Source organism: Phaethon aethereus (assembly GCF_964289735.1).
Source record: "Phaethon aethereus genome assembly, chromosome: 1".
NCBI lineage: Eukaryota > Metazoa > Chordata > Aves > Phaethontiformes > Phaethontidae > Phaethon > Phaethon aethereus.
In genome coordinates this window covers 126473218-126543681 of record NC_138575.1, presented here as the reverse complement: position 1 = coordinate 126543681, position 70464 = coordinate 126473218, and the positions used below count along the sequence as shown (strand labels likewise).

General features: G+C 42.6%; 2 protein-coding genes across 2 annotated transcripts in view; both read left to right on the top strand.

Annotated features, from left to right (window-relative positions):
• Positions 1–17390: 17390 nt before the first annotated feature.
• LANCL3 (LanC like family member 3) lies at positions 17391–51354 on the top strand. Its single transcript, XM_081997776.1, has 5 exons — positions 17391–18776; positions 45801–45924; positions 46999–47196; positions 49202–49409; positions 50550–51354. The coding sequence occupies exons 1-5, from the start codon at positions 17748–17750 to the stop codon at positions 50707–50709; spliced, it is 1719 nt and encodes a 572-aa protein (XP_081853902.1). The 5' UTR covers positions 17391–17747; the 3' UTR covers positions 50710–51354.
• Positions 51355–59454: 8100 nt separating this feature from the next.
• Positions 59455–70464, top strand: part of XK (X-linked Kx blood group antigen, Kell and VPS13A binding protein) — a gene marked incomplete at its 5' end in the record, with an annotated part of 16682 nt that continues 5672 nt past the window's right edge. Inside the window, 2 exons of the mRNA XM_082006531.1 lie at positions 59455–59699; positions 68801–69063. Of these exons, the coding sequence (XP_081862657.1) occupies positions 59455–59699; positions 68801–69063 (508 nt within the window). The remainder of the gene's footprint in view (positions 59700–68800; positions 69064–70464) is intronic.

The window sequence follows — 70464 nt, the reverse complement described above, 5'->3', positions numbered from 1 at the left end:
GACTTGATCATCTTGAAGGTCCTTTCCAACCTAGTGATTCTGTGATTACTGGCTCACGTCCAGCTTTTCATCCACCAGTACCCGTAAGTCTTTCTCAGGAGGGCTGCTCTCAAGACCTTCATCCCCCAGCCTCTGTTGATACCGGGGGTTGCCCCAACCCAGCTGCAGGACCCTGCACTTGCCTTTGTTGAACCTTATGAGGTTCACATGGGCCCATTCCTTGAGCTTGTCCAAGTCCCTCTGGATGGCATCCCGTTCCTCAGGTATGCCAACTGCATCACTCAGCTTGGTGTCATTTTCAAACTTGCTGAGGGTGCACTTGATCCCACTGTCTATATTAAAGAGTAATGGTCCCAATACAGACCCCTGAGGGACACCACTTGTCACCGATCTCCATCTGGACATTGAGCCATTGACCACTACCCTCTGCATGCAGCCTTCCAACCAATTCCTCATCCACCCACCAGTCCACCCATCAAATCCATCTCTCTTCAGTTTAGAGAGAAGGATGTTGTGGGGGACCGCGTCAAAGGCCTTACAGAAGCCCAGATAGATGACACCTGTAGCTCTTCCCTTGTCCACTCATGTGGTCACTCCATCATGGAAGGCCACTAGGTTGGTCAGGCAGGACTTGCCCTTGGTGAAGCCATGGTAAAGCTGAAGCAGGTACGTGTGTGTGCTTCATTGTATGCTGCAACACTTGGCTTTGAAAACTCACTGAAGCTGCCAATTTTTGTACAAAGTACTTAAAAATTAATGGACACAATGACTCAAACTCATCTGTTCTGTCAGCAGGTCAGTGCTGCGATGACCATACCATAGGTATGCTTAGTCCCTCATTCTGACCAGTTATAAAGGGGAATAGGTTGACTTCACCAGGAATAGACAGCAATAATGGTGTTTGCCTTTGCTTCATAAGGTCAAGCAAACAAAGGTGGGGAGTAAACAGTCCTTTGAAAGAGAGCAACTATTGATCCAAATCTGACTCAGCTCTAGTAATCAAGATATTAAAAGTATCTGAAAACAAATTATATTTCATTTTTCATGGCATAAAATACTGGGGAAGTTGGGTTGATTTGCAATAATTTAATTGGTTGGCCACTTCAGTGAGATATCTATCATTTGAAAAACATGAGTAGTTAGAAACACTCAATTGGCTTTCAATTAAATGAGAATAGGAATATAGTAAAAATTTTCTGTTTTTCAGATGGGTTATATTATGTATTTTATATTGCTGTTTGATTTGATCGTTCTTGACAACTTTCTACATATGATGCAGAATTCTCCATCTGGAAGAAATATTAACTCATTCCCCTTATACAGATAAAAAGAACAACAACGGTTGGGCTTATGTCTGTGAGCAGAAAAAATGTGCTGCACTCTCTGAGGATGTGAGGACAACAATGACTAATGGAGTTATTCTGGAGTGGTTAAATAATTATAAAAGGTGTGATAATTATGATTTTATCTTGGTTTGTATGTTCACCTTTTTCTGATTTTCCAAACTGCTTGTTGCTTGTGGTTATTCAGAATACCAGAGATTAAAAAAGGCCAATGTGCCTATATGTGTGTGTGTGTTTGACAAACATGATAAATAAAATTTTATGTATAGTTATAATTATGAATCTTGGCATTCCACAGAAATGATGGTTTGCAAATAAGTATGACATAGCATTCTTTGTCTGCTTCACTCATTTCTCAATGAGGTTATGAAGGTTAAAGAGAATAAATATGTAACTGAAAGTGGTAGATTTATATGCCTTATTCAAAAAAGCTCAATACTGAAGTCCAGAGGCATTCAATTAAGTCCTAGTTTGACTTGTAAAAATAAAATTTCACTTTCATATGCCTCAATAATATTTCATTTTTAATTTAGAGATATTATTGTTCATCATGGGGAATTAAAATTTAATAAAATCACAGTAAGATTTCAGAATCTTTTTCACCCAATCAGCTCTTCTCTTTATGATGAAAAACACATCCTACTCTCCCTACTCTATATCTGAGAAATTGCCATAGACACTGAAGGCACACAATAGATCGTTAGCAAAGGCAAGAACTGAGATGAGTTTCTCTGATTTGTGAATCTGTATCCTAGCCACCTGATTAGGTAACTTTTATTCCATTAGCAAATATTCAATCTTTTTTATGTGCACTGCAGTACAATCTAGGAAGCTGCAAGCAGCAGTCTGAAACCTACTGTTCTAGGCACCCCGAAAACACAAACCAAAAATACAGCATAGCAGGGAAAACTGGAAAATGAAAGAGCAGTGAACAGCAGCATATTTTTTTCTGAGGGCATTTTTCCTTGTTTTTGCACATAATCCTGGCAATCCTACAGCCTTAAGATGAATTTGACAGCCTTAAAGTCTTCTTTTCATTCTTTGGACAACTGATGATGAAATATGATTTCTGAAGTAAACAGCAGCCATGCAGAAGCTACCATTCAGTAGCCATTATGCAGCAGAGCCACAAGTGCCCATTTAGCACTTGTCTCAACAAAATCAGTAAAGACTGGAAAGGTAAACATCATTTGATGATAGTATGAAGGTAAAGTCTTTTTCTGATGTCACATTTAAAGAGAATGGTCTCAAACATCGTTTATGAGACTCGGGAAATATTAACTAGCAGCCCCCTGCGGGCTCTGTTCCGCAGGGGCTATCAGACACTTACAATGAAAAGAGTGGACACAGGTCTGACGATAATTTTTTTGCAACTTTTTGTTGTGTCTATGATAGATAACAGAGTATTAATGCCATGGCCAGCCTTATCTTCCAGGACCAGCACCCTTCATTGTTGAAACTAAATTTAAGTTATTCTTAGTGTATGACATGCAGGGACCTTTGGAGGTGGACGTCGCTACAGTTTATGAATGCTCACAGCTCTGAAGAGCAGAAGAGCCAGATGAATTAGCAGTGCAAGTGGTGTAGATCCAAGGAAGGGAGAGCGAAGGCTGAGCAGCATCTCAGGAGCCCAGGAGAACTGAAATCATGTGGGCAGAAGGGCAGCTGAACGAAGCGTGACCCCAGCCAGAGCCTGCAAGCACTATAGACAGGCACCACAGGGTGGGTCATTTAAAATATAAATTTATTTTCTGACTTGTGATTTATAAAGAGGAAGGAATCTGGAAAACCACTGGGCTTGTCAAATAAGCCTCAGGTGAAGATTCACCTTGACTCTATTACATTAGACTGCTGCAAAATGGAGAGCAGATCTCTCAACAGATTTGTCTGCAGCAAAAGAGAAGTCATTCCAATGTTGTTCCATTGAGTTGCTCAATTGCTAATTGTGGGTGCAAAAAACCATAGTGCCTACAGTATTTCTTATGTGTGGTTACCAAAAATGTTTCCAGCAATGCAAAAGTAGAAAATGCAACAAAAGGGAAACCAGTTATCTAAGCCTCTCACACAAATGTTATGATAACTAGGAATGGCTTTATTTTTTCATTCCACCTTTGCTTTCTGTTTGTATAGAGGCATGTAGCCACAGAAATGCATTCAAAAATATGTGTTAAAACAGGCGGAATGTTGCAATAGTGAAAATGTCACTTCCAAATAAATGCTCATAGGACTAAACCACCATGGTAATCAAGTATTATTAGCTTTTCATATCTTTTTTGAAGTTTTACACTTTTATAGGCTCATGTATCAAGAGACCCGAGTATGGTTTAGACACCTTCATGGATGTCAGCTCTGAAACCAGGCGTACCAGTTCTCTGGGCTTTATCGAACACGTAAGATGCTCTCCCCCAGAGGATGAATTAACCTCTGTTTGTTCTGCAAATGAAAAGAAGGGCTGGGAGCAGGACCAAGACCCTTTGGAGTCACATTCAGTGATTTCACTAGCATGACCTTCCTTCCAGAAGCAAGGTGTACCAAAGGACAGGCCTGAGAAGCAGTCTGTGCTCCTGGCTGTTCTCAGTCACAGGATTAGCCTGGCCCAGTCATGTGGATGTTTTACCTCATTCCACGAGCTCTAGCTTATGGTAAAAAAGCATTAGCATAGAATAAATGAAATGCATTTTCATTTCTGTCCCCATTAAGCACAGCAAATTTCAAGACAACTGGAGTCTCCGTGTAGAATCCGAAAGCACTTCACATGTCAGCTTTTAAACGAAGTACAATATGCATCTTTAATCCAGGGACAGAGCGACTACCCTGTAACATCATTGCCATTTTACCTAAAATGCCTCAAAGGAAAGAATAACAGGGAACTTGTAAAACTTGTAAGAAAGGGCTTGTGTGTGCAGAGATCACAGAAAAGCATAAAATACAACAGATGCAGAAATTATTTGTTTTCTCTTTGTTGCTTTCTTTTCCTTTCTTTTCTTCCTTTTCCCTTCCCTTCCCCAGTTCTGCAAGTCCGTGAGGCCGATGTTATAAACACTTCAACCAACAACTGTTAAGAGAGAGGTCGGGCTTTTGCCAGGACGTGAGGACGTTCGATGTGTCTCCTGTACAGGTACGTCTGAGGCCCACTGAGGAATTCTGTACTTGAGCGAGCCGAGCCCTGCTCCGCGCGTCTGGCAGCGCGGCGGCCCGGCATTGCGGCGGCCCGGCATTGCGGCGGCCCGGCATTGCGGCGGCCCGGCATTGCGGCGGCCCGGCATTGCGGCGGCCCGGCATTGCGGCGGCCCGGCATTGCGGCGGCCCGGCATTGCGGCCGCGGCTCAGCAGGTGTCTCCCTTGTATCACGTTCCTCAGCGCGAAGTTTTTCATTGGTGAGGTCCAATTAGAAACTCTTCATGAATTCTGTTTAAGAGATGGTACAGAAGACTGTGTAAATATTTCCGCATAGTCATTTGTTGACTAGAGAAGACAGTTTTAAAGTAGTTTCTCCATTTTAAATTATAATGTTCCTGAAAAGAACATCGTTTGCTGATTAGAGATATCAGTTTGTTTAGCTGCGGTGCCTGAAGCTTCAAATTTGATTGCATTCATTTTAATCACATAACTGATCTTATTTCCAGTAACACGGAGTTGTTTGTTCCAAATGCATTTATGAATTCTTAACTCATCTCAGTTATGCCACATGCTGGAAGTGATATTACTCTTACTAATTCCTAACACCATAAAAACCCAACCTACATGGAGAAGGAAGTGCTGGAAGAAGGAAGCATCTTTTGAATTTATTTAAACTAAACAGACTTAATTTCGAGTCTTTAATCCTGCTTACGCTGACCTAAGGGACAGGCTCCAAAAGCACACATGTGCGTGGGATCTTACTCTTCGGGAGAAGAAAAATCTGAGCTTTCTAGGCATGCAAGGCAAGCACCGAAAGAAGGTAAACTTAACGAAGCAACACACGGAGAGTTTTTGGTGATGGAAGAAATGGCACCTGGCAAGCCACCTTCTACAGAACTTGTCTTCTCTCTGCAGTATGCTGGAGGCAGAGAAGGCTTTTCAGAAATCTTCATTTTCAGCCAAAGGTTAGAGTGGGACCTAAAACTAGTAATTTTACAGACAACACATGTAAACCTCTGCTCCTAACCTCATATGTTTAACAGTCACACCTGTGGGCCAGAAGGTGAAGAACAGGGATCCAAGGCCGTAATGTGTTGGCAGCAAAAAGTTGGACAAGTGTCACAGAGCTCCTTTCACACTCCACTTGCTGCCTGACAGTGAGCAGGGAGTGCCCACGCTACCCAGGACGTGTGTGCCAGGGATATGTGGGTGAGAGAGTAGGAGGTTCATTACCTTGTTCCAGAAGTTAATGGTCTTTAGGTGCTATTTTAGGAAGAGGTCATCACTGGGCCAGAACACGCTTGGAACATGTCCTCTCTCACCCAGAAACTCTCTCTGTGGCAATGGTGAGGAGGATGCCAGTGGAAAACTCCTGTGCATAACAAGGCTAGATATCCTGGTTTTTCACCTTTTTTAACTGCCCAAGCAGTGAAAAGCAACTGGAGTGACAGCCAAGGCTGATCCAGACACAGCTCCAGGAAACATTATGCAAGAGCAGGATCTTGATGTAAACGGGAGTCCAGGACCTTAATGCAGACGGGAGTCAAGCCCATTGAAAACATCAGTTTGATGTCCTGATGAGATAAGGTTGTTCTAATCAGAAGAAATATCTGAAACTTAAATCCATCTCCTGAACACAATACCTAAATCTAAAGGTTAATATGGGAAAATGTGACTAAGTATCCCAGTGCGTGCCTCTGAGCCTTCCCACGTTGGAAGGTGAAGTGATGTTAAAAAGAGGAAACAGTTTGTACATTGGCTAACACGCAGAGGTTTAATTTCTCCACAGCAGGTAACAAGCACCAACATCGGTGAAAGTCACTGTGCATTGAAGAACAAGCATCCAAATATGGGGCATCCAGAAAGCCAGCCAGTCCAGCCCTACCAGCATCGGCCGCTGCACTTCCAAGCACAAAGACAAGGTTTTTATTGCAGTGACTTCTGATGATTGAGCCCAGCATTCTTTTCAAAGGAGAGGCTTCTCATCAAATTGTATATTAATGCCCAATTCCGTAGAGCTGATGGCTGTGTTTCATGATTTGACTCTGAGAGAGGGGAACAGGGAAGGAGAGCGAGCAAGAGAAGGCAGCAAATGCAGGCAAATTCTTCTCAACTAGTTGTGATTCTAAAAAGTAGTGTTGAGGTTCTTCTTCTTCTTTGCACAAGTGCTGAAAGCAATGAGGTGACACAAAATAAGGCTGGCTTTACCAACAGCAGTGTGGAAGCCACCAAATAAACCAAGCAGTAAATCAACAGGTATAACTGGATTAGTTTGTTTTTAATGAGGTGCAAAAATAAAGGTAATAATCAGAGAAAGGAATGGTTCTATTTTAAAATGATTTTTAGACTCAGCAGAGCAAGTTTTATTTCCAAATTTGAAACCAGAGCTTATATATATACACATACATACAATGTAAGTTTGTGTATAAATATTACACATATATAATTTCATTTATCTACATTGCTTTTTTAATTAAAGAACTTGAATCATCTAGCTTACATAGAGAACTTACAATAACCATGTTTGTGTGGAAATGCAGCGAGTTTTTTTCTGCCATTCACTAGTGTCACTTTGTGAAGACTTAAGAGGTTTAAAATGCCCTTTGAACAACCTTAATTCTGCCTACTTCAGAGAAATCTCAACTTACAGAAAGCTGGAAGGGGCAAATCCTGTGCCAAAGCAGTATAGGTCTGATCCACTCAAGCATGTGCTTTATATCAAGTATGTGAGCAATACTTCTGACCCATATACTTTACTGAATCAGAGCCTAATTTTGTAATATGTCATCCAGATTTATATCTCAGTATCTGACCAGTATCTCAGTATCTCAGACCACTTTGCCTTATCAACAGGGAACTAGCATGTCTCCTTGCATAATTCATGAAGCTGTGAATTATTTTTATATCTCCTCTAGCTTTTTTTTAAACAGGCATTTGCAAACTGAAGACTAGAAAACCAAAAATGCTTAATGGCATTATGAAACAATCTTAGACTGTGATCTTGCAAACAATATTTACTGAGAGCAGTGAGGGACTATTTGCACAGGTAAGATAAATCCCATGTGTAAACATTTCCTGGACCATAGCTTACACATTTGAGGGGGGAAAATACATTTGTACAAAGTCCAATAACAATAGTGCATATTATTTTAATGTATAACTTCCAAACACTAATAAAGCTTGCTTCTACTAAAAAAAACACCAAACAAATAGTGCCTAATATATTTCACATTTCTGTTACCTCCCCCTTGGATGCTGAACAAGGAAAATAGCATAAACTGCTGCAGATGAATCTTCGTCTAGCACAGCTTCTATGCATCCCATCAGACTAACATATAGCAATGAAATGAAGACAAACGGTGTACTAAGTGGAAGAGCTGTAAATGAATGTGAACAGAAACTGATTTTGAAATGTTCTTGGCACTTACCCAAGAAAACATTATCACTGTAGTTAAAAAAAGTGCTCAAAGCATTGTTTCAGGATTCCTAAGAATTACATATTCTGGCCTCCTTAGTTATTTTCTTTTCTGAGACCTGTTTTCAGCTCAGTTGCAACATCTACATAAAAAACAAACAAAGTTTATGGACTCTTAAAATTTATTAGACCAAGAACAGTACTAGAGTGTCTAGTTCTGGGCTCCCCAGTGCAAGACAGATCATAGAATCATAGAATCACAGAATCATAAAATAGTTTGGGTTGGAAGGGATCTTTGAAGGTCATCTAGTCCAACTACCCTGCAGTGAGCAGGGACATCTTCAACTAGAGCAGGTTGCTCACAGCCCCGACCAGCCTGACCTTCAATGTTGCCAGGGATAGGGCGTCTAACCACCTCTCTGGGCAACCTGTGCCAGGGTTTCACCACCCTCATTGGGAAAAATTTCTTCCTTAGATCTAGTTGAAATCTGCCCTCTTTCAGTTTAAAACCATTACCCCTTGTCCTGTTGCAACAGGCCCTGCTAAGAAGTCTGTCCACATCTTTCTTATAAGCGCCCTTTAAGTACTGGAAAGATGCAATAGAGTGTCCCTGGAGCCTTCTCTCCTCAAGGCTGAACAACCCCAACTCTCTCAGCCTGTCCTCACAGGAGAGGTGTTCCATCCCTCTGATCAGTTTTGTGGCCCTCCTCTGGACCTGCTCCAAGAGGTCCATGCCTTTCCTGTGCTGAGGGCTCCACAGCTGGACGCAGGACTCCAGCTGGGGCCACACCAGAGTGGACTGGAGGGGCAGAGTCACCTCCCTCAACCTGCTGGTCACACAGCTTTGGATGAAGCCCAGGATACAGTTGGCCTTCTGGGCTGCGAGTGCACATTACTGGCTCACGTCCAGCTTTTCATCCACCAGTACCCACAAGTCCTTCTCAGCAGGGCTGCTCTCAAGACCTTCATCCCCCAGCCTCTGTTGATACCGGGGGTTGCCCCAACCCAGCTGCAGGACCCTGCGCTTGCCTTTGTTGAACCTTATGAGGTTCACATGGGCCCATTCCTTGAGCTTGTCCAAGTCCCTCTGGATGGCATCCCGTTCCTCAGGTATGCCAACTGCATCACTCAGCTTGGTGTCATTTTCAAACTTGCTGAGGGTGCACTTGATCCCACTGTCTATATTAAAGAGTAATGGTCCCAATACAGACCCCTGAGGGACACCACTTGTCACCGATCTCCATCTGGACATTGAGCCATTGACCACTACCCTCTGCATGCAGCCTTCCAACCAATTCCTCATCCACCCACCAGTCCACCCATCAAATCCATCTCTCTTCAGTTTAGAGAGAAGGATGTTGTGGGGGACTGCGTCAAAGGCCTTACAGAAGCCCAGATAGATGACACCTGTAGCTCTTCCCTTGTCCACTGATATGGTCAGTCCATCATAGACGGCCACTAGGTTGATCAGGCAGGACTTGCCCTTGGTGAAACCATGCTGGCTGTCTCGAGTCGCCTCCCTGTCCTCCATGTGCCTTAGCATAGTTTCTAGGAGGACCTGCTCCATGATCTACCCAGGCACGGAGGTGAGGCTATAGGTTGGTAGGTTCCAGGGTCTTCCTTGCTACCCTTCTTAAAAATGGGTGCAATGTTACCCTTTTTCCAGTCACCAGGGACTTCACCTGACTGCCATGACTCTTCAAATGTCATGGAGAGTGGCTTGGCATTTATGTCAGCCAATTCCCTCACAATTCTGGGATGCATCTCATCGGGTCCCATAGAATTCTGTATGTTCAGCTTCCTCAGGTGGTCATGAACCTGATCTTCTCTTACACTCTTACTTGCTCCTCCAAGCCCCTGTCTTGCAGTCTATCACCTCAAGCCATGTGGGAAGTGAGATTGCCAGTGAAGAATGAGGCAAAGAAGTTGTTGAGTACGTCAGCCTTCTCCTCACCCGTTGTTACCAGTCTGCCAGTCTTGCTCATCAAGGGGGCACACTTTCTTTGACCCTCCTTTTCTGGCTGACAAAACTGTAAGAAGCCCTTATTATTATTCTTTCCACCCCTTGCCAAGTTCAGCTCCAGCCGTGCCTTGGCCTTCCTGACCCCATCCCTACACAACCGGGCAGCATCCCTGTACTCATCCCAGGATACCTGTCCTGCTTCCACTGTCTGTGCATTTCCTTCTTGACCTTTAGCTTGACCTGCAGGTCTCCACTCAGCTCTTGCCTTCCTTCCTGATCTCTTACACCTGGGCACTGAGTGCTCTTGTGCTCTCTGGAAAGCATCCTTAAAGATCTGCCAGCTCTGTTCTGCTCCCTTGTCCCTGAGGGCAGTTTCCCAGTATGTCCTACTGACTAACTCCCTGAAGAGCTGGCAATTTGCTTTCCTAAAATTCAGGGTCCTGACTTTACTCTTTGCCTGCCCCATGTCCCTCAGCACTGTGAACTCCACCAGTGCATGATCACTGCAGCCTAGGCGGCCTCCGATCTTGACGTCACCAGTTAGCTCACTTGCATTGGTGACCAACAGGTCCAGTATCACATCCCTTCTGGGATATTACCTGGCATAGGAAGTTATCTTCGATGCACTCCAGGAGTATCCTGGATTGCCTACAGCTCGCTGTGCTACTTTTCCAGCAAATGTCGGGGTGGTTGAGGTCCCCCAGCAGGACAAGAACCTGCGAGTGCAATGCCTCCTGTAACTGGAGTGAGAAGGCTTCATCAATAGGCTCCCCTTGGTTGGGCGGCCTGTAGTAGATATCAACCACAAGGTTCCCTTTGTTGCCTTGGTCTCTGGTTCTTACCCATAAGCTTTCAACCTGCTCGTGGCTATTCTTCAGAGACAGCTCTTCACACTCCATTTCTTGACACAGAGGGCAACACCTCCACCCTCCCCTCCTCACCTGTCCTGTCTGAACAGCCTGTAGCCATCAATAGCCGCACCCCGGTCATGGGATTCATCCCACCAAGTTTCAGTAATGGCCACCAGGTCATAGCTTTCTAGCAGCACGGTGGCTAGATATGGAGCTACTGCAAAGTCCAGCAAAGGGTCACTAAGGTTATAAAGGGACTGGAGCATCTCTCATATGAGGAAAGGCTGAGAGAGGTGGGACTGCTTGGCCTGGAGAAGAGAAGGCTCAGGGAGGGATCTCATCAGTGTACAGAAATAACTCAAAGGAGGTTGCAAAGGAGGCAGGATCTTCTCAGCGGTACCCTGTGACAGGACAAGAGGCAAAGTGCACAAAATGAAACACAGGAGGTTCTGTCTGAACATCAGGGAACACATTTTTACTGTGATGGTGACAAGCACTGGCACAGGCTTCCCCAGGAGGTTGCGGAGTCTCCATGCTCAGATATTTAAAAGTCTTCTGGACATGGCCCTGGGCAAATGGCTTTAGGTGACCCTGCATGAGCAGGAGGGTTGGACCAGACGACCTCCAGAGGTCCGTTCCAACCTCAGCCATTCTGTTATTCTGTGAATATATCAAGAATTATGCTTTAAAATGTATCAATCCAAAAACTTCCTGTGGTGACTGAAGTTTTCTTGAGTATTAACCTCATTTATTTTCTATGTCTTAAAATAAGCCATATGTTTCATTCTTTGAATGGACAAAAACTATACATGCAAAGTTAGGCTATTTTATGTTTTCCTAGGTCTGCAGTTGTAAGGGATAATTCATCATTGCAAGGGGGTTGGACTAGATGACCTTTAAAGGTCCCTTCCAACACAAACTATTCTATGATTTTATGATCAGCATCCCATGGAGAGACATCCATATTCTGTGAATTCATGAAAGTATCTACACCAGGCTGATCTTACTTGCACAAAGCTGGACCCATGCAATTTTGCATGACTCCATGTTCCCTAATCTAGGCTACTTTACTCCTTAATTTATGCTGGAAATAGCTGGGATAAAAAGTTCTCAGAAAAATTCTCTTTAAAGTTTTCATTTTGTAAACCCAGACATGTTTTATGGTTTTGTTAGTTTGACTAAAAAAAACCAAACCACCAAACAAACCATCTGGAAGAGGTTTCGTTTCTGGACAATATTGGATTCCTATGTCACACAGCATATCACCTAGCACTATAAATGTCTCAAATATGTCAGGCTAAGAGATTTAGACCTGGTCAATCTGTATGCCTAAGATGGAAATTTTAAAAAAGGTCAAATGCTGCACTAGTTTTGATGATTCAGAACTTGGAAATTTTCCATCCATATAGTAACTTCCTAGCATATCATTAAAGGGTAAGCTATTTCTGGAGGCACTATCTTTCCTCAAGGATATAAAACCATTACCATCATTATCATCATTGGTTGTATTTAAGACCCCAGGATATTCTCCTATCAGACTTAGTAATTACTCAGTGCCTGCGGCTGTGCCCAGTCCCAGGGCTGCAATGAGCCCAGTCACTATCCCCAGCTCTCTTCATCACCTGAAGGTGCTGTGGGATGAGGCCTGCTGGGTGAGGTCCCTGCCTGGCAAGTAGGAGCATGATTCATTAATAAATGTCTAACATTTCCATCACAACAATTACTGAGATGAACTAGCTAGGCGATAGCAAAATGTACAGAGAAGAAAATTTAAGTAAAACATCATGGATAAAAATGTTAGTTGCTTCCAGGTAAAAATGCTACTTAATCTCAGATATTGATTTTTGTTCCTGCACCTTGAAACTTCCAAATTCTGGCTCCAAAGAAAATGTTACAATTAAAATCTTAGATATCACACCGACATCAATTGTAGAAAAGATGCACTTAAGGAAATTTAGAATTTACAATGTATGTTGTACTGAGAGACTAATTAATAAGACAAAAATAACTATTTTGCTTTAGTATTAACAGTGGAGTGCACAGTGGGATTTTTTTCTTCCTCATTCAGTTAGACAATGTGAGAACCATGCAGAGAACTGCAGATTAACTATTGCTCTCTAAACATATAAGAGTACTCGTGGTTCATTGGAAACCACCTTAAACATAAAAATTGGATGTAATATGCTGGACAAAGAAACTGTGGATTGTGAGGCATGTCTGCAGAGAAGAGCACCACCGTCCTGTTAGTTTGAGTTAGGTTCAAGCCAAGGGAAGGAACACCAGGAATGCCTATGGACAAAGCTCAGGACAGGGTCAAGGTAATGCTGTTCATTCTGAAGTTATATTTTTACCAGTTAAGCCAAAACTCAGAATTTCAAACCTCCTGCTCTGCAGAAAGCCCTAGCATTTGTCAACAGCTGAATGGCGATTCATCAATGTCCTGGTTTCAGCCAGGGTAGAGTTAATTTTCTTCATAGAAGCTAGCGTGAGGCTATGTTTTGGATTTGGGATGAGAAAATGTTGATAAGGTGCTGATGTTTTGAGTTGTTGCTAAGTACTCAAGGACAGTCCAGCTTCTCATGCTGGCCTGCAGTGAGCAGGCTGGGGGTGCATGGGAAGCTGGGAGGGGACATAGCTGGGACAGCTGACCCAGGCTGGCCAAAGAGATATTCCATACCATATAACGTCATGCTCAGTATATAAAGCTGGGACAAAGAAGAAGGAAGGGGTGGAGGGACGTTCGGAGTGATGGCGTCTGTCTTCCCAAGAAACCATTACGCGTGACGGAGCCCTGCTTCCCTGGAGATGGCTGAACACCTGCCTGCCCATGGGGAGTGGTGAACAAATTCCTTGTTTTGCTTTGCTTGCGTGCACGGCTTTTGCTTTACTTATTAAACTGTCTTTATCTCAAACCATGAGTTTCCTCACTTTTACTCTTCCAATTCTCTCCCCCGTCCCACCGTGGGGGAGTGAGCGAGCGGCTGCGTGGTGCGTAGTTGCTGGCTGGGGCTAAACCACGACAATCAATCACAAATAAGTCTACACAGAGATACTGAAAAAAGTGATACTCCTTTCAGAGACTTCACAACAGCTGCTATGTTTTTATCTAAGCTGAAGCCCTTACCAAAATTAGCCCATCTCTCCAAAGGGAAAATGTGATAATCTGTAAACAGAATCAATTCTGTAAGAAATTAGTATCTCTACCCACACTTTTGGTATCTTGTTACAAGAAGCTTTATACTCATGTTTAATGTATATTCATGTATGTTCACTGTATATCCTCACCAAAAAAAAAAACAAACACAAAACTTTCTAGCCTTGTTTCCTACGGAAGCAAGGCATGCATGATCATGCATGACTATCATTTACCTAATTCATAATTTCCCACTATTCCCATAATTTTGCATCTGTTGGCCAATTTCAACCACATCTGGTAATAAAGACAGAGTCTTAAAGAATTAAAGTCCTGTCCAATTCCTAAGGTTCATGGAACTGAGCAGTGGACAGAAATTCAGTGCCCACTTGGGAGCAAAAACTAATACAGTGCAGCCCCTTACCACGGGCCAATTGTAACTTCCACTCCACTCACCAGCCGCAGACACCTGCCAAGTCCCCCAAGCCACCTGCAGCACACACTTCCCATCAAATGGGAAGAGCATGGCTGGGATGCTGAGACCAAGGTGAGATGTGCCAACACGGGACAGGCCTGGGAATAAGATGGTGATAATGGAAAGCAGAAAACAAATCTGTAAGACACCACACCTTATTAGCTCACAGACCAGCTTGTTTAACAACAAATACATGCAAGTCTCAGAGTACAGGTCTGCTGCTTAAAAGCACAAGCAGAGTCATTGTATACCTACTGGAATTCAAATGAGGTAGGACAATTTAAGTATCTGACACAATATTTAACATAATCTCTGTGAAATAATACACTTGCTTTATCTTCTAATGTGTAATTTTCCTTGTGATGAAAGGGCAATATATACACTAAAACTTACATCACTTCTGTCATGCAGAAATTGTGTTTGTATTATCAATTATACACAAGTAGCAGAATAAAAGGCTGACTTAGGAAAAGAAATTCCACTGTGCAATGCCAAGAAGCACTTCATTTTCAAAACAGGTCCTCATAGCACTGTCAATTGATCATCATGGAACAAAAAAACCCCAAAGCTTTCGTGTAGCTTTGTAAGTGAAGTCCATACAGAACAGGATAACTCAACCCGAGAAATAAAAAAAATACATATGGTAAGAAACCAGAATATACTGAGCAACCAGAAACTGCTGGGGCAATGTGGCTACCGAATGACAATGCTATGAAATCCTTGGGGCTGCATCTGCTGCATGACTCCTGGTCAGACTTCTCTGTATTTTGGCCCCTAGCACAGTCTCTGCAATGCACAGTGATAATTTCCTCAAGAACCCATGGCAGGGAAGGTAGAAGAAAGGCATACAGGGAATGTGAGTACTTCTTTTCTAATGCAGACATGAAAAAGATCTGCCTAATTCATTCCCTTCTGCCAAATGACCAAGAGCCAGCTGCCTACCAAACACGAACCGATTACAGGGCAGGGAGAGAGGTGACCCTGTAAACATCAGAGCCACTCGTTTAGGAGCGTGGACTCCCAGGGCAAGGCCCAAGCAGGCAGGGAGAGGAGCTAGAGGCAAAGCTCTCTGGGGAGGGAACAGCAGCACTGGGCACTGATGGCTGATTTTAACAGGGTGGGAACTAATTTTGAATTTAACAGCTGGTGCGCACAAACCAGCCTGAAGACCCTCTAGCACAACCCTACTAATGTGTCCACACCACTAAATACATTTCTATTATTGAAGCTCAGCCTGTGTATGGGAGCCCAGTGTTCTACCTTCAGCTCAGCAAAAATGGGGTATATAGGGTAGGAATGAAACTGGCAACCAAAAATCCTGCAAGCACACTAAATTGTTACATCAATAGAAAGTACAAAAGACAAATGATAGACTAACCCATAAGACATCTTCTAGGAGATGACTCCAATCCCAACACTACAACTGAGTACAGACTATTGTGCTCTGTTGGAAATACCAGATGGCATGGGTTTCCTGAAGGAATAGGTAAATAAACAAGTAGAAGTGAACAAGCAGACACGAACAAGTACACCAATAAGTAGTTAGCCCTACTTTGAGCATGAGTTGGACTAGATGACCTCCTAAGGTCCCTCCCAACCTGAATTATTCCATTATTCTACATTTTATCAATATACAACAGGCATAATATGTGTTCTGTAATGACAGATTCACTAGAACAGAAGAAACAGCTTTGAGGCTTCAGCTCCCTCCTCCACCATTACCTCCACCCACCACACCAGTATCACATCCTTTCCTTTTATAATCCATAATTTGTTTCCCACTCCTTGGCTTGCTGCATTAGATTTACAGAGCCAAAGAGGAGATGACATGCCTAGGGAGCACAAACCAGGGAGCTGCAGCACTACAAAGGGGCAAGAGGTAGGGAATTCACATTTTTCTCAAGCTGAACCCATACACTGGAGGCCCACACTTATTCTGGGACCCAAGAGGAGGGCAAACCTCAAATGATGATCTGATGAGGGGCACACGATCTACATCTGAGAGCCACCCACACTCCTCTTCAATTTGTATCAGGACTGCATCTATGCTTGGTTGAGTGAAAAAGATACAGAACACATCCTGTCTAAAAGCATGAAACTTTTGCACATGAAAACATGAGCAGTTTAAGAATTAAACTTTTTTAAATTATACAGCTATAAGAAGCATATGTGCAATTTTTCTTTAGCTCTCCTTTTGGTTTTGGTGGTTTAATACTCTTATACAAAAGAGGTAGAGAAGAAACTGCCATCCTCATTTCTTGCTTGATTGCTGTATGACATCTGCTAACCCTACAGTGGCTAAGCACTCTTTGTCAAAAGACTCTCAAGAGCACAGAAGATGTTCCTTTTCAGCATGTCGTTACTGACTCCTTGTTAAAAAAAGAATGTAGCTGTCTTATTTGACCCTTGTAAAGAAAAGTATTGCTAACCCAACTGATTTTCCTGAAAAGTCACTATTTTTCTGAAAGCCTTTGCTGAAGGTTATTTGCACAGTTACTTTCAGTGCAGGCAGACAAGCACCTGCAATGGCAGGATTCCTTCGCATCAACGGTAGGACCTTGTCTGAGACACTTCCCATCCGAAAAGACTGCAGGAAAATACCAGCCCTTTTAATTTGAAAAAATAAGATCGAAAAGATGAAGCAAGCATCCCCAAAATGTGGAATAAATGGTATCAGAATTAAAAATAAACCTCCCAAATTTTCAATTAAAAGAGCATATAAGGACTGCATTTCTCTACAACCAACAGAGATTATGCTGGAAAACCCATAGCTACACCCTGAACCCTATCAACGGGACAACAGAAGCCAGCTTATGACAGAAGCCTCCAGCAAGTTGCTCCTTCCACCCTCCTTTGAGGGGGCCCTCAATTACGGAGGATGCATCTCCAGCGAAAGTACCAGAGACCACTAGGTGACTATAAGTCATGGGTCTTTGATGATAAATTCACTTATGCTGCACTGCTTCACATCGGTAACAACTGTGTGTTTGTATCACGTGAGAGTTGCTCTTAGTATCTTCTTCAAGATTTTCCTTTTTTGCTTTAACTAGGAAACCTGTTCAGCAGCCTAAATTTTCTGTTCCTCATAAGCTCTGCTTGGCTCATGCATGAAGGAAAGGGGCCAAAGATGGCCTTGTGCCATTGCTGGTCTGCTGGGGACTTGCTTAGCTTTCCGTGTAAATTGGCCTCCAGCTGCCCTCGTTTGGATTTGGCTACACCCTTCAGCTCTGGCGGCAGCAGCTCCCGAGGGGCTGTTCCGCAGCCCAGAGTATCTCAGCAGCCCTCTGGCCACCCTTCCCGCCGCTGGATTTCTCCTGCAGGCCCGGCACTCATCCCTGCGCCACATCTTCTGGCAGCAGTGGGGCAGGATGAAAGCCCCAATAAACCCCTTTTCCTCAGGGATCTGCGGACGGGTCAGGCGAAGGCAGGGCCTTCCATGGGGGAAGAATGAAGTGTCCGGCAGGACGAGCTGAGCTACCAGAACCAGGCCGGCCTCCCCCACGGCTCGGCCGAGAGCTCTGGAATCCCGGCTCAGCCACAGCCACCTCTTCGACAGTCCAGCGGCCGCTCAGGAAGCGCCCGCCGCGCGCAGGGGGGGAGGCGGCCGCGGGGCGCGGAGGGGGGCTGCTCCGCCCCGCGGTGGGGAGCGGGGGAGGCGGCGGCCGCCCTGTGGCTGACCCGGCGCCGGACCGGCCGGTCTCGCCCCCACCTGCGCTCTCCGTGGTTCGGCGGCGGCCGCCTCGCCCGCCGCCCCTCACGAGCACGGCCGCGCACCCGCCCCAACGGCCGGCGGGCGCCTGCAGGGGCGCCCCTTTCCCGCCTCTGCCGCTCCCTCCCGCCTCCTCGCCGCGCACCCGCCCCCTCCCCGGCAGCTCCCCGCTCGCTCCCTCCCGCCGCTCCCCGCTGCGCAGACCGCCGCGCTGTGCCGGCGGGGGCATGGAGAGCCAGCGCTGCTTCGCCAACCGCTTCGATGACTACCCGGGTAGCCCGGCGGCGGCGCCGGACAGGGAGGCGGCGGTACCGCTGGTGACGGCCACCATCGAGCGGATCCTGAAGGAGCTGCCGCCTCTCGGCGGCCCCCGCGGCTGCCAAGGCGGGCTGTACGGCGGCGTGGCCGGCGTGGCCTACATGCTGTACCACGTCGCGCAGTGCCCGCTCTTCGCGCCGTCGCGGGAGGCCTACCTGCGGGCCGCCCGCCGCGTCGTGGACGCCTGCCTGCGCTACCAGGAGGGCGGCGGCGAGGCCGACACCCGCGCCGCCTTCTTGTTGGGCGGCGCCGGGGTGTACGCGGTGGCGGCGCTGGTCTACCGCGCCCTGGGGCTGCCCGACTTCGCCCGGCCGCTGGGCAAGTTCCGGGAGCTGAGCGAGGTCTGCGCCCCACTCTCCTTCCTCGAGTGCGGCTCCGACGAGCTCTTCGTCGGCCGCGCCGGCTACCTGTGCGCCGCCCTGGTGCTGAAGCAGCGGCTGGGCATGGAGGTGAGAGCGGGGGCCGGCGGGTCCCCCCCGGGGGGGACCGGCCCCGCCGTCGGGGCCGGCAGCGGGCCCCCAGGGAGATGGCGGCGGCTGCCGAGGCAGGGCAGTGCCCTCGCCTCTGGTCCGCGGTAGGAGGGGGACGCACCAGAGCTGGGGCTCTCAACAAAAAAAAAGAAAAAAAGCGCCTTCTCCGGCACGTTGCGGGCGCGCTTCAGGAAGAGCCCCGGGGGGGACTTTCTGTAGTAGCTGTCTCTCCGCAGCGCTCCTCCTCGGTTTAGGGGAGGCATGGGTTGCAAGAGAGGGTGCGGGGCGCGGCCCCGCGGCTGGGGCAGAGCCGGGCGCTGCGAGCCGGGCACGCCGAGGGAGAGCATCAGCTCTTGGCTGCCAGGTGGGGAGTTATCTGGCGGGAGCAACCCCGGGCTTTTCAAAAATATTTCCGTAAAACGAAGGAAGAGTGTTAGGTAAAACAGAGCGAGGAACCTTATACCATTAAAGTGGTGCTATGCTGTAATTTGTAAGCAAGGAACCAGATATTCAGAGGCACTTTTGGTTCTGCTAACCATAGCGTGCAGAAGCTGGTACTCTTTTGGAAATCTGGCCATGTTATTTTGGTGCTTTTCATGAATGAGAGCTGTTTTTTTTTCTGGAAGCATGAGACACGATTTATGGTTCAGTGAGCTGTTGGTTTCAGTCGTCAGGACTTTACCCTAGGATATTGTCATTGTCAGTACTGAAATTCAGAGCTTCCACTGACTACAGCATAATAATGCCACTGATTCTGTTTGCTGTGGTGTTTGTTACTAAGTGGTCAGTGCAGTATCTGCACAGGCATTTGTTAGATTTTTGTTCCTGTCCTCTTGTCAGGTCCAATCTGTGTTTCCTCCGTTAATCACTGATTTGCAAGTTCATATGCTTCTGGCTTGCTTTCCTCCTGGGAGAGGAAGCAACTATTACAAGTAAATAAATGATGTAAAAACAAGTGGCTCTGCCCCATCCAATACCAGTCACTGCCATCAGAGTCCCAAGGAAATTCATTTAATGGAGGAGTTGGGAGACTCCAGAGTATCCAGAGAAGGCAAGAAGAATGTTAAGTCAGTTGAATGTTTTGATTGTCTTGAACAAAGATTTTGCAGGACTAAGCATTTAAAGTAGAATGCCATACACGCTGTTTCTTTGTACAGGATTCTGTCTGAAGAACCATAACCATAAAAATTACTATGTTATTCATAACCATGACATAGCTAAGCTTTTTATTCTGACAGCATTGTCTATGTGAGGACCGTTTTGTTGATGCATTACAATCCTATGTGCAGCAGTACCGGCCTGAGGGGATGGTTCCTCACAAAGGAATACACCATCCCGGTTAGTTCAGGTTGCACTGGGGGAATGTGTCTGGTACCCATGTCAGTGCTTATAATGGTGTTGTGACATACCAGCTGAATGAGGTAGCACCCTGGACTTTAGTGCTTCATTTAATTCTTTCATCAATCTGTCTTATGTCCTTGAGAGTAATTGCTGAACAGTTTGGAGAGTAGGTGCAATCACCTCTGACAGGCAGTGCAAAGAAGGGGAAAGCTCTTCTCTCTGTTTGCTTGTTTGCTGAAAAATTATGCTTTATGCAGCTGTAAAGAATTAAACATCCCCACAGATGAGCATGGGTAAGCACTTACTGTGGAATCCATTTAGCCGGTGGGTTAAGTACAATCATAAAGGGGTTTGTCAATGAAACACATTCTGTGTCCGCTTGCTGATGTTTTAATCAGTAAGCTAACATCCTGTCATAGTATTATTTATTGTCACCACATTGTAATTTTAAATGTATAGTGCAAGAAATAAATCAAAATAATCTAAACAGTTAACCATTACTAAAATCAACTTTAATTTTTAATTTTAACAAAAATTAAAACTCTTAATTAAAATATTTTTCTCCTTAATGAGGAAAATGATAATGATCTCTAATCTATGTGTACTCATGCTTGAACAAAATGTGGGTCCGTGGATAAATGTTCCCATCGTAGTACAGAATTATTTTAATTAGTACATTGCCAGACCGGACCCTGCATCTTTTTACCAAAGAAGAAAGAGGTGCCCAGAGAGAGTGCATATCATTTATTACCCAAGGTCAAACGGTAAACCAGGTACATCCCAGAATAGAAGCAATGTCTTGTGATTTGAACCACTGGAAAATGCTTCCTCCTGTAATTTGATTGTGCACAGTCTCACATGGCTCATTGCAGCATGTTTTCTTGTTTACCACATTCTTCTTTTTGAGGATGCTGTGCAAACATTTCCAGCACAAAGTGAAATCCATTCCTTACATTGAAATATGGCCACTGTTGCCTGTATGTTTTTTTTCTTCCTCTGAAGGAGTCAAATGGTGACCTATATACAAGAAATTGCTTGCCCTTGAAGAATGGCTTTTTGAGCAAATTTTACAATTTATGTTGTGGGTTTGGTGTTTGTTTTTTTTCTAGCCAGGGAAGGAAGGAGACTGTTTTATTTGAGTAAATGCCAATTTAGCTCAGCTGCTGTGCCTTGATGCTTTAGTTTCTTGCTAAAGAGTCTCGGTGTTCTAAAGCTTCACATGTTCTTCAGAAAGTTAATGGTCTGTCCTGAAGGATCCAGTTTGTTGAGTAACATTGACCTCATGTGAAGAAGGCATTTGCATTCATCTGGTTTTCAGAGTTTTAGGCTAATACTGCATTTTCCCTTGATGAATTAATTCAGTTTTTGCATGAGTAAGGATTACCTCAGCAGTCAAGGCTTAACAGGATCTGACTTTGATCATGTACTATACATTAGGAAAGATGTTTGTTTTTATCCTTTAAGTTCTGTTACGTTGTAGTCAGTGCTTCTCAGGCAAAGATAGGTAAAATATTGTTTTGGCGGAAACAATGTGTCATTTGTATAAGGTACATATAAATAAGGTGCATGCACTTTAGCTGTCCTTAATTGCTGTGTTTTCAGTGTTCATGGGAAATTTTGGTTTTGTTCTGTCTTCTTTGGGTACCTCTTTTTCTGATGCTTGTAGTGTTGATTCATTATTTGTTCTTGGGGAAATCTGTCAGTCCTGCTTTTAATTCTCTTCACTCAGTGTCTATTTGCTTGTGCAAACAGTAGTAGGACACCATTAAAATAGTGGTCCCAGCCTCCTATTCAGATGGTATTTTGTCCTCTCCTTGTTTTTTCTCAGTGCTGTTTCTGTCCCATTTCATGGTTGATGGAGCATGGTGTGTCTCGGCAGTCGCACTTCCTTCTGGCAATGTAACTGGCAGATGACGGAGGGAAGGGTGCAGAAGTTCAAGTGGCTTCTTGCATCACCATCTGCTAAGGTGTTACAGCCTTTTGGCACAGCTCAGGTTTTCTTCTAATAACTGACTTGAACCAATGGGCTTGAGTGACTAGCTCTGGGTTGCAGCAGAAAAGACAGCGGTGGATAGCAGTGTACCACGTAGGAGGCAGGGGAGCATTTTGCATGACTGCCTGATGCTGTGGTTTCATAAGAGAATGTAGTTGTGAAAGGCATAGGGGAGACGGTAGGAGACCCTTGCTTGCAGTTGCAGTGGTGACAAGCTGGACCAGTACACTCTGCCTGCAACACAGCCAAACCAGTTCCCTTGGGGGCTGAGCCACTGGGGCGAGTCTTGAGAGTCTGCAGAGACCTTGGGCTCTTTCATGCCATCCCATGGTTGAGCTCTTTCTGTCTCTGTGGCAGAGGGGCATCTCGATTTCCTTTTTCAACAAATGTGACATCATGATTTGGTGTGTGTTTCTGAGGGTGTTGTCCTGTCACAGAGAGGGCATAATTCTGATGTTATTCTGTTATGGGATGCCCAAAGTGGACAATGGTCCTTTCTAGCAGGACTCTGCTGAGTGTAGGGCCCTCCTAAAAACCATACTTACCCTGGCTGCTGTCAATCACCAGAGCCTCTTTCCTCTTGGACCTCACAGGATTGCAGATCAAGGTGACCAAATTCACCTGGCATGTGGTAAACAGAAATAGCACTGCTGTGCAATGTCTGGGATCTGGGTGCCAGAGCAAGGGAGGTGTGAGGCAGGACTGACTTTAAAAGGCAGCATGGGACCTGATAGGTCCAGCCAGTGGGTTTCATAATATCCTGGGAGAGAAGATATAAATGAATGAAATGGTTTTCTTTCAACTCCTCATATAACTTTAGATGATACTACTTGTTCCTCAGAGTCCTCCCTCCACCTAAGTGTTGAAAGACTGTTGTAGGTTACTTCACATTTTTTGTCTGGTTTTTTTCTATCTCAGAAAAATATTCAGAAAATGTGAGAGGCAGCAGTTTCCTGAATCCTGCCTGGAACAAGTTCATTTGCTGCTCTTTAAAGTGGGATGTAAATGTATTCATGCTGAACACCTTGTTTATGAAAGACACTTGACGGACTGATCTTAGAAAGGCAGGTCTGCAAAATACCCACCGAAGAGATGCACCTCCGAGTGCTGTAGCGCAGGGTCCCCATGTCAGACTTTTAATCTCACCTACGCCTGACAGGGGAAGGTTGTCCTTTGAGGTGTGATTTCATTCCTTCTCTATGCCCATTAAAGTCCTTTCTCTCTGTGGGAGAGTTTACCAGTTCATCTGAAACGTTGTGGTGTTTGAAATAACAAATATCATAATGCTAGCTGGAGCTGTAGTGACTTCATTATTTCACAGGCCACTACACAGCCAGGATGTTGGTTTTTTTGCCACAGAGGATTTAAATGAGATACCAGTAAAGATAAAAAGCTTTTGACCCTAGTCTGCTTCTTTTAAATATACATTCTTCTAGCCATGGTTTCTTAAACCACACACAGTGGCTAGATTTTGCATTAATTTGCTTAAATCGATGAATTTAAACCAGGAGTTGAAAATCGGAGTTTTCTAAAGTAAGCAGTGAAACAAAAGGAATTATTTACATCTGGATGTTTTTTAGAAAGCATTCTGAAATAGTTTGGGTCTGCATTTCAGAATTTCTCTGTTTCTTTTTGGTAGGGCAACACGAATCATTTTTTGTTTTAAACAGCCTTCAAATTCTGAGATGGGGATGCCTTGACAATGGCCGCCTGGATTCAGTTCAACACAGTGGACACTGAATATCCAGTTCTAGAAATAAAGTAGAAAATTGGGCATTGTAAATGTTGAATTTCAAGTGTGTTGTTTAACTGCCAGTAAAAAGCACTGTAGTACAGAGTTTTTGGTGTGGATCCTGCCAGGACTGGAGGTTTGATTGACACAAGTTTAGTAACATACATTATATATTCTGTTGCAGAAATATGGATTTCACAGCTTATAGCTTAAGAGTGGTATTAATCTGCCATCGTCTTCTAAAAAGATGGTTTTGTACAAAAGCAGTGTCAAATCTCTGTACTGCTTTGGGCTGTTGGAAGAATGTTTGCCTATGCAGCAGCATCTTTTTTTCTGAAAAAGCAGCCCAAGCAGTAACAATGATGTTATAATATCAGTTTTTAATAAAAAAAGAAATATATTTATCCAGAGGTATCTCTTGTAACCAAAATAGATCTTTACTTTCCCACCCTTCTTCTAACTCCTTTAAATTTCACATATTGAAAGTTAACTCTTAAACTTTGTCAGTTCAGTCATCTTCTTCATCAGCACCACGGCGAACTTCTACGTCACCGTTCGGAGTTTGTCTGTGCCGCTCCTTTGCCTGCGGGAAGCAGAGGTGTTGAACGCAAAGTGTGTTTGCCCTCTGCAGAGCAGAGCGTGCTGCCTCTGTGGGCTTCCTGACTTGAAGATGAGATCCCCAGAACAACCCGCAGGAATTGGAACAAGGGTGGTTTTATGGAAAAGGTGCTGAGCAGTTCTTTGGACCTCTGGAGAGTATCTGGTGATTGAATCTCTGTAAGCTTCTGGAGCTGTCGGAGCGTTTGAAGCGGAGAAGCAGGGGGTCTTTCCAGCAGAGAGGTGCAGGGCTTGGGTGGAAGCTACTGTTCTTCACAGCATTAATTATTTGCCATCAGTTTGGTGGCATAGTGCAGGAATTTTCTTAAATCGATTGCCTTAGGTTTTCAGATTTTTGTATGTTGTATTTTATACATATGCCAAAGGACTTTGTTACAATACTGTGTTTCTACAGATAGCTATATTTGACATTTATGTTTTCTTCCATGACAAGGGCTAATAGTGGTTTTTTTGGAATGGTTTTCATAAAGGACCAAAAGCCACAGTTAACTGTGTTAATTCACAGTTAACACTGGTTGACAGAAAGAGTGCATGTGTAGAACATGCATATATGGTGGAGTGTGTGAAGGCAGAGAAACAGGCAGGCATGGGAAAAAAAAAACATTTGACAGAGGCTGAATAGAGAGGAGAGAAAAAAAGTCAATAAAAAATGATAAAAAAGCAAATTAATAAGTTACCGGCAAAAATACAAAAATGGAAGGCTGCAGAGGGGTAGCAGATTTACTAATTTTGTCTGCTTGTTTTTTGTTTGTCACTCTTCTGTCGCTATATTTTCTTTGCATAGGCTCATACACTTATAAAAATAGCTGTCATCACATTCAGTGCTTGCAAATTCAGAGCACAACATTATGTCTTATATTTGATATTTTATTTCTCTAAGGAATAACTCAGATAACTACTTGATGTCTGGAAGCAAATATGGGCATTTTCATAAACATTGCTGTACTACTTCTGACACTGACATTTTCCTATTACATGCATATAATACTATAAATTGGTATTAAGTTACCTAAATGGTAATGCTGTTAGTAAACCTTACTTTGGTGCCAGGCTAAAGCAGCAGAAATGTGAAAGACTGAGCTGCTCCTGAGAGGAAGAAAAGAGCTCGAGGCTAACAACAGTTACCAGTGGAAGCATAACATTCTCAGCACATTACAAGACTGCAATGGAGGGATAAAACTGAGCCTTAAGTTTCTCTGTAGTCATTTAATACACATTGTTAGAACATTAGTCTTGTATGTACATCGTAGCCCAGCTATGCACCATAACTATCAGGGCCCAAATACAGAAACCGTCCTCTTCTTTCCTCTCTCCTCCATTAAATCAATAGACCCTACTTCTCTCTGATAATTCAGCCAGACAGTCTTAAAATCAACCACCACCCTATTGACAGGTTGTAAAGACTGCAGAGCAGTTTACTCAGCCAGTAAACTGCTGCCTTCAACCTTACCGACATCGGTAGAGGAGCTCTGTAGAGACCTGGGAGGCAATTAGAATGGGTAAGTCCCACGGTCCTGCTCTGCCTCTGGTGCGGGAGCAGCCCAGCACAGCGTGGTGTAAGGCATTTGCTATAAATGGGGGCTTTGTCAGCCAACTTCTCTATTCCATCCCCTTTTTAAAAAATCAGAATTCAATATATGCAGTCAGGTCACCATTTTTGATAAGACACTCTGCCAAAATGCCTCTTTGTCTGTGTCTGTCATGCACTTCTTTTGAACATTGAAAAGCATGAGATTAAGCACCGAGTGATGTTGCATAATGTGCCCACTCCATTACAACAAAGCTCAACGAAAATACCCTGTCAAAAACAATTATTTCTTACCTATGTTGTAGGATTATTTTCAAGTGATAGTTGGTGAGCTGATTAATTTTTCTAGGAGTAGCAAGCCAAAATAATTGAAATAGCTATGTCATTTCAGGCAAATATGATCAAGAAGTATCTTAATAGCAGTCCAAGCTGTTGCTGAGTCATTTGGTGTTTCTCAGCTTAGTATATCTTGATGTCTGAGAGCAGAACGATAAATCTATTTTTGTGGCAGATCAGCATTCCTGAATTCCTCATTTTAATGGCTTAATATCTTTTGTTGAAGAACAGTGGATCATGAGCGAGATGGAATGGATGTCAGATAGCACTGAATGACCCAGGGGAAAAAAACGTGGCAGATAAATGCACCTTCTATCTGTCCAAGGCATTTCCTTCTATCTGTCCAAGGCACTTAGTTATTTTGTGTGGCTCATCTTTTTCTTCACAGAATACTTCTGCTCCCTCATTGGTACAATGTTAACATAATTGAGGATTGTAAGTTAGGGGTGTGCTGGTCAAATTCAGATTTCAGTGTCAAGGCAATGGAAGCTGCTTTTTAAAGTGCATGAGCCTGGGGCTAGAAGCAGCGCAGGACAAAGCTCTGTGCTGGTGGGTCAGTGCAGGATTGGAAAATGGTGGGTATTGCATATTCGATGCTGTCAGTGTTCTGCAGTTTGTCTACTCAGTGCTGGTAACCAAATGACATCCCTACCAGAATCAAAGAACTGGTAGGGACCTTGAGAGGTAATTCAGGCTGCCATCGAGTCCCCATACAGGTGTACCTGTGCCTCTGTCGTCCCTGACAGCCTCTCTCTAACCTGCTGTTCATACCCCTGCCCTGTGATGGAGGGTCTGCAGTCTGCCTTGGCTCTCTGAGACACTGTTCTGTTGGCTTCCCTATTAGCAAGTCTAGCCTAAAGACTTATCTGAATCTTGGTGTAATTCAAGCCTGATGTTCCTTGTCCTGTCCATTGAGAAATAGTGAGAAATTCCATTCCTCTTTACAGAAGCTCTTCGTATATTTCAAGACTGTTACAATTTCTATGCTTAATCTTCTCTAAACAAATAATCCTAATCCTTCCAATCTTTCCATGTGTGTCATGTTTTCTGCACCTCTAGTTGTTCCCATTGTGTTCCGCCAGACTACCCCCAGCCTTTGCTGAAGAGTGCCAGAAGTTGGACACATGGTTCTGGCCCAGGCCATTCTAATTGAGCAGAGAGATAACTGTGTGTTTCTTCCAGGTCTTGTTTCTATTTATACAGCTCAGTAGGGTGTTTGTATGTCACACCAGGATGACAGTGACTCACATCCAGCTCGTGACCTGCTATTCTCCAGCAGTCTTTTAATGGGCTGCTGCTACGTGGACGGCTTAGGACATTCATTAGGAAAGGCCTTTGAAGTAGGTAGGGGTCATGTAAAGTCAGGGAATCATTGCACCACAGAAGCTGTGCTGGGACAGACAAAATGAGAAGCTTCTTTGGCTGGAAGAGCTTTGTTTCATTAATGCCAACTGGAGAATCTCCTTTCCTTTGTTCCATGAATAAAACTGGGAGTATGTTATTCTACGTTGTAATGCCAGATGTGCTATTATGTATTGAGGGGACATCTGTGAAGTGATAGGATTCTTTTGTGGAAGTATAGTTGGAACAATATATTTGAGAGGACCATAATAAGTCGATTATTTTGTTCACATTAGAAATCAAGGAATAAGTGAAATCTGAAGTGCCTGGAGGTTAAACTTAGGCTGTTCTTGTGGTTTACTTTTGTTGCTAATGTAAAGAGAAAGCTCAGTGTTGTCTCTATTCCTATTTCTGTCGTCTTCAGTGAGGGCCATTTTATATGTTCTTAGATTCACCAGCAGCACAAGTCTATGGAAATCTCTCCTTTTACTTTTATAAAAGTTTCTTATAGCTTAATCCAACATTACCAGATGTGCGTGTTTTGCTTACTGGAACTGTCGTAACAAAAGCAAAGATTGTCTTGTGGTAAAGTAATGCTAGAGGCAGGGCTTGGAAGTGTCACCCATGCCATAGATGTTCATAGGACTTCGAGCATGCCGCTTTCACTAAGGTTCTTCATCCTTTTGTAAAGCTAACTCCTGATCTCTAGATATTTCTACTTGCCATCTGTGAAATGGGTAATGTTATATTTAATTGTTTTAGTTTTCTAAGACTAAGCCAGTGATTAATTAGTCAAAATTACTCTTACAATAGCAGTGGACCCCAAGACACATATTCCACGTGTAGCTGTTTAAATTTGATCAGACATAAGTTGGTCAAATATGAACTGGGGGAAGATTCTTAGTAGCAGAACAGCAAAACAAACTTCTTCAGGCTCTTTAAATAAATATTGATTTGTTTGTTCTTGGTCTTGCAGAGCTGAATCAATCATGAGCTTTCTTATGCCAGGCTGCTGTTCTTGTACATACACATTTTTTATGATGCCAGCAAAAATACCTGGGAATAATGCTTATACAACTGCTACATATCCAGAAGACAAAATGTAGGTAGAGCTATAGTAGGAATCCATTTGTCCTATTTTGATTTTGTTCTCTAAGCACTGTGGGACTTCTAAGCTTATTTTGGTAAAACAAATATTGTGAGGTAAATTTTTTAAAAACCCCACAGATAAGCTGAGTCGAACTCAAAGCTGAATCTAAAGAACTCTAGAGGAGTAAAATCCACTCCATCTGGCTGAAGAGTGTGTCGACATACTCACATTTGGATTTGGCACAGTTGTAGAGTCACGGAACAGCCAAGGCTGGAAGGTACCTTTGGAGACCACCTAGTCCAGACCCCTGCTTAGAGCAGGGCTGGCAAGAGCAGGTTGCTCAGGGCCATGTCCACTTGGTTTTGAATATCTCCACTCCACGACCTCCCTGGGCAACTTGTTCCCATATTTGACTACCCTCACAGTAAAAAAGCATTGTCTTCATATTTAAGTATAATTTTCTGTCACTGGGCACTTCTGAGAAAACCCTGGCTCTGTCTTCTCTACTCCCTCCCATCAGATGTTTATACACGTTGATAAAATCTCCCCTGAGCCTTCTCTTCTCCAGGCTGAACAATCCCTGAGTTAGTACATGGAAGACAGTCGTGGAGAGCCAGAAAAATTAAATGTTACTCCCATAAATTGCAGTCATTCCTGCTCCATTTCCCTCTTTCCCCAAAAGCACGCCCACAGTGCTATTCCACCTCCTCTGACTTCTCCTAGTACCTTGCATGGGCAAAGGATTGTAGTTTTTTTCCGCTGCAGTTGCAAGCAGGGAAAAGCCTGAAGTCCAGAAGGGTCAAAAGGAGCCATTCAGCACCACGCTTTGTCACAGAGCCTTGAAGACTGGTTGCATCCCTCCTTGACTATCTTTACTGTATCAAGGCAGGGCAAGATCTTCCCCTAGTAGCAAAGTAGTAAGGTTGACAAAATAATTCCTGGTTCTTGCAGGTTATTGGGAAAGTTTTGGATCTGAAGAGCCTTAGTGTAAAGAATTAAAAAAAAAAAAAAAAGCACAGTCTTAGAGCGTACTGTAGCCCAAGGGCTTGCCTTGCGCCCTTGCAGCACTGAACATCTGTTAGTGAAAATGTCTGGATGATCTTAAGAGGTGGACCATGCCCCACAGTAAAAGGAAGATAAGAAGTACCCTAAAAGTACCTGTCCCTCTAAGCTGTGGAAAGATTATTTCCTAAGCCCCCATATTAACCAAACACCTCAGATTGGTGTTTGCCGCTGGAGGAGGGGAGTACCAGGTCCCACGTTCTGTGTGAGGAGCCAAGGATGCATCAGGGGAAAAAGGCAAAACCTTTTTCTGAAAGCTGAGTTATAGACCAGGGTTGATAAAACATATCTTCTGCAGATAGCCAGGATCATCCCTCAAGCATGGGGGCTGTGAGGGAGGTTCTTTTCTGTTGGTTTTTTATGGGATCTTTTTCAAGTTTTGCAAGACAGACATTGGAGGACTTCCGTGTCCTTCTGGACCCTTGAAGTGAAGCTGCTTTACTCCAAGGGCATCAGAATTTTAAGCACACAGAATAGGTAAAAAAGGTATCTGGCAAAGAATTTTTAAATTTAAAAGAATTTTAAGTATATGTAGTTTGACTTAACAAGCTTGACTTGGAAAACACATATTGTCATCCATAGGTCCAGAAATAGCTGGCCAGGCCCTCCTGTCTCACTTTGCACAAGTTCCTCCTGTAGGGCTGCAGAGAGCAGTCACGTAAAATGACAAATCCAGCAAAAGAGAAGCATGGCATTGAGTGCTTCCAGGGCAGCAACAACACAATGTAATCTGTAGCATGAGGTAATAGTAATTCCTGTTAGTTAATTATACAGCACTTTGAAATCTTCAAATGCAAGGTAATGGCTAAGTGCAGTGAATGTTTATTTATTATTGGTGGTAATGGTATGATTTGTCTCAGGGCTCTTACTCCTCTTCCTACTTTCTGTGTGAGGTTGAACTTGTTAGAGTAATCCGAACTGCACCTTCTGGCACAGCAGTCTCTTTTTCCAAAAGCATGCTTGATTCATACAGTCACAACTGAGAATAAGTTGTGCAAAGGGAAGATTGATTAACGCTTTCCTACTTTTATTATAGTACCAAATGGCAATCTTTTAACCAGGAGAAAAGTACAGATGGTGATCCCATTACTTACCCAGGCAAGCTACATTTTAAAGAGCACAATGTCCCACACTTCCTCAAATTAATCCCATAACTCTTACTCTGCCCTTGAAATGTGGCAGTATTGAATTATAAGTGGCTGTATCTGAAGTATGACTTGAATTGTATTTGGAGTTGTGGGTATATTTCCAGGCAATGCTAATGACGCTGTATGCCACTGGAAACTCTCTTGTTACTGTCTTGCTTCAGAACTGTCTTTGTCAATGTGCCTGGGAAGATCTAGGAGCCACGTACAGTTCATGAGGATTGTTACTACATCAGACTCCTACCATAGTCTCAGAGTAGGGTAGAATTCAGATGACTCAGAGGACTCTATCACCTTCGATCACATTACGTTGTCAGCATTATTCTTGTAGCTTAAGTTGGTATTTCATTCAGCGGCTTATTGGCATGGCACAAATTGCAGATCATCACACAAAGTAAAAGTGGCATGATGCCAGCATGGAGTTCTCTAGAATTACCTTTGCTTGAAAGCAATGCTGGTGCTACTTTAAAGTGACTACTTTATGTTTCTCTTAGCCTGTGAATGATGCTGGTTTGTTGTTTACCTCATTTAACTAATTTCGCAGGTAGCCACATTGTTCCTTAGCTGCAAATATTCTAGATGTCACATGCTTCATAAATACCTGCATAATAGAACGATATGTATAAGAATAATAAAGAAGTTTTGCAAGACAAACAAGATCACTTGTTGTAAATAACAGAATTATACAATTAGTGGCTGATGAAAGAGCACTAGCCAATACCCTGTTTGCATTTGAATAGGGCTTTTGATGCAGTCTCAAAGATAATCTTCCTTGAAAACTTAATTCATGCTGTCTTGGATGGGGACTTTGTAGATTTGGAATTGGCTGGAAGACCACAAGCAAAGATAATCGTAACTTCTAATAAAGGACTGATGCAGGCACCAGCCTTATTTATTATCTTCATTAATGATCCAGAAGAGGCAGCTCACTGGATAAGAATTGCTTTGGCTTTTAAACTGAGACAAGTGCCAAATACCATACACAGGCAGAGGGAAAGTATGAAAACAGCTCAAGAGATTAAAAAATGAGCTAAACCAAGGTTTATTTTTAGCAGTACAAGCACATGTGTCTGGGGAGAATTATCTATGATACTTACCCTCTATGCTAGGAAGAAACTGAGGTTCAAGTACGCTGAACATGACAGGCCCTGAGTTGCTCTTCTGTTGTCTTCATGTGTGCTGCATCATTGCTTGTACATCTGGATGTAACATGATAGCGCATTGGAGTTTTACGATTACTTTAATGTAAATTAACGTTACGTTTCTTTGCATTTTTTCTGCGTGGGAATGAAAAGTCATAACCAGTCCTGATAAAGGTTAATACAACATGGCATCCAGAAGGTCAGTGAAATTTTGGACTGCCTACACAGCTGTACCACCCAGCAGAGATATTACGGATTCACTGTCTATGATTCTTCAGGCTTTTCCATTGCCTAAAACACCCTCTGGATGCCAAGATCCAAAAGTTTTGTAGTCACAACTTTCCCCTGCTGGTGACTAGGGTTGGATATGCCTAGATGTCCAAGGCACCTAGTTTATGCTCCTGAAGTCTTCTGGGCATCTTTTGATAGGCATGCAAATGCTGAGAGTGCTGCGCTGTGGGGCACATAAGCCATACCAAAATTGATAAGCAGCAGCTGCATCACTCGCCATCCATAGAGCTCTGGTCCAGATTTATAGTGTACTCTTTTCCGTACGGTGTTTATGCAACTCCTTCTGGTTGCCTTCCCACAGTACTAGCAGTTTGCATTCCATCTCACCTGTGTAACTCACCTCTACCTCCTCCAAAGGAGGCTGTATAGCTGCAGCTGGGGAGCACATCCCACCAAGCTCCTCTCTCCCTGCTGCAGTCTCCCAGTTTGCTAGAAGTGCTCTTCTCACAGAGCCCCAGGAAGGGTCTGGCCTTCTGTGAAGTAAAAGTGAACGAAGCGTCATGTCTTCTCCCATTAGCAAGGGCAGAATGTGTTCACCTCTCATCACCGTTACAGGTTTTAAGACCAGACTGGGCTCTGAGCAAATTACAGTCCAAGTGAGGGTCATAGTCTCTTCTTTTTTATGTGCAATAACCTTGAGATTTCATCACCAACCTGGCAATTCAAATTCACATCCCTCCTCTTTCTGACACAGTGCAAGAATTTAAGCTGATGCCTCTAAGCCGAGTGTGCTGATAGCTAGAGCAGGTCTCTTTTATTACAGCTCTGATTGAAATTACTTATGTAAAATCCTCAAATGTTCTTCAGAGCAAGGCCTGCAGGGAAGTGCCCCAAACTCCAGGCTCCAAAGTCACTGTTTCTTGGTCAGCTGAAGCGTAAGCATGGAAAGAAACTGTTCCTGCTTGGCAGACACACACTAATTGCAGAGCAGCTCTGAGTAACAGTTTTCGAACTGGGTTATGTACAGCACAATATGGACTTTGTCCAAAAAGTTGAATGCTTCCACTTGCAGTGAGGCGCATAGTAGTATACAAACAAATTTTTCTTCTTCAGTATTTGTTTCTGATGCTCCATCCGATTTACTATCTTGTACCAGTACTAGATGACTCAAGAGTAACTGCACGAATGTCTGTGGAAGGTAATTTTGAAATGTGTTGTCGATAACACGCCTAGCCTGCATTTTTTAAGGACTGGCTTTATGCTCTGGAGCACAAGGGTTTACCTTTCTTCTAGAGCTCTTGGGCTGAGGTTTGGGAGTTGATTGTGTGACTTGGCCTTACAACATCTGTCAGGAATAAATGTTCGTACATTGAAATATTTGGTAAGTCGAAAGGTGAAAAAAGTTTATGTAAAGAACACAAGATCTGAAGAATTGTAAATTTAATTCAATCGGAGTGGTGGGGCATTTCTGGCAGTTAACCCAAAAATCTTTTTTAAAAATTCTCACCTTAATTATAGAGAGGTTCATTTGGTTTGTTAAAATTCCCCAGTGCAAGTGTGCTCAGATACATTTTGCAGAACTAAATTCCCTAGCTTACTTGAGTCTTGGGTGAGCAGAGACATTTTGTCTTTAAACTTGCTGCTTTTCACGATCAATCTTTTTGTTCTTATATTGCAAGAAAAAACAATTTTTTATGTTCTTTATCACATTAATTACCTCCTGTACAGAAAATAAATGTTGCATTCTTTTTAGCCTCGCTTCTTAGGATAATCTCTTACTTGTCCTTAAAATATCTGTTTCTGCTTTATTATTTTATTTTGATAAAGGGGGAACAAACCTGGAGAAATATCAGAAGAAATAACAAAGCAATGACTACAAAAGTAGCTTTTTAATAACTATTTCAGTATTATTCTTGTGTCCTAACACTTTTTGTTTGCCTTCTACAGTGCTGCAATACACTAAGCAGAGATTTTCACTGAGCTGTTCACAGCACTATGCAAATTGTCACATATAATTTAGGTCCTTCTCTTCCATGAGTGTAAGATTTTTGAGAAGGTCAAGGACTCCTCTAAGGTATTGAACTGTTATAACTGGGCACGTATTATATAGCCACTATCAGGGCATTCATTCCATGCATCCCTATGTAACATCTTAATACATAAACCCAAGCTTTTATTGCTTGTAAATTGGAAGAAAAAAACAAACATTGAAAGCATTGCAATTGGGAGCCTCTAACTGTCAGCAACTGTGTTCTCTTTCTTGAACCTTAATTTGACACAGATGAAGAAAATAATATTATTTTGTTTTTCTTTTCTTCTAGAGTTCATCTCTGCAAGTTTAGCACAGTGACAAGCTATGACTAGTTTTCCAAATGCTACTTTCTGTAGCAGAATTCATTAGCAATCAGCACATTTGGTTCTGATTTGGGAACAAAATAGCTGGGGTTTGGGTTTGGGTAGAAGAGCACAAAATGGATGCTTTGCATCAGTCTCTCCTCTCAGCCACTCTCCTCCCCCACCTTTTTTTTTTTCTTTCTGACACTTCTGCCATGAGGCTTTGAGGAGGCATGTCTGTTTTCTTATTTAGCTTGCTAAGCCTGTGAATGACATATGCTCACTTGTATAGAGGAGGGAGGTCTGAACACTTGTAAAACAAGCCTAAAGGCGCTAGGGGTAGACTGGGAATTGTCGCATGAGGAAGATAGGAGGACTGGATGATGATAAAAGCTGAGGAATTCAGTATCTTTAAGATGAAGAGGAAAAAACATAAGGCTGCTTAATAATGTATAGAATGAAGTCTCTGTCTTCCTGTGTTTCACATGTACCTGGCGTATTTTGTGAGTTGCAGCCACGTGAACAATGCTAAACAAAACTCTGAGGAAGTCAAAAAAAGGAGGAACAAATAAATTATGATACCCAGCAGCCCGCTTCATATGTAGAAGTAAATGGATGTGCAGTTGCTTACATTGTAATATTTGATTAGTTGAAAAATGATAAAATGTTTTTGACAGGTCTACTCCAGGCCCAAACCTATAGTCCTTACAGAAAAAATTTCCCACTGGAAATTTTACCTGTGTCCTACAATCACAGCTGCATCTGTGAACCATGACCTAGCATAACAGCTTGAAAGGCAAATGAATTCCTGTTAAACAGAATATTGAGCGAGATCAAATAGTTCTGTCCAGTACATTTTGATGCTGGATATATAAACTGCAATATTTCATTTATTGCTAGGTTTTTCCTCAAACAACATATTTGCAGTAGCAAAGCTTTACAGCAAGAGTGTAAAGCTCTGCCTCAACACAAAACATAAACCATTTTTTTTAATTCTAGCTGCAGGGGAGTGGTGACTCATACCTCGACTGAAATTTTTAATCCTCTTTCTCTTAGCTATGGAAGATGGTATATTGCCAAGCTCATCACAAGAAACAATCTCCTTGAGAATATTTGTTGACATGAAGCAAAATTCTTCTAGGAGTTCCAAGGAAAACTACTGCTTATAAATACAGCTTTATTCAATAGAAGCATAGAGTGTACACAGCCTTGAATTGAAGAAAAAATATGAAAAAAAACCAAATACTTTTATTGCATGTAAGTCATGCACTCCACATTGGTGTAAAGCAATGAAAAAGAATGCATCTGCTAGTCACTTCCCTCCAAATTGACTAAAATGTGAGTAGGATCAATCCCTGAAGAGTCAGATGTTTGCTTAGCTGTGTCTATTAGGTTTCTCTGCTCAGCTTCTGCAAGCAAGGTCAGCATTTTACTCTGTCAAGTACGTCATATTCTTGTAGTCTCAGTCTTCAAAGACTTCTGCCTCGGACAAAATTATTATCGGTCTCAACAGACTGTGAGCCAGCCCTGCGGTGTTATTGGCAAGACATTGAATAACAAGAATTTGCAAGAATAATTACATGGCATAGAAACCCTGGTTTATTGACCTTGTTACAAAGTGAATTATTGGTCTCCATTCCTTGGAGTCATGAAATTACTCCACTTTTATTATCTATGTTAGATATTACACCAACTGGTAAACCTTCCAGCATTTCTTACAGAATACTTGCCAGGAGTAACAACCTCCAAGTCAAGACTCATTCAGGTCAATGAGGACTTTGATATTAAAAGCCATATGAATGATCTAATAGGTGAAATGACTTTGACAAATTGAAAAAAATAAATACTGCAGGAGACTAAAAAAGCTCTTTTCCTTTTCTGTCACTCTGAGTGATTAAGATGAGGGTATTACTTAAGATTAATTGAACTATGAACGTCTGTAGAGATATTGTCAAGGAACTAGCAATCAATCTTTCTCTGTCCCCATCCTGTACTTTTTATTTATTGTATTAAGTAGTTGCTTTCAGTGTAATGTTTTAGTTTTATTCACCTTTTCTGGTGATCTCACGTGAGCAACATAATTACTATTGTTGAAACAAGTGAAGCTTTAATGCTATATACAGTTGCAGCATGAAAATGGTACTTACAATAAGCTGGCAACCGATAAGAGGTTTTGTGCCCGTACAGGTTCTGTGTAGTAATTTGGTCAGAGAGATACCTCAGCGAAGGGTGCAGTAGAAAAACATTTAGTCATCTGAATATGCTGTATGCAAACTGCTGACTGTTTTCTCCAGGCCAGTACCACACTGAATGTGGATGTAGATCATCCTCTTCAGACACAGCTAGTTAACATAGCCTATGGGGCCCAGGAACTCTTTCAGTCTTTTATCTCTCCCTCCCTCTCTCTTTACCCCCTTTAGCTCTCTCACAGGGCCAGTTACACCAACCTGTCTCTGTTTTGTGGCACCTTTTGCAATGAGGCACCCAGCTGGCCCTTCCCGGCACAGACAAGGAACATGAGAGCTAGCCAGCCGCCAAGCGCATAGCCTCTCCCAAAGGGATCCCTACAGCAGTAAGGTTTTAAGTCAGATGTATGAAGTGATACACAGTGCTCTTGACCCTGTGATGTTTTTAACCAAACATCAGTTTAAAGGAACTTTACAGGTATTATCAGTTTCCCATAGAAAAGTAGACTGAGTTTCTCAGAGCTTAGATGTTGGAGATGAACCAGAGATGTCCTCACTTCCTCTTACCCCTGCAACAGTGCTTTCCAGTGCTTGATTTCACTTCTGTATTTAGTGACATCTTCAGAATTAACTATGTCTTCGTGAACTTGGCAGCAGTACAATTCATAATCTTAAGAGGTCCCATTTCTCTTTGCACATTTATACTCCTCAGAAGTAAACAGATTACATTTTATTAGATCAGCACCCTGTCAGATGCTGAGTGCTCTCCTTCCCAGGTGAAGTAAAGGAATGAAGGAATGAAAGTGTTCAGTTCTTTCTGGAGACCTTCAGGACATCTTAAAATATGGTTTAACAGCTTTCTTCGGTTTCTAGATACAGTTGCCATTTTCATTCGTAGAACTCTAAGCCTAGGTCAACTTTCTTGTGAAAAAATATTAGTTTTTATTGACTGACTCAAGATCAAGTTCTGCCCATTTCGTGTTGACCTGCAGATGTGTACAAACACTAATAAATTAATTTTTCCAAGGAGCAGTCTGCCTAAGTTCCCAGTAGCAAGTGGTGGTGCACAATTAAACTGGATTTGCTTCATTTTTGAGTTCAGACTAAAAGCACTGCCATGGTTACTGTAATGTTCGGGGAGGTTCTGTCATCGATGTTACAGTTTTTATCTTTTGCAAAGGCTGTTTCATGAATCCTGTTTCCTGCTGCTCTGAAGCTGGAAGAATGGATGGTACTTCTTATGCCTCTGCATAGGTTGCATACATCAACCACTTCAAGCACTGTGGTAGCTTTTCTACAACAATAAATGTCTGTGGAACAGATAAAGGCATGGATTCCCTTCCAGTGAACCAGCAGACCTGCTGTTAAGGGGAAGTAAGCTGATCCAAAATACATGGGCAGAGCAGGTGTTCATGCTTACTAGTGTAAAAAATGGGATGGGATCCTGGGGCAGCACAGCTAGAACACACTGGTGCAGAGTGCAAGGTGTCCAGCTTGGAAGATGTTTATCATCATAACGCAGAATTGTCAGGGACACGCATCTGGAGTGCAGAAGGATAGATCTCCCATCAGGAAATGACAGCTCCATGCTGCAGTTTTGGCATAAGCTAACTGCAGGACTTGTGTACTGATGTACTTTCTGACTGAAACTAAACAGTCAAAGGATTTCCCACGGATGAAGAGGTTTTTACATGAATAATCTTGCTCCTACCTGTGTGGGGAGCATAGATGGAAGGAAGCAGTATCCGTGCAGCACTAATCTCTGACTCATTTGCAGCTGTCATAAACTGCTCCGATGTCTGGTGGAGGAGTGGTTGACATGCAGGAGATCCAAACAAGGATTTGGATTACAGAAATGTGATTATCGATACATCCACTTTGGCCAGTTCCCAGGGTCTGGGAATGAATTACGAATTTTGGCCATGCATTGTAAGGCTGGTGAATAATAATAAAGGATAAAAGAAGATTTTTACTCATTTGTTGAAAAAAGTTGGGGTAGAATTCTGCAATGTAGAAACAAGCCTCTCCAGGCAACACTGGGTTTGTTTCTCAGTTAATTTGCCAATTATATTTTTACTGGTTTTGAACAGTCTTTTCATCTTTTCATGCTCTTGAATTTAGGTGCAATTCTAGGGAGAGATGCTTGCAATTAAATTGTTGGTGCTCTGTGGTAACTCTAACCCTCCACTACGCAGAGGAGAAGATGCAGCTGGGGTTCTAACGCAGGAATACATCACGGGGTACCTCACTTCTGTGATGGGACTCGTCCTCCTGAGCAATTCCGTGCTGTCTTTGCTGTTGACCAGCACATAAGCTCTTCAACAGGCAGGCTGATACCTCCTTAGTCATGCTCGTTGTCTGAACTGCTCTGCTCTCAGACCTGTTCCTTGACATCCTTCCTGCTTCAGTTCTCCAGCAGCAGAGAGCAGGGGGGTTGTGCTTCCCTCCTTTCTTCAAGTGAAGAGGGTGACCTCTTGTTTCCTTCCCAAGACCTAGGAGAGCCACTGTATTAGAACTAGGTAGCTGTATCCAACCAGACCCTGGTGGCGGTCTGCATGAGAGTTGTTGGGGCCTGTCATTAACTGGCTGGGGGGAGATAGATAGGAAAGAGGAACAGAACATAACTGGAGAAACTCATGTTTTCCCTCTGTTCACTGACCCAGGGCAGGGGGAGCTTGAAGAAAGACCGATTGCTGTTTTTCCTTGAAACTCTCCGGTGTTTTAAGTTGAGACGCAGCGAATAGAGATGCTCATTGCATTTGACTGTGTAGCAGCACCAGCTGCTCCCGGGCAGCCTCCAAGCTACAGTAACAGTTGTGCTCCGTCTTTCTCTGCAACGCTACATTTGCAGCTGTGTCTGAAATTTTCGCCTTCTGAAGGACAGGTTTAGCAGCAGGATTTGACGGGTTCAGTGCTACACGGTCCTGGCAAGTGAGACCTGTGGAAATTTTGTACTCTGTTAGCAATAACACAAGCGCTGTATTGTCTTCTCTACCAGTAATCTGATTCATCAAGAATAAATGCAGTCTTCAGTTTCTGACAGGACTCATGATTAGTGACGGACAGGACAGACATTGCTGTTTCCTCGCTGCTGAGGCAAAGAGCAAGCCTCAAAAAACCCCAAATTTACATGTTAAAAACCAGCAATACTAATGGGATCTATAGTGGTCTGTTTTACTCAAGATTGCAGTCAAGTACCATTTTTCAATGAACTGACACAATCATATTAGTAGCTGTGCTGAGTCCACACACACTGTTGTGTAGTTGTGTTAATATGAGAAATTTGGGAAAATATGCTCTCTGGAAAGTACTATTCATGGTGCTGTTACAGCATGAAACAACTGCATTAGCAACAGTATCGGTGGTACTTCAGGAACTAATCCAATTTCTTGAACAAAGTTTTCAGGATATTTTAAAACAATTTTATTTTAAAAGAAGGGTTTACTTGACACTGCTCATCAGGAAAGCTGACAGCGGTGCACTTGGAGCCAGGCTTCCCACTGTGCTGCAGGAGAGGTACATCAATCAAACTGGAATAACACTAAGGGGAGGCAGACCCCTCTCTACCTGCCACTCTTCCACAGCTTCAGGTGTTAGCATCATCACCTGAAAGAAAAAAAAAACAGGCCATGACATTGCATGGAAAGGTCCCTGAACAATCCCAGCCCCTGTCTTTGTTAGAAAAAGGTCAAGCTTAAGGAGTGAACTTAAACATCACGCAGTGCAGTAAGGTATCATTAAATTGCCAAGTTGGCTCCAGCATCTTTCTGCTTGAGTCAGCTGTCCTGCTGAACACAGTCGTGTGTATTTTCTTTTAACAGCATTTTTGAGTATGTTAACTAATTCACAAGCTCCCTCTTCTGGGCTTCCAGCATAGGAAACTAATAGCAAAGCTTCTGTTAGGTTATTTGTAGACTGATCCATTTTCTTCAGCTTATTTTTGACACTTTCTACAGCATCAGAAAAAGTGTATGATCAAATTCATATAAATGGCTTTTTAGAAGTGTGATGGAGAAAGGTTTGATGTGTTAGATGCATATTAAAAAAATTTATATGCATAGAGGAAGGCTTTTTCCACAATAATGTAACTGTAGCTGTTACCTTCTAAAAGTAATGATGCATCTATAAAAAGATAAAGATACTTGGCATTCAGTAATGCTTTCTGTTACTTACATACAGGAAAGAGCTCTAAGAAAGTAAATGCAGATCTTTCAAAAGTATTAAAAGCTTACAGTTGTCAAATATACTCAACACTGTATGCAGTTTTATGTAGCAGTGATTTTCAAAAGGCAACTCATGAGCCAAGGGGCTTGTAGCAAGCATTCAGAGGAATGATGAAGTGCTAATGTTACTATAATCAGAAGCAAAGAAGAGCTAGTCCTGCCTCTTTCTGCCTAATCCTCAAGGTCAAGGTTTCTGTCTACAGTTTTTTGAAACACATATCTAGAGCCTAGCATTGTCATAACCAATATATAATGAAACCTTAGTAGATTAAAAGGAGTTGTAAAATGATTTACTTCAAACTAAACAATCTCAGACTGAGAAAGACTGCTAACAACAAAAAAGGACAGTGCTCTGTGATTGCTGTAGACGTAGCACTTCCTTGCTGACTTTTAACAGGGATTTACTGAATAAAGTACCTGCCTTAAATAATTCACAAATTTGTGGAGTGCTTTAATGGGAGACGGCATATTGTCTGCAGTGGCACAAGAGAAAAATGGAGAGACTTTAGAAACAATCCCAGTGGCTTTTTCAATTATAAGTAGGGCTCCTAGGCACAGACAGCAGTACAAATACTAAGTATTATAGTGCTGCTTAAGTGTTGTGCTTAAAGTAAAAGCTTTGTGGGAATGCAGCCGTCACCATTGTGAGTGGAACAGATTTAACAGCACACAGCATCACTGGACAATGATTTAAAACTGAAAATAAAGAACTCCACTGACCAATTGGTAATGGAAATTGCAGGGGAAAAGTGGAATGCATGTATTCCAAACTTCAGTCTAGTGAAGAGACTAAAATGAACACTTCTAATGTGATGGGACAGGTTGTGGCATCTTTAAAAATACAAAAAGGGTTAGCTGAAATATTAAACCACCAGCAATATATCTCTTAGTGTCAGCAGTCTTCTGGCTAAGTGACATGATAAAGAATACTTTCACCTACAGTGTAGCTAGCGCATATTAAATGACATTCAAGAAGTTTCTCAAAAAATGTAGCTATCTCAAGCATGAAATTTTTTTCTGAGTAGCATATTCTCATTGGCTTTATTCTTCATCAAAGCATCTGACAGCTTTCACCAGAGGATGTGTTATCAGTATGCAATTTATCCTTTCAAAGCCTTTGGGATGATCAGTCTATTTCTTTGCCATCCCTAATTAAACATACTGCTTCAGTAATTCCCAGGGGCAAGGAGGCATTGCAACTACTCTGAAATGAGAATGAACTTTGTAGAACCACGGCTACACCATCTCTGTTTATGATTAATGTATTCTATGATTGTTGTTTTGGTCATAAGTTTTTAGCTGTTTTATTACAGCTGTTTTATTACAAGCCACAGATCTTATTTCTTGGCAAGATGGAAGAAATGTGAGGAGGTTTTAACACAGATTTGGTTGAAATAAAATGTAGCAAGCTGATGGAGATCTTAAATGGGATCTCTGATCATTCAACCTTCAGAAGGCCACTAATCATGATGGTAAGTGAGGGTCTCTGTTCCAGCCAACAGGTTCCTAGAATAGGGATCAAATACAAATCCTTCATATTTAAGTGTTTTGGAAGACAGGCAGCAGCCCTGCAATGACTGTGGATTGAGGCACAGTCCAAGAGATATTTGGAGTCAGCACAAAAATTTTCTATTTAGCTATTAGTTAGGACATATCTCCTACCTGCCTTAAGTAGGTAGTCTTAAGTAGGTAAGTCAGTCCAAGTGGCCAGAGGGAAGGTTGTTTTCAAGATATACAGGTTGTCTTCTTTTCCATTTCCTTTGTGGAAGGGGGTCAGGATGGGTTGATTTCTGTCATCCATTCTAATCATGATTTTAAATAATCATTTTTCATCTAGCTGTACATGTGGGCTTTTTTTGCGTTCTGAAAAATAGGTGATATTCTTTAGCATAGTTCATTATGCCAGCCAAAAGGGTACTCTATCTAAACACTTAAGTAATCATAGCGCTTAAGTGTTTGACTTTTTACACTTTATATTTAAAAATGGTGAACAATGCATTTCTTGCTAGCTGATACTTCCTTATGCAGCATTGTGCAAGGCTGGATTTGGGTAGAAGTTTAAATCAATTTAAAATACACAATCAGCATTTAAAAATAGTCATTAATTCAATTTAAAAATTAAATGCACTGAACATAAAAATAAGCTTAGCAAAACATGGATTGTATTGAAAACCAGTTGATTTATTAAGTAAAGAAACCATTACATACAGAAAATGAACTGATTATGATTTTTCTAATCAGTGTGCCTTTACCTTCCAGAATCACAACTAGGAGATGTTCTCCACATTTATTTTTAAAGGGTTACCTTACTAATCGTTTTACAAAGTATAGGATTTGGAGGACTAGGTCTCAAACTGAGACAGTAAAAAGAGCTCTGGAGAGAATGCGGTGTGTCTCACCATGTCTCTAATCTCCTTGTTTGCTTAGGATTTAAACCGTTTCTTTAAATTCAGTGAAGCTAAAACAATCTATTTAAAAATGACTGGAAATGAGTGAAGTCTCCAGATGTTAACAGCTTATTTACTTCGGCTGCAGTAACATTATAGAACACTAGTCAAGATCAGAAGTAGGTTGTTCTCCGGGTTGCACAAATATCATAGTCATTTGGAAAAGCTGTAATAAAACGCCTTGTTATCAGGGAACAAGGTAAGATAGCCGTTTGTTTTCAGTCAGGTTCTAAGTGACGTTAATTATCCGTAGCATCTTTTACACGTCAAATGAGAGAATATAGTTGATAACAGGTGTTGCCTCCATACTTAATGCTAGCAGTACTTTTTAAACTTGAAGAAGTAATTGTAAATCCCATGATAATACAAGTTATAGCAAAACCAAATGTGTTCAGAAACATTTTAAAGACATTATCTTGATATTTCAGTTAGTTTTAGGATTACTGTTTATCTTGTCAAAGCTATTCCTACAGCCTTTTTCTTTTTTCTGCTTCATTTTGCCTTTTTTTTTTCTTAGTACAGCTGCCATACAGGCGTTCCCCTAAAGTCAAAACACTACTTCAAAAAATTATTTTAAATTATAAATTAATTAATTAACTAATTTATAAATTAATTTTAAATTATTTTAGTCACTTAGGTTTTGGTCAGTAATGTACAGATGTGGCTGATACAGAGGAAATTGCTGATGATTGCAGTGAATTGCCTATCATTAGAGCTATAGTTAAAACCTGTAAAAGTGATTCCTCACTGAATGCTTTAGGTCAGTAACTTGGAAAAATTCATGTCTAGTGAAATATATTATTTTACAATCTTACTTGCTTTTGACACCACTAAGCGTAAGGCATTAGTCATTTCTTAGGATTGCATTAAAGGCAGTGTTGACCTGTTCATGATGATAAAGTTTCATAAACATAGCTAGTGTCTCTTCATAGAGACCTGTCTTGCACTTCCTTTTTTTTTAGCATTTTCTTGAAGGAAGAAGCCCTGATTCCTTTATTAAGATGTTTCTGAACCCACATATGTGTCCTGGTTTCAGCCAGGATAGAGCTGGTTTTCTTCACAGAAGCCAGTATGAGACTGTTTTGGATTTGGGATGAGAAACTGTTGATAATGTGCTGATGTTTTGGGTTGCTGCTGAGCAGTCAAGGACAGTCCAGCTTCTTGTGCTGGCCTGCCAGCGAGCAGGCTGGGGGTGCACGGGGAGCTGGGAGGGGACACAGCCGGGACAGCTGACCCAGACTGGCCAAAGAGATATTCCCTACCATCCGACGTCATGCCCAGTACATAAACTGGAGCTGGCCGGGGGGCGGAAATCGCTGCTCGGGGACAGGCTGTCGATCGCCGGGTGGTGAGCAATTGCTGTATTGGGCATCACTTGTTCTTGTACATTCCTTTGTCGGTATTATCATTGTTGTTTCCTTCTTTCTTTCTGTCCTATTAAACTGTGTTTATCTCAACCCACAAGGTTTTTTTTTCCTAATTCTCTCCCCCACCCTACTGTGGGAGGGGGAGTGAGCGAGCGGCTGCGTGGTGCTTAGTTGCCGGCTGGGGCTAAACCACGACAATATGTAGTATTGATTTTCAATAAAATTTAGTAACCTCTTCCTTGCTTCGTCTTTTTTATATTGTCTGAGAAAAATCTGTCTAGCTCAGTTACGTCCTGGTAAAGCCTGTAACATTTACTTCTTCTATACGTCTGTTTTACTTTCTTCTAATGTCTCTTCCTCCCATGTGGAGGCTCTTGTTCCACAGCGTGCCTGGTGCTTGTTGTGAGCTTCCATCAGACTGATGGAACAGGTTGCCCAGAGAGGTGGTAGATGCCCCATCCCTGGCAACATTCAAGGTCAGGCTGGACGGGGCTCTGAGCAACCTGATCTAGTTGAAGATGTCCCTGCTCATTGCAGGGGGTTGGACTAGATGACATTTTAAGGTCTCTTCCAACCCAAACTATTCTATGATTCTGTGATATTTGGGAAGGAAAGGCAGGAGCTCTTAGCCTTTTTTCACCTCATCGGTGCAGCTAAAGATTTAACAATCACTTTCCTGAGACGGGATGAAACTGTTTTTGAAAAACATTATGTAAAATTAACGTTTTATGTAAGGAACTCTTAATAAGGATGAACATTAGGGCATGCTCATAAGATTAAAGGCAGTACTTTGTCTTGTGCACCAGCAAAAAGCTGATTTCTGAAAAATGTCTAAAAAAGAAAATTATTGTAATAGACCTGATGTTTGTTTTGATGCTTCTGTTTAGGTGCTGACCCCAGCACAAATAAAATCAATTTGCCTGGCCATACTAGAATCAGGAAAGCAGTATGCGGTGAAGAAGAGGAAACCGTTCCCACTCATGTATTCATACTATGGAACAGAGTATCTTGGTGAGTAAAACACACCAACTACTTTGAGAGTGATACTGTGTGTAGATGCTGAGCCAGTAGATGCTTCAGAAATAAAATACTGAAAACGTGCAGTGTGGGATTTCTCCTGAATGAGTTGGGACCATGCAACCTGAAAAAACTGCTAAGTGGGACTGGGAGCTGGAGAGAAGGACTGATGCTGCCTAGTTCTGGGGAACGCAAGAGGTGCCTGTGCTGCGTCAGGGGAGCAGCAGGCAGCGGCTTCATTCCCTCTTCTCCATTCTGCCCTGGTAAATCTACCCTTGCCCAGCGGGGGCAGCGAGAGGTCTGGTACCCGTGCCTGTGTGGATACCAGAGCGAACTATCAGGGGATCTTATTTGTTAGCCGCTGTTGCCACGCAGGGACTCGCAAAGCATTTTTTGGCCATAGCAGTGCAACTCAAGCGTACGGTCAGCTCCTGCCCATCACAGGCAGCTTAGTTGGAGCTCATCTGAAGCAGTGGTGAAAGGCCGTCGAGCAGGTCCTTAGTGAAGTTCTCAAGGCACAGTATCACACTGCAGAAAGTGTGAGTTTGGTTTGCATATGTTAGTGAGTTCTCTGGCAGGGGAGCAGAGGGGGAGGTCACTGAGTGGTACTATTCCACAGACCCTGGCAGGTACAGATAATTCTTGCACTGAAATTCAGGTTTTATCTGACTGACAGTGTCAGTCAGTAACTGGGAATATCCATTTATGGTCCAGTTTCAGTTTGGGTTCAACGAAGACTTCACAATAATGGTCCAGATGCAGTAGTGTGTCAAGAATAATAATGTCTTGAAACAGTGTTCAATTTAACTTCACACACTGAGTTTCAGTCTTATCAGAGTGAGAGCAGAAAAAATTCATATGTATTTTTGCATGGCTAAGGGAACTGGAAATGACAGAAGGAGTAACAAATCATAGTGTCATGCACCTAAAAAGCTTCTATTCCAAGCACTATCCATAAAGAAGATGAAAGAGCACTTGACAAGGAAATCGGTCCCAAGGGAAAGTTGCCATGAGATGGAGGTAGGACCTAAACCTACCCTCCGATTTGACTGTTTCTGTTCTTCACAGGTGCAGCACATGGGCTTTCATCAATCCTTCAGATGCTGCTTTCCTATTATGAGTATCTGCAGCCAGCAGATCAGGAACTTGTGTGGCAGAGCGTTGATTTTCTTATGGACCAAGAACAGAACAGCAACTGGCCTCCTGAGCTGGGAGAGACAATCGAGCGGGAGAATGAGCTTGTACACTGGTGTCACGGAGCTCCAGGTTCTTTTTCCATTGATGCTATGATCAGATGCTGATCCCATTGTTTTTCCACGTTAGATGATTCCATGTAGAATAAAATCTCAGGTTAAATTTGACTGATTTTGATGTTTTATGAGATGCAAGCAAACTAGGCGCTTTTTTTCCAGTTAAGAGTGTTTTATTGCTGAAGCAGCTAGAAGGATAGGCATATTTTCTGCCTTAAAAGCATGGATGATCACAGCTGAAAGAATTCTGGTGATCCTGAACTGTATGTTTTCTGCTCTCAGTCCCTTTCATAACAAGACCTCAAAGAATGGTACAGCTGAGTCAAAAGACAGCATATGGCTGGACAGAGAAATAGTATGCAGAAGAACACAGATACAGACACATCTGTGAGTTTTGGGAAGTCCTTCAGAATAGCTTTTTCCCCGCCTCATAAGAATCAGAGTTTAAGCTGCACTTATTACATGGATAATGCATAAATTTGACTAAAGTATCTTCATGTGAAGGGGAGTTTGTACTAGCAAGGGACATTTTTCTGAAAGTCACCCATATAAAACTGCTTTTTGGAGAAGAAGAGAATAAATCCTTAGTTTGGGTTCATGAGGTAAGGCTGATGTCTGTTAATTCAGAATCTAATCCTGTAGATTAGAAATTTTGGCAAGTAATGCTGCATATTGAAATTGCCTTTTTACCCTCAGGCATAATTTTATTGCTAACTAGTCATATTGGCTTGGTGGCATGAAGCTAGAATGTTACAGAGAAACTTACTTTTATTAAAGAATGTCCATGAGCATTGAGGCATTGCTTTTAAAGGTATTCTGTTGAAATTACAAAGAGTACATTATAATTAACATCCCTTAAATATGCTTTCTGATGATGCATTATCTTTTTGTTGGTATCATTAAGGAACAAGCTTCTTGCTCTCATACTATAATGAAGCAAAAATAGCTTTTGCTTACTAACCTTTTTTATTTTTAAGAGGCAAAAATTACTTCTACAGCATGGCTGGTCTAGTGATGAAACCTGCAGGGAAGGTGTCCTCTTTGTTTCAGTATCTTGAGTGCTGCCTTTGACTTGGGTTTAACTCTCAGTGGAGACATGCAGTGAGACTCAACCAAAGTGACATGATCCCAAAACGCATAAAGAAGTTACTTTAGGAGACATTTAGAGACATGTAAATTCATTAATTGCTATTGTTCTTCCCCAGAAAATCCCATATCCCATCGCTGTTCTTGGGTAATAATGCACATGTGGTTTACAAGAACACTTTTCAGATACTTCAGTGTACTTCAATACTGAAATACTTTAGTATTTCAATATTCAGACCACAAGTGAGCTATTCTAAAAATTTCTTTAGGCACTTGATTTGGTTATGTGTCGTATGCATTCATTTGAGGTTACCATGAACTGAGTTGTGCGGTGCTCTGTTGAAGTTTATGATTAATTTATTTGAATCCCCTCTAAAAAGAAGCCAAGTGACTTTTCTTTTTCGACAGAAGTTAGTATGCATAACTGTTCATAACTGGAATAAAGCATCATGGTCCCCACTGAAAAAAAAAAGCAAGCTTCTTTTTCTCATTCAATAAAAAATTGTATCTCTTGCCAGTGTAAGAAATTATCTTACCCATTCTTGTGTTTCTGTCAGTATAAATAGGTGAGGTGAATGGGAGTCTGAAACCAATAGAAGACAGTGCTAAGCGTTTACTGTTTTCAAGGCAAACATGTGACTACTGTTCGAAATTGATGAAAGACTCAGAATGTTAGAGTAAACCCTGAAATTCAATAATGCGTTGAAAAGATTGGAAGTGGTGTTGTCACAGGGAGTGGGTAAGAACATCTTACCGTCTGCTTTTTGGCATACCAGATACTCTCTCCTCCATATGTAGCATATGTATAGGTAACGTTGACATGTGTAGAGCATGAGACTGCAGTTATTTAGTGTATTAATCTTTATTTTCTTATGTATTCTACGAAACCCTTGGCCTACTTATTACAAAAGACAATCTCATTGCTATTTTCCTAGGCATTGCATATCTGTTTGCCAAAGCTTACCTGGTTTCCAAGAAGCCTCAGTATCTGGACACTTGTATCCGCTGTGGAGAGCTAACTTGGCAGAAAGGCCTGCTGAAGAAGGGACCTGGAATATGCCATGGAGTGGCTGGTAGTGCTTATGTGTTCCTGCTGCTGTATAGGCTCACTGGAAACTCAAAATACATTTACAGGGCACAAAGGTTAGCAGTCTGGATAATAGCGGAAAGTTTGAAGAACATTTATAGAGCTGCTCAGGTTCTGTGATCACCACCCTCTGATGCAACCTGAGGGTTTAAGCCCCGGGTGCAGCTCTGCCTGAGTTGTGGGGCAGGCGCACTCTGCGGGGAGCCCTGCGGTCCTGCTTCCAGGCTGCCTGCGGTGGGAGAAGGGTCGGGTTTTCCTGGGCTCCGTCCGTCCCTCCCTCCCTCCCCGCCCACGAGCCCGCGCTCCTTTGGAGGGAACTGGGCTGGCTGGGGGGGAACGGGGCACATCCAGGTCTTACCCCAATATGAGGTCCGAACAGCCAAGTTCCGCACCCAAGTCTAGGAGCAGAGTAAAATGGAATGCTGTTTGTTATATTGATTTGTTCTGATTTTCAGAGCATTTAACGCTACCCCTTACTACTAAACATGGAAAATAAGTATGGGACCTGCTTTGCCGTTATTTTACAGTTTTTTAATTTATCATTCCCAGTTTGACATTGTGCTATTCGGCTTAGCTAGTGGGATTAATTCCATTTTGTCTTGATGCAAGCAAGTATATCCCACTGAAAATTCTGTCACAGTACTGCAATTATCTTTAATTTTATTTCTATAATTTACTATACACATTTTAAAAGATAATATTCAATGTTTGTTACTATTGTATCCTTACAGCATAGAATAATGAGGGGAAGTGGTATAGTAGTTAGGGTGACTTATTTTCAGCCGTTTGCTTTGAAGTGAAATCATTTTATTTGTGTAGTTATTTTAGCACTACAGAATTTGTTGCATTGATACAAAACATTGCTTGCATCCTGCTGGAATAACAACCAAGATAAAATTTATTAAAAAGTATTTGTTTAGCAATATGTCTCATAGATATCAGAAGAAGTTTATAGCTCTCAAAGAAGCGTAACACATGTACAGATCGCAAAGGTTTGGCTTTTCTAGATCTCATGGACCTCAGTTTATTGTCGAAATCGGAGAGAGTAAAATTTCCACATAAGGTTAAAAATGAACATTCTACTTTTTTTCATCATTCAATGTTATTAAAATGATGCTTTCAAACAACAAGTAAGTAGACATACAGGGACACCAAATAATAACAAACTCTCTCCTCTTTTTTCTCCTGTTTCTTAGGTTTGCAGAGTTCTTATTTACAGAAGAATTTAAGGCTGGTTCCCGGGCATTAGAAAGTATATATAGTCTGTATGAAGGCTTCTCGGGAACTGTGTGTTTCCTGACTGACTTGCTGCAACCCAACCACGCTGAGTTTCCTCTCTTCAGTGTCTTTGTCTAGAGAGTAACATTCTCCAGGGCCGCATCCTGGTGGCAATGGGAGAGGGCACCTGCGGTTTTACCTATTTGTCAAGAGAGGCTATTTACAAAACAAGCCAGTGGTACCACTAATGCTAGCCTTAACATAGCTGGGAGTCAGGTGAAAAAGAAAATACACTGGGGCTTTGGGAGGGAAGTGTGTGGTCGGGAAAAAAAAAAAGGGGGTCAATAAAAAAAAAAATATGGGGGAAGTGATTGAATCTGATGTGGTAGATATTTAGCTGTAATGAGAAGCAAAATCTTATTATTCAAGTGAGAGAATGGGGCATTATCAAACTTTTAATTTGGTGGTTACACAGGAGAAAAAAAAAGGCAAGCTAGAATTACAGGGACATGCAAAGAAGAAACAGTGATGCATCCAGTAGGTTTTAAAGAGAGACCTAAAAAAACAAGTCTTCATGCAGCGATGCACTTACCGGGGAGGGTGTCATAGGCATGTCACTGCACTGCACAAAGGCAAAATCTGGGATTTTTTTACCTAAACCACATCTACTAATTCTAGTAACGTGTATTAGAAATAAAGAGAGAGATCTGTATCTTGGGGCTCTTTCATCTTCATATGCCTATAATGATAGTTATATAGATAGCTATATATTCAGCCTGCAGTTTCACTGGTTCATTTCAGCTAGTGGGGTTTCCTGTCCGTAAATGTGAAGTGAATTTGACCCTCCCTTTCAGAGCTCAGTCTGTGGCAAGGAGCTGGTCTCCTTACTGATTTACTGTAACCGTGTCGCTTCTTGTCAATACTTTCCCTGTCACAGAGAGGATGAGTGGAGCCATGGAGTAGACTTGGACTGAAAAGCTCTGTAGCAAAGATACAGCAGGCAGATGCTTTCTTCATGGTACAGCATTGCTAGATAAGTACTGTTCAGTGATACAAAAGCTTCCTTTAAAGATTAATTACTTATAGCAGCATTTCTGAACAATAGCATACAAATTTCAGAGAATGGAAAATCTATTTTCCTTGATGAATTGTTCACTACAGGCCCTATAAACTGAATGCAAACCTTGGATGGCATACTGATCTTAAGAAAACCTCAAAATTGCTTCTTTTCCTGGTTAACAAAATAATGTATATGCCCAAATGATTTGTAGCTATAGAAATAAATGGATTGCTCAACACTAGTTGCACTAGCACTTAAGGTTGCAATTATATGCTGTTTTACATATATTATATATATGACATGGTACTTGAAAGTTAAAAGAAAATGCTAACATAGATTTGTACTAAAAAAACTATAAAAATAATCTGTATTTAAAATATATTTACTATTTATTTATTTTTATTTATATGGGAATAATGTAATGCAATTACCTTTAAAGACAGATTGGGAAGACCGGTATGTCAAAAATTGCAGTTAGGGTGAAAAAAACTGACCTACATACACTGCCAAACAATGCAGTCTCTCTTCCTGCATTCTCAGCTGGAGGAGATTACGATTTCTTTATTTTTAATGCCTAATGGATTAAAGTTGCCATTTCATTTCAGTGGGCCTTGATCAGGCTATAAATTGGAGCCAGGTCTTGCAGTCCTTCCGCATTTTAATGTAGTAATCCCATTCGTATTCTTGCCACTGTTATTTTAATGAGATGGCTTGCATTATTATGAGCTGCAGATTAGGATTTCTGCTATTTTACCTTGCACTGTGAAGCTCTAGTTAATTACTTAATCATAGAAGTAACCATATTTCATTGGTGAATAAAGCAATGCAGTTCTGTGTCAGTTTGTCAAGAATTTAGGGATATTTTGGTGAATGGAAATGTTAAAATTCAATATACAGTTGTCAGGTGTTTATTTGTGGGATAAAAGGTCTTCTAAGCAAGCCATTAATGTCACTTACTTTGTTACTCTGAGCAGTGAGATGCATACACATAGGAGGATGTATTTCACATGTGAAGCTGAATCAAAAAGTCAATGGAGACGTGCACGTGCTCTACCCAGCCATGATTAAAAGTTCATGTTACATCAGAGCAAAGTCCATTGTCAGCAGTGAAGATCGTAAGTCCATTAGAATTCTTTAGTTGCTTCATGTAATGTGGCTGTCTAATACATTTCATAACTGTAACCTTTTAAACACATATTTAAAGAAGGTAAAACTTGTCCTACCCACTTTTTCCCTGTGGTCAGTAGCTTATCAGTCTCCATTTTTATTGTAGGGAATGTCACTCAGCTAAAACATGTAGCATTTGTGCCACAGCATTTAGATAGCTACTGTAACTGGGCTCTATCTTACTGTAAGACAGAGAAATAGGTTTTGCCATGATCTGGACTCAAGCTGTTGCAATCCTGCATTTACTGCCTGTCATTTTATTTGAGATGCAAGTATAAAACAAAAAGGCCTAGTGTTTTGATAACCACACAGTCAAAAAAACCCAAACAACTCCAGACTTAAGCCTTAACAGAATCTACGCATATCAGCATAGTAATCACAACCTTTCAATTTTTGTCCCCAGTGCCTACTTTTTAATTATCACTGGGACACAATATTTAATTGTTTCCAGTTAGTTATTTCTCAGGAGATGCTTAAAGTAGAAAATATTTGCCAAAACCTCAATAAATCTAGAGCACAATAAATCAGTACAGTAACTTAGATCCTAACCAAGTCATGAATGCTGATATTGTAATATACACCACATATGTTAAAATTTACCATAATAGGTGTAAATAAAATTACTCCATTTTATTATGCTTAACTTCTAATGCTCATGTTCGCATTTATCTTTTAATATAATTAGTCATAAATGTATATGTTAAGAACTCTGTCAGTTTTCTGGTGGCATTCTGTCAGTGTCTCTTTGTAGAATTAATTCCTTCTGATTTACATTCAGAGGAGACTCTGCTCTGCTCTGTGTTGTGTTCAACAGCACCTGCAAAACAATCTTCTGTCTCTGCAACCCTTCTCCATATATGAAGCCATGTGCTTGGCTTCATTTGATACTAATCCTGTGAGAAAGAAAAGAGTTACCTGAGTAAGAGCCCATTCAACAATGAGGAAACTCATGCAACCACCCAGTTTTCAAAATCTAGGTCCCAAACAGTCTCTCTGCAAATTTCGCTATTTCGGCACTGACTTCAGCAAGGGCAGCACGCAAACTTTGTTTACTGACAATTAAGATCACCAACAGTAACACAAACATCCAGTCCCATGGGATACATCTTGTACAATCTTGGAACATGCATACTCATCTGTTACATCAGACAGTTGAACATCATGGCAGTTTGAGCTCCTTCTTAGCACTTCGTGGCTTTTCTTACCTGACCTAGCTGGGTTAAGGTGGCTACTAGACCTGCTGTAGTCACAGCTTCTGAACACAGTGTAAATATATATCAGGGCTCTTCTGAAAATTCCCATCATTAAATAAGCAGGGTTTTTTCATCTTTTTCCTCCTCTTGTGTGTCTTGCTTTTTTTCCTTTGTACTATATATGCTGTTACATACATGCTGTTGCAGTCTTCATTTGTTGCTTTTAAGACATTGACAAGAAAGCAACCCAAGCAGAACTGTCAGCAGTTTTCAGTGTAATACAAAAATAAGGTCCTTTGTGTTCCCTCCCTACCACTTCAAGAAATCAATCATGCAACCTTTGCTAGACGTTCTGAGCTGGATGCTGTCTCCTCCTGCTCCCGCATCAGGCCCTAATGGACTGAAAAGTTGTATTCCTGAACAGATTCTGCCATGGTGATGTGACAAAAGACTGTGTTACCAGAAACTTGAGAAGCCTCTTTCAAAGTGTAAAACACAAGTTACTGCGTCACGTTTGCACATTAGTTTCTTGTCTGTGTTTAGTTTCTAAAGTATAGGCAATAGGAATTTAAGTGATACACTAGTATTTCTGATTATGCTGTTAAAGCAAAGAGGATGCATTGTGTGGGTATTGGTGCTCATTTGTGATGTACCTGTGTTTGTGTGGTGCTGTTTGTGAGTAAAGCTGTAGATTACAAATCAGTTTAAGGAGCTATATACTATTCGTGACTTTCGGTAGGTCATCCATAGATTACTGTCATGGACTAATTTTGAGGGAAACTAGATCTATAACATCCAGATTTAGTGATCTCAGGATTCATAGAGCCAGATGCAATAAGTTTCATCAACAGTACAGTTCTAACAAATCTATTTAATTTTTTCCTGCTACTCACAACTTCTCAACATGATAACATATTCTTTTTGTGCCACTGCTTTCAATGTCTGCTTTATTTGCATCCTTTTTTTCCTTCAGTTTCCCTGCCTTTCTTTCCCAGCCTATGAATAACTTAAGAATACTGAAGCAGCAGCCCAGGTCTTTTGTTCTTGAAAATAAGATTGATTAATTTTGCTTAAGAGGGGTGTTCCCTTACTTGCATTACTTTATTTTACACTCCCAAATGGTCTCTTCTCACTGCCATTTCCCACCTGCTAAGGAAAAATCATTATACTGTGTAACAACTGTCACTGATGTTTTACATCATTAAATAAAACAAAGAGAGACTTTCTACGGAGCATGTTCACTTCTGTAGTATCTCAATTCTATTAAGACAATAAAAAACAAGTGAAATGGCTAAACATCCCAAATTACACATTTAAATGATTCTGGGAAATAGGCACAAATGAATGCAAGTAAAGTGGTCACCCTTTTCAGTACTCTGTGAAATTAAGTAATGCAACTTTGATGCTGTCATAATAATTACATGGACATGTAAAGAGTATGATCAGAATACTAATTAGTTTTTAAAATACTGTGGAAAAAAATAAATGTAGGTATCTGTCGTATTCAGAAACATACAGGTGAAATATGTGCAAATGGAAACTTCCATAAGCAATCAAATTTTTGTACTAAAATTGTTATCTGCATATACAGTTACAGCATCTGCAAACATCTGCATGTTTTATGCAAACAGTGACCTATTTTAGCATATACATGCATTTTAAGACTATATCCTTGCTACTTGTACCTGTAAGATCCATGGGCAGAGTGTATCTCTGAGATCTGCCAAGTAAATCTCAGGTGTGGTAATCTACATACCTTGAATGTTCACTGCCATGAGTGGATATTCCAATCTGTAGGAAGATTAGTACATAAGGAATAAGAATTGCCCTGTAGATTTTAAAGAGTAATCTTCCTGTGAAGAACTACACTGGTGAGCAATTGCTGGCTAACACCACAGTCTAGGTTGCTCTGAGAAGACATTTCACTTTATATAATTATGTCCTGGACTAAGTAGTAAGCAGCAGAAAGCTAAATTGAAAAGAAATAACAAAATGACCAAAAATTGCATTACTGAGGGAACAATATACTTCAAAGCCATAAACCAAAAATGCTCAGGGCCCATGAAACAATACAGCAATTTAGGGATGTGAATAGGCATTTTCCAAGAGAATAGCACAGTTTGCTTCATTGCACAGGTAATGGTACAGTGTGCACTTGTGCAGGTTTTAGCTGCCTTGAACAACGCATCATTGCCATTACAGCAAAGTCATCATACGCTCAAAAAAGGATGCCTATGGAGGAGTTGCCTGTAGCTGAACCTCCTGCCTATTCCTGTCATTTAATGGAATAAAAATATTGTACACTATCGATGCTTAGGCAGTTTAAAAAAAAAGATCCAAAAAGCCCACATGCACCAACTTTTCAACCTGCCTTTGAGCTCTTAAACCTCCTAATTCGTACTGTGACTGATGTCGTTGGTCCTATATGCTGAGTAGTTAAAATTTTACATCATGCTCTGAAGAAAGTCAATTTATAAGTAGCAGTCTGCTTGAAAATACTTAAGTCTATTAATTAGTTTTAATACTTAAAAGGGACTCCCTTGACTTTGTTCATCGCATGACTCAAGGAGAAGGTGGAGGCATTTAGGTCAAGTACAGCAATACCAACTAGAATGGCAGAAAATTAATTAAAAACTCATTTTGCCTAGTGGTATAACAATATTTGAATACAAGATACTTTATAATGCAGTGATATTCAGCAGCAGCACTGCATGACGATACATGCCTACTTCCCAGAAAATTTTATGTAGAAGTCCTGACATCAGTTATATCCCATAGTGAATAGAAAACAAATCCTATTGAAACATCTATTTCTACTTCATACAGAAGAGGAAGGCTGGCTGACCAGAAACTGACCTCTGCTTCTGTCTTCGTTACTGTGACCACACACAAGAGAAAAAAGGTTGCTTCTAACAACAGTCTGATTTTACCACTGATTTGGCCTCCTGTGCTCATTTTAAGGGCCTCATATGCCACATGCTGGTATCAGTGGTGAATCTCCACTTGATTTCAGGCACACAAGGTTAGATCCTTCCACAGGTGTGAAATAAGGGGCAAAACTGCATCATTCTGGGCGCCAAGCCTGCAAACTTTCCTCTGCACAGGAGTTCTGTGGAATTAGTAAGTCTTGTTAGTATAGTAAGAGGAAAGGTGTTTGCATATGCAGGGCCCTATTTGACAGCAGTTTTATTCCCATTTTCCTTCAATATGTCTGCAATATACATGAATGCAAATAACAATAAAAAGTACAGGGAACTTAAATGGCTTTACTAACCAAGGGTGTTATTCCATGTCTAGTTTGTGTCGGTGGCACTTGATTATTCAATATATTCCAACATACAGTGTTTGTTTCTTGAGTACATGCCACACCCTAGACTGGTTTCTCAGTGTAAAAGCTATTCACAGCCATAATACAGTACAGGCCCTACAGAATCAAGGTTGATTTGACTCCTTAGAAATGCACCTTATCGTTTAAAAGCAGGACCCCTGCTCTTCTGATGTTTTAAACACTGTGATCTTTCAGAATGTGTTTATTGTATTAGTTTTGTATTGTAGATTATGATAGAAACTAGATTTTATAGCTTTTTAAAAGCCGTGATAATACTAAGCTTCATAGTGGCAGAACAAACTCTGTGTGTATCCATATTATGAATATTAAAGCTGTGATTATATTTTGCCTTAAATAAAAGTCCAACCTTGAACAGTACGATTTTGCATTGGATTGCTTATTTCCATGCTTATCTTTCATAGCGCTGGCAACTTTTCTTTCTGGAGCAGTCATGACTCAAGCTCCAAAAGCTTTTGATAGAAGTGTTACCAAAGGTAAAATCATTCATCTGAGAAGTAGCTAGAACATCCAGGCTGCACACAGTGATCAGGTAACACTACCTCATGGTAGTTCCCGCACGATAAGACTTGCTTTTGGCCTTTAAGTTAAAGTTACCCACTTAGGTGCTTAATTTTCAGCCTACTTCAATTCCTGTACATATGCCCTCTTACCTTTGCAGAAAGACCCCTCTATTCCCAGAGCATTAAATTCACCTAGGCCCGCCCCTAACAAGGTTTCCATCTTTGCCATCATCAGCTGAGCTCAGCTAGGTGAGCGATGGGACTCCAGATTTGCCAGTGCAACAGTTCCAGAAATGGCCCAGACAAAATATTACTGGTATTTTTTCTATATATCTGGTGACAACCTAAGTTACATTAAAGAATAGTAGCAGACCTGCAGAAGTAGCCATTAGTGTTATCCCATTAATAGGCTAACAGCATCTTAAAATCCATATCTTGCCTTCCTGTTGTGCTCCTGGTAGGTCTCGGGTCTCGTAGCTAATCTCCACACGCAGATCTGCAACTGCCTGGGAACAGGCAAGGAGAAATGAGATCAGAGGAGGCGTTGGAGTCAGCTGAGCATGAGCGAAGTACCACACCAAGAGGAGGAGGAAAGTGGCAATGACTGGAGACTCCCCCTGTGCAGGATACAGGCATCGTCTGCCAACCCGACTTGGTACCTCAGGAGCTTTGTTTCTTGCCAGGAGGTCAGAGTCAGGATGCTGTGGAGAGGCTGCATAGGCTCATCTTGCCCTGGGGCTATTACCTTGTACTGCTCATCCCCCCAGGCACCAGTGATACTGCCGGTGGGCTTACGCATATCCAGAAGGACTCCAGAGTTCTGGTGGCAAGGGAGAAAGGCATGGGGTGGTCTCCTGGCTTCTTCTGGTGAAGGGGAAAGGCTCAGGGAGGGGTGGACAAATGCTGCTGGCCAGCAACTGGTGTCACAGCAGGGCTCTGGGGAGGGAAGACGCCTGACAGGCCCAGGTAAGACCCACCTGACAAAGCAGTAAAAGAGGGTCTCTACCTGCAGGTTCACTACTCTGGTGAGGAGGTCTTTGAACCAGGTGCATCAGGGGAGGGCTACCAGGACCCACAATTCCTTTTCTGCCTTTTTTTTTTAATCAGCTGTCCCTCAGCCTTTATTGTTGCATGGGGTTATGTTCTCCCAGGTGCAGGATTTTGCCCTTGCCTGCTCCTTTCAGGCTGTTTCTCCAGCCTGCCGAGGTCCCCCTGCGTGGCCGCCCCACCTTCCCACCGACCGGTCCCCGCCCCGCCTTAGTTCAAGACGTATCTTATGGCCAACAGAGACGTGACCAGGGGGTGGTCCCCCGTGCGCCACCGAGGACCGTTCCTTCGTGTTCGCCCCCGCCCCGCCAGGACCAAGCCCTGCCGAGCTCACCGGCACCAGGGCCACCGCTGGAAGGGCCCCGGCGACCCCCGCCCCTTCCCCGGGCCCCTCCCGGGCGGAGGCCGCAGGGCGGCGGCTCCCCCTAGCGGTCGCCGTGCCTCAGCGGCGGCTGGGCGGGCCGGGCCGGGCCGGGGCGCGGCGGGCGTGGGGCGGGCGTGAGGCGGCTACGGCGGCTGCGGCGTGCCGAAAACTCGCCCCGCGGGCGGGTGGCGACGGCGGCGGCGATGAAATTCCCGGGCTCCGTCCTGGTCTCCCTCGTCCTTTTCGTGGCTGAGACGGCGGCCGCGCTGTGCCTGAGCGGCGCGTACCGCGCGGCGGGGGACCGCATGTGGCAGTGGCTGACGCTGCTCTTCGCCCTCCTGCCCTGCGCGCTGGTGCAGCTCAGCCTGGTCTTCATCCATCGCGACGTCAGCCGCGACCGCCCGCTGGTGCTGCTGCTGCACCTCCTGCAGCTGGGGCCGCTCGTCAGGTCGGTGAGTCCCGCCCCGCCCCGCCGCCCCTTCCCAGCCCCGCGGGCCGGCCCGGGGCGCCCCGGCCCCCGTGCCCGGCGGGCGGCCCCGCTCCCGAGGGGCGGCGGCTGCCGGGCCGCACCGGCGCTAGCCGGCATCGGCGCCTTCCCAGCCTTGTTCCTGAAGCCTGCGGGAGGAATTATTTCCTTTTTAACTGTCCTTAGGCCGGGGCGCGGCGCTTTCCGCCCTCCCCCCCGCGAGCACTCGGCCCTGGCGAAAATGGGTGAAGCCCCTGCGGAGAGGCGGGTGGCGTGCGCGCCGCGGGCAGCCTGGCCGAGCCCGCTCCCTCGGCCTGGCGGCGTGTTCTGCGCTGCCTCTCGCTGCGTGTGGCCCGTTCTGCAAACGGGGGCTGTGGCTCGCTGCGGGCTTGCCCGTAACGGCGTGCTCCGAGGTTGCTTCCAAGAGAGAAGGGAAGACTCAGCTGCTCGCTTAAAACAAGGATAGTAGCCATCCCATCTTGGAAATGGTAGTAATGCTTTTAGTCTGCCTCTTCTTTTCGGAAGTGAGCTTCTTGCCCCAAGTTGCTTTGGAGAATTTTCAACTCCAGTTCAACTTCTGACTGAAAATGTCCTTAGGGAAAAAAAAAAAAAGAGGCAGATAGATGGAGGAGGCGGTGCAAGCCCATGACAAAATGTTTGCTGGGGGCTTTAATTTTAAATTTACGTTCAAATCTTTTCTTTAAAAAGAAAGGGAAATAAATATAGTATCTCTGTAGTAGCGGTTGGGAGAAGTGCCCCACACTTTTGAAATTCCCGGGGAGTGTGGAAAAGGGAGGTTTGTTGTGGTCAAACTAATAAGGGTGAGCAGTTTGGATGTTGCGGAACATCTTACACTTCACAAAAACACTGAATTCCTCTATAACCGTGGCTGGGGCGGGAGGGGAGTGTTACTATTTTAAAGAGATTTAAATTATGGCATAACAGGTTCTTGAAGAGTTCTGATCTTCTAAAAGCTAAGAACAAAATACTTCTGTGTTCTTTGGAAAAGAAGAGTGGAACCAAAGAGAGAGAAACTATCAAAGTAAAAATTATGTTCATGACTTTTGTCATTCTAAATCGATTTCTTGAGGTCAGACAAGGAAAGAATGTCATGTCAAGCTGCCAGATGGGAAGAAGCAAACAAAGGATGTAAGGGACAGCAACAAATTAGAGGCTTTTCTTTCTAATTATCTGGAAGAGACATAGACTTCTGCTTTGAACTTAACCACTAAGCATGATTTCACTTTCTCTTTCTCAACGTTAAGTTTATCTGTTTACAACACGAGTCTCATCTTGCGCAGAACACGTTTTCTGGTGTGTTGGCGAGCTCCCAGATGTAGTCGCCGCTGTAAAACTAGCGGGCATGAGAAAGCCCTCTCCTCTCCATCATGCTGCAGTGTGCGAGTGTGTTGCCAGTTCTGCACTTCTGCCTTTCTCAAAGATTTACTAACTTAGCATGTCCAGGAGGTTTGAAGATGTTCTGGAAGCATTACCATGTGCCTGTTGTCACAGTCCCCATGGCATCATTTAGGCAGTATGAAGTGATGCATGTTAATCGCTCTCTAGACCCAGGATAACTGGAATTATAATTACTAATAAAAAGAGGGTAGTACATTCATGCCACCTGAAAACATTCTTTCCTGTTAAAGTTTGGAAGGACTCTACAAATCAAGAGGAAGAGTTTCATAGAAAACCTCCTTTTAGACTCAGGGGGTCTGTTTGTAGGATGCAGAAGTGTAGGAAGGCAAAGCGATCAGCCTGAGTCAGACATTAAAGGTCTTTTTGCTTTTTTCCTATGTTTTGCCTTCCTGCCCACTGCCACTAAACATTGCTGTATCTGTCAGAAGAGGAAACCGATCACTTCCCATCAGGTGTAGATCTGCACTGTAAAAGCTGAAGTCTTTTCAGCACATGAAATACTTCACCCTTCCCTGCTTTGCATGGGAGGCTCTCTATCCTGTGTGGGCTGGAATACACATAAGTCTGAGGTGGTAGCTAGAAGGCAAAATATTATTTGGCTGTATCATCACTTCACAGTGGCTTTAACCATTGTAAGTTCAAAAGGACCATGGTCCCTGGAGCCATTTTGTCCCATCCTTTTAGGCAAACCTCTGCTCCTTTGCACCAGAAAGTCCTGCTGCTGTTAATCATCTGCTTCCCTGGTGTGAAGCCTCAATCCATCCCCTATGTTTGGTCGCTTTTACATCTCACTGGCACGGCCCAGGGCCTTTTAGGGAGTGCTGGGTCAAATTAGGTCAAATAGGACACATAGACAGTAGAGCCACCCCAGGCTCTGTCCGCTTGCAGCATCAGAATGAAATGTTGAAGAGCTGGTAGGCTGTTTGAGATGGCATGCTCCAACAGAGCACGCTTCAGCTGGCTTTGAAAAAGCTAACACAAGCTTTTTAAACGTCTCTCTTGGGTTTGTGTGTCCTGGTTTTGGCTGGGACAGAGCTGTTTTTTCTTCCTGATGGCTGGGATAGTGCTGTGTTTTGGATTTGGTATGAGAATAATGTTGATAACACTGGTGGTTTTGGTTGTTGCTAAGTAGTTGTAGTGCTTATACTAAGTCAAGGACTTCTCAGCTTGCCCTCCTTTGCCGGTGGGGAGGTGCACAACTGACCCAGACTGGCCAAAGGGATATTCCATACCATATAGCATCATGATCAGTATATAAACTGGATTTGGCTGGGGCGTGGGAATCGCTGCTCAGGGATGGGTGATCACCGGCTGTTGAGCAATTGCTGCACTGGGCATCACTTGTTTTTGTATATTCCTTTATCAGTAATACTATTATTATTGTTATCATTGTTGTTTCCTCTTCTTTTGCTGTCCTATTAAACTGTTTGTATCTCAGCCCACGAGGTTTTTTTCTGACTCTCTCCCCCATCCCACCCTGGGGGGGCAGGTGAGCGAGCGGCTGTGTGGTGCTTAATTGCTGGCTGGGGCTAAACCACAACATTGTGACGTGGTACAGGACAGTTAGTATTTCTCTGTTTAGACTCAAATATCAGTGCACTGGTTTGCAGACAGCCCATGTATGTTGTGTGATTTTTCGTCATCATCTTAAAAGCTAGGCATTTTTCTCCCCTTCCTTTTTCCCTTAAAAAGTTAAGTTTAAATTTTGGGGAATGGTTTGGAAATATCTTGGCAGGGAAGGAGGGTATTTAGCTTTGCAAGCCAAATGATCCAGCCTATTTTGAATCCTCTGTGTGACAGGGAAAAAAGTACAGTCTCTTATAAAACCTTCTTGCATACCACCACCTTCCCCAAACACCCACACTCCACCTGTTCGGGAGGCACTCGCTGTCCTGCTGCTGTCACTGGGATCACTAAAATTAGGAAGCATCCCTCTTCCTGGAGAGGACTTTTGCTGTACTGGAAGAGTACTGTTAATGCACCCTTTTTTAAGTCCTTCTCCCACTTCCTAAGAGTTTCTCTATAAATTCGGAGCAATTTGTAGAGTAAAATTCCTGCCCCCCTCGGTGGCTGGGCTCTGATCCCCAGGATGTAGGCATGCCAGAGACTATGGAGAGTTGGCTGGAAGAAAGTGACTGCAGGTTTCTGAGCTCTGGGAGGGGAGATTCCTGCAGCATTTCAGGTCAGTGCCACTCATTGTGAGCGCACTAATTTGTCTGGATGCTTAGAAAATATATTTGGATAGTTTCTTTTTTTTTTTTTAAAGGAGATTCTTTTACCACATACAGTAATGTATTACACACAAAAAATACTTAAAACGATAGCGAATGTCAAAAGAAAAATGTATTAAATCTCTCATTATTTAGAGAGGACCATGATGAGCTTTTTGGCTCATTATCGGCCACTCCTGAGCCAAGGACTCTCTTTGTTCCCTCTTCATTTGCATGGCACCCATAGCACTGAGATCATCTTGAGATGTTAGGTGCTGCTACAATTCCAATAAATAATAACTGGATGTATTTTTGCTAGCGTACTGCTCTGCACTTAGGGATTTGTTCCCAGTGCAAATAACTCTTTGTGAAGGGTGCCAGAGAAACCCCTGTTAACTTGTTTGCCCTTTTCTATTCTGCAAACAATGAATAGGTCAGAAGCCGAAGTGAGGAGTGCGGATTTCCAACAAACTGACTGGAACAGTTGGTGCTTACAGTCACAAGCAGTGGGTGTAGGCGGTATTGTACCGTACGTCTGCTGGATGCGATGGTTCCTTACTATCTGATTTGCTGAAGACAATACTGAAGTGGCATATCCAGAAGAGACTGGTGTTGACTTGGCAGTGCTTCCTACCAGCTTCATGGAGAGGAAAGCTAAGTGACTGCTGCTGTCTTTGAAACTACTGTTCCTAGTGCTCTGGTAGCTGAATGCGGGCTTACATGTTCTTGCTTACGAGGAACATGCAATTAGGAGATGGCTCTGTCGTCAGGATGATGAACTTCTCTTGTGAAAAAAATCAAAAGCGAATATAACAGGCCCCTATGTAGAACACTAATGACTGTTTTCCTCAGTTTTAATAGACTTTTTTTTTTTTAATGGGATCAGGCTTTGTTTCTCAAGGCATAAGGAGAAACAATTACATGTGTCTATGTACCGTGTAGACAGCAGCAAAGCAAATGCAGTAGGAAGTTTGCATCAAACTGCCAAAGTTAGATTCTGTAAGCTGCAGGAAGTGGGGGGAAAAAACAAACCAACAAACAAAAAAACAACGCCCAAAAAACCCAACCCAAAACAAAACACCTATAGGCTGAAATTATCGGAGTCGTTAATGTTTTGGGCACCTAATTCTGCAGTTTGAAATCTAATAAGCTATAATGGTGCAGGTAATGCTTCAGTTATGTTGTGCAGAAGCGTTGTCTGCTGTGGGTATTCTCTCTTTCCTAGTGACCTGCTTTATATTTCAGAATAGCACAGGTGTAGAAGACTCTCTTCCTTGTAGGACTTCAAGTGGCAGACCTTACTGTAGGAGATTCTGCTAGCTCTAAACTTTACAACTGTTGATGCATCTCCCTCTTTTCCAGATGGGAAGAATATGCCTAGACCCTCTTCAGGCTTTTTTTTTTTCTTTATTCTTGAGCAGATGTGTTAGGTGTCCAAGATGCGATGAACAGAAAGTCAGTGCAGATGGAAGGTAGAACAATGAGTGAGGAACAAATCTTTTTCTGACAGAGGTAAGTAAATCTGCAGGACTGATAAGTCTTTTGCACACTTCTCTAAAGAAAAGGAATTACTAAAAATCAAGTCATCAGAGAAATCTGCTTGTACATTTGCAGTGAGCGTGTGGATAGGTCTCTCAAATAGATGTTTGCTCTTGGAGTGCTTGTTGGCTGTGGGAAGTTCCCTGTTTTCATTGCCTGCTCCCTCTTCACACCACCATTATTTTGCCTGTATTTAAGTCCCGCACATCCATGATTAAAAGAGGGAAGGAGATGCTTGCCCTCAGCAGGCATATAAGGATAGGATCATTCCTCATACTGACTGTGTAGAAGACCAATGTGTTGCTGCTGAATCATTCTTTGTAGGCACCATCAGGATCCTTGAAAAAGTATAGCTCTTCTCTCTGCCAAGATTTGGCAGCAGGGGAGAAAAGCAGCATCATCTTTTTCTTACCTTTTAACCTTCACTGTAGAGAACAGATCTGACATTTTTTTTCTTCAAAGTAATTTTAGTTCCTTCAAAGCCCGTATTGCAACTGTCATTGCTTTACATGCAGTGAAACCTGCCAGCTGCATGCCTTCTGCTGTTGATGCCACATGAGAATCTGCTGAAAGGGCCCTAAAGATCCCTGCATTGCAGGAGATGGATTATGCAGAAGCTGGGATCTCATTCCTGTTCCTCCAGAGCAGCAATGAGCAGTGAGCAGCTGGGGCTTCTGGGGAGTTCCCTGTTCTGTAGTGGAGTTTGTAACTGTGGAAGAAAACTGGCTTGAAGCAATCGCCTTCTCATGTTGTCTTTTAGTTGTGTTTCATACTAAAAAAGAACAAGCCTGTTCATTTAAAGATAACTTTTCTGAATGCACTTCATAGACAGTTGTAACATGGCACAGGTACATGATCTGAGTTGATTCTTCATCACTGTTCTGAACCATTCTTACCTGGATGGTTTTTCAAGTGCCTGTGTCCTTCTTACACCTCGTTACTTAAACATTTAGGTTGGTGCTCGCTGTTTCTAGTGTATCAGCTGCCAGTCTGCTCCTGTTTGAAGCAGTTGCTTGGGCAGTGACACTAGCTGGAGCCTTGAGTACATTTGTTACTGGCCCCAAAAGGCATGATCTCCACAGACACTCTTGCACTGGACAGGCAGGGCTCAGAAGATGATGGGCATTGTTACTGATGTAATCTGAGTGCTTGCACATACTATTTTTATTACTCTGTTGTACAGGTAAAAGTCCCCTTTGTCCATAAGGTTTGCTCCTCAGACCATTCTTTTCACATGGTGTTTGCTTTTCTATATGGACATAAAATTTCCCGTCACAAACAATATACTGCTACTTAATACCTAGCTAATAAATACAAATCAAATGCTTGTTCCAAAACCCAATTGTTGATTATAATATTTGCTATAGTCAGTAGTCTTAGGAATCTTGTAATCTCTTTTATGGGATTACTGCATATTTGTTAGATGGGTCCCTAGACTATATCTGCTTCTAATCACACACAGCAAGAGTTCAGAGGCTGATGCTGAGATCTCATTTTCCGTAATAGCTTCAGACTTGCCCTCAGCTCAGGATGAATAGATGTCTGTGAATACTAAGCGAGACAAAAATGTTTTGGGATCTTTTTTTTTTCCCCCGAATAAAATCAATTTGTTGATTTCAGAATCTCTGTTGACTTCATAAGCTGTTGTGGTTTATTAATTTTTCACACTTTATTTTTGGCTGTGTGGATTCTTTCACATGGAACAAGACTGACAGGGGCTGAAAAGATTAACAAGGGGAAAATAGAAAGTCACCGCTGTGAATGGAGCCTCCAGTGCACCAGACGCTTCTAATAGCTTTAGCGATAGTAGTAGCTGAAGCCTAGTGAATCAAGAATAGTACTACAGGATCCTAAAACTGCTCTCCATGTAGAGCAGGTGAAACTTGCTAGCAGTCCAGTTAGGGGAAAAAACTAAATCAAGCTTGCTAAAACAAAAATGAGTATGCTTTTAGTTGAATTTCTATCAGTGCTGCTTTACAGTTTGGTCTGTGAGCTTTCCCCTAAAAGGCTGTGTTAGACTCTGACTTGGCAATTGTTGAAAAAAATCAAGCTGAGAAGGAAATGGGAACTCAAAGTCTCAGGCAAGCATAGCTCCATGCTTTGTGATTGTGAGATACTTTAAAAGAGAAGATGAGCCTTATTTGTACATTACAAAAACTCACTGGCCAAATTGGACCTGTCAGAGACTCAGAGATGCTGCAAGTATGACCTACAGAGGCAACCAGGTGGAGATGCAACCCCAGCAGGCACTATGGAAAGAAAGAAGACAGCTCAGTCCTCATCAGAGGATGATACCTGCACAAGAAGAAGATAGCATGCATGTCGGGCCATGGGAGGAGATGTGACCAGAGCTGGTGCCACAAGTCACCCTCACAGTGGGGGTTTCTCTCCCCTGAGCTTCCCTCCGAGCTGGAAGCCAGCCCTCACCAGTCCTGTTGCTCACACTACAATTGTTTTTCTTCCTGAAGGCCATACCAGCATAAAAGAGAAAACAGGTTGTGTCTGCACTGGGTTTGGGCTTTTGGGGGCTTTATTTTTCAGTAGTCAATGCCATTTATCCTTTATGGTCCTGCTGTACATGGACCCCTCCATAGCAGGCCCTGTATTTTTAGGACCCCATGCAATGTAACAGAAATATTTTTTTCCTCTCCCTTCCCCCTCAGCTTGTGACTTCATCTGTACCTCAGTAGACCCTTGTTTGTTATTACTTCTCAGACAAGGCTGACTGTTCCCCTTAGAGTTTTGGGTCCTGCTAGATGTCCAAGCCCCCCACTTGACACCTTCATACTCAAGGAACTCTCCTAGAATGGTTTTTCTAAAGCTTTTGCCAAGCTAAAAATAGACATTGGAAGGAAGTTTAAGAAAATTTCCTTTCATAAGTGCGTCTCAGTCTGTATTATCTTCTTTACTACACAAGGAGCCAGCTTTGTCCTTGTTGTTACAGCATTTGCTGCTGCCAACCTCTTTAGCTCTTTTCCGTTCCCTTGCAAATGTATGGATTATTCTCTGTGCATAGGTAGAGGCAGTATGTATTACAACAATATGTAATTTATTAATAGAAATGTATGTGCCAGCACCACTTTTTTCTTTGGAAATTGGTCTGTGGTAAGTTAGACCTACATAAACAAAAGGGTTTGGTTCAACTGTGTTTAAAGTACAAAGAGCTGCAGCAACTGGAAACACTGCATCTTCTTATTTAGAATATTTTTGCAAGGTTGTGTTTAATATTCCTTAAACAGTGCAATAAATGTAAGCAGTAAAGCTCCTATTCCTGTGTCTTTTTAAAAAAATGTTAATATCCAGAGTTGTGAGGCTCTAAACTGCTTGTTCTTGTTATTGCTGGTATGGCTTGTTACTTGTGTTTTGGGACCATTGTTTGGTAAAGCAAGGACTAGAGTCCAACTGTTTGAGGTGTGTGCACCCGCTCGTACACTGAGCTTCTCTCCAATGTCTTGAGATTGTTTAAGGCAAAGGTATGAGAAAGTGGTTTTATTGCCACATCACAGATGTGCAGGTAACACCACAAGAAAGACATAAGAATCTGAAGAACCACTTCCAACGTGGGTCCTGGGTTGGGAGCCTATGAACATTGTAGTGGATGAATACTTTAAGGACTTTAATAGGACAGCAGGGAGCAATGGCAGCTCATAGCAAACAACTAAACTGCCTCCTGTGTCTGAGTACTACAGGCAGCCCAAAGGGCACTGCCACATTCTTGCCCTCTAGTCACATGTAGTTCATGTTTTAAAGGGTGAAATCTGTCATATTCCAAATTTACCAAGAGGAGGAGATGTACAGACTTTGCTCTGTGAACAAATGACTTGGTATGTGATGGCTTAAAATACTAAGGAGTGGGAAGACCTATGCTTTTCTTTCATTTTTTTCCTGTTACTGTATCTACTGATTTGCTTGTAGGTGCGTGGAAGTCTTTTACATATACTTCCATGCTGGCAGAGTTGAAGAGCCCTATGTCAGCATCACAAAGAAGAGGCAGATGCCCAAGGATGGGTACTCAGAAGAAATTGAGAAGGAAGTGGGCCAAGCTGAAGGCAAGCTGTGTACGCACAGGTCTGCATTCAGCAGGGCATCTGTGATCCAGGCGTTCCTTGGCTCAGCGCCCCAGCTCACGCTCCAGCTCTACATCTGTGTCCTGCAGCAGGAGATCACAGCTGCCAGAAGTAGGTAGAACTGTTGTTATCACCTCCATGTTTTGGTGGGAGGGAGAGGAGAAGGCTCAGCAGACAGTCTTGCCCAGTCTTGTCCTGGGCAAGAACCAAACATGTTGCAATGGGTTTCATCTTCCTGATGGCTTTTATGGTGATGTTGCTCTTATCTATACCATCATGTCTTCGACTATGATGCTTCTTGTAGCATACTTGGGTTGCTATAAAAACATTAATTTGATAAGTGGCCATTATGGCATGAGAGGGAGGCAGCTGGAGGGACTTCACGAAGGGGGGGTGGTGGGAAATGACCTCTGTTCCATTTTGGCTTTGAGCAAGCATTCTGGAAAATTCCTTGGGGTACAGTGCAGAGCATGCTTTGCCATGCTGCATTAAGGAAGGTGTACTTACAGGAATTCGGTTTCAAATACGGACAGAGGACGTGAACGGTCCTTACTTAAGCTAGACTGAATTTGTAATCAAAAGGCAGGACTCAATAAGCTGTTATGCAGATGTGGCCATCTCATCTCTGGACCCAAGCTGTTAAGCTTTCACCAAGCAGTGCTGCACCACATGGACTTACCAGGACACCTCTCTTTTACCGTGGGACTCTGCATCTTGTGCCGTGATATGCTTCAGCTCCTTGTGAAAATAGAAAAGTCTTGATTTGCTGGCTGGCTGCTAAATGAAGAACATACTCCAGCTGATCATAGGACAAGGAGCTTTTCAGTGTAAAAAAGGACTTTGGCACCTGCGTGAACTGGAGGTGTGTTTCCACTGAAATACCAAATAGCTCTTGTCATATCTCTGAGGCCCTGAGAGGCCAGAGATCTTTACCAGCTTCACAGCTAGGGAGGCTGAGGCCAGGGTGACACGTTATGAATCTGAATGCTTTATTCAGTTCTGGTGCCTTGGTTGTTAGCGTACCAAGGTAAGGAACTAAGATTTTTGGAGAAGCCTTTCTAATAACATCAGCATTCTCCCCTCAACTTGGGGAATGGAGAACTTTAGTATACCACAGGGCGAGTCAGCACATAAGGATATTGCAACAGGTTAAGGTCTTTATACAAAAGTACTTGTTTAAGGTCATAGCAATAGTTACTTGAAAGACATTGCTCCTGACAGTTTTTGAGTACTTCACAGCGAAGGTAGGCTCTTCAAATAACCATGGCACCTGTGACATGGGATGAGAACAAATCCTTTGCTGAGCGGTGCAATTAGCAAAATTTCCAGTCACTTCACTGCAGATGGCATTTGCTTGAGAAAGGTCACCTTCTGTTACTGGTGTTGACCTTACTGGTCATGACTGCCAAGGAGAAGCGCTGTGTTCCAGATGATTAGAGAATTATTTAATAATGATTTGCAACACCCTGTTACTTCTGACTTTTATCAGTCACTGCTGAAATAAATTCTGAA

Excerpts from the sequence above, each read along its gene's own strand:
- LANCL3 (XM_081997776.1), top strand. The coding sequence starts at position 17,748 with ATGAAGTGTCCGGCAGGACGAGCTGAGCTACCAGAACCAGGCCGGCCT. Across the intron at positions 18,777-45,800 it reads AGCAGCGGCTGGGCATGGAG|GTGCTGACCCCAGCACAAAT; the intron begins GTGAGAGCGGGG and ends GCTTCTGTTTAG. Across the intron at positions 45,925-46,998 it reads CTATGGAACAGAGTATCTTG|GTGCAGCACATGGGCTTTCA; the intron begins GTGAGTAAAACA and ends TGTTCTTCACAG.